Source organism: Macaca fascicularis, chromosome 1 (assembly GCF_037993035.2).
Source record: "Macaca fascicularis isolate 582-1 chromosome 1, T2T-MFA8v1.1".
Taxonomy (NCBI): Eukaryota; Metazoa; Chordata; class Mammalia; order Primates; family Cercopithecidae; genus Macaca; species Macaca fascicularis.
The window spans coordinates 178,429,804-178,501,892 of NC_088375.1; the positions used below are offsets into that span (position 1 = coordinate 178,429,804).

General features: G+C 39.2%; 1 long non-coding RNA gene and 1 pseudogene across 1 annotated transcript; one reads left to right on the forward strand and one right to left on the reverse strand.

Annotated features, from left to right (window-relative positions):
- The first annotated feature begins 35,782 nt into the window (after positions 1-35,782).
- Positions 35,783-36,675, forward strand: LOC123572876 (small ribosomal subunit protein uS2-like; annotated as a pseudogene).
- Positions 36,676-48,519: 11,844 nt separating this feature from the next.
- Positions 48,520-55,524, reverse strand: LOC141407976 (uncharacterized). The gene is made up of 2 exons (XR_012419740.1): positions 55,304-55,524; positions 48,520-49,310 (listed from the first exon to the last, which is right to left on the reverse strand). It is a non-coding gene; the product is annotated as an uncharacterized lncRNA (long non-coding RNA).
- Between the last annotated feature and the right edge of the window lie 16,565 nt (positions 55,525-72,089).

Here is a 72,089-nt window from a genome sequence, read left to right on the forward strand (position 1 = left end):
CTTAATTTGCAAAGTGGTTTCAAATATAAAATCCCACTTGATCCACCCCGAAACTCCAGATAGTCGGCAGGGTGTGGGTTATTAACCCCATTTTATAGACAAGGAGGCTTAGGTAAGATAAATACCAAAACTCATTCAGTTTCCTGCCTCCCGGTCTAGTTCTATTTCTTCCTCAATCTCTCCATCTACAATTACTTTGAGTTTCACCCCAAGGTGAAGAGTTTCTGCCGTCGTGGCATGTATCATTCATTGTCCTACCTACAGGAAGATAGCAAGAGATTTAAAAGGAGTGCAGGCTACAGATCCAACTTGGGTATCAATTCTGCTGTGCTGTATATGAGCTGGGCAACTTTGAGAAAAATCACTTAATCTCTCTGAGCCACAGTTGTCCCTTCTGTAAAAAGATGATCATGTTGTCTACCTTGCACAGCTGTAGGATATGCAGAGGTAATATATTTAAAGCAGTAGTCAATAAATGGCAGCCATTATTATTGTCTCTTTTGGGTCCTAACTGCTGGTGCCCATGAAGAGCATCTCTCCTATAACTAACTGCTCTCAATTTAATGCTCACAAATGCAATAGGAGAGGCTTTGTGATATTAAGTAAGAGAACAGGCCATCTTCTGGGCTAATAGCCACTTTGAAGCCTGACTCCCAATTTTCTCAAATACCTACCTGCTTTGTGCCAAATTTTTTGTATCTGACAGACTGTAGGTCCCTCTCTCAGGCATTCCTGGCCTGGGAAAAAAAGCTAAGACCATGAAGATCCTTATAACTGAGTGGACTTTGGTGTGTAATTGGTCTTATAAAAGGAAACAAAACCACCATGTATTGACATCTATGTGAATGATTCAAGCATTTTGCATATCTTGTTTAATTCTAAAAAAAATGCAAAGAAAAAAATTATTGTTTTTCCAATTTTCACATGGAGAAACAGGCTGAGAGTAAGTGATATCCCCTCCACCACAGAAAGTCCCATGAGTGACATCACTAAAGTTTGAACACAAACTTTTCTCTGGCTCACAAAGCTGGTGCTCTTCTTCACATACCACCTGATAAAACTTTCTGCCCAACCCGCTTTCTGCAGGTCCTGGGCTTTCTCTGCTAGAAGAGGCTGAATCCCTGGAGTACCTAGAGTGGAGAACTGGTGAATGACATCTTATCTCCCTGCTCTAGCCTGTCCTATGTAACTTGGTCCCAGCCACCTCTCCTGTGGACTTTTCCTTCTTCTGAGCTTTTCCAGATGCTGGGCTGAGCGCAGATTCTGGTTTGATGGCATCTAGTCTGTAGGAAAACAGTTTGGTTTTGACCAGCACCGATAGACTCTTCTTCTCTTTTGAACTAGTTTTCTAGACACTAATGGCAGTGGAATTTGACCTTCTGGTCTTCCTTTTATGTTTGCTAAAATAAATGAAGCCAATAATCTCAACAGATAACCCAGTATTCCCATCACATGGCTCAGGACTACCCCCATTTGAGGTCTGTGATCCTGAGCATCTTTCACCAAAAAAAGTACCACTACTAATAATTAAGGTGATGGTTTACTGAAATCCTGCTAAATACTTAGCCAGGTGCTGGTTGTTTCACATGACTTGTTTCCAATGTTTTCATCATTCTGCAAGGTAGTAATTAGTATTGCAATTTAACATTTAAATGGGGGCCCAGAGAAGTTAAGTAACTTCTCAATGTAACACAGCACAACACATCATTAGCTTCCTTTCACACCTTTTCTTTATTTCTTCCTGATTCTTTTCTCCAAATGTATCTCTGAGGAGCTCTCCTTAGCCCGGTCCTCCTCTCTCGATGATTTCCCCTGTATTATACTTTCTTCTGGCTTCTGCTCTTATATCTATGTGGATGATTTCTAAAATGGCAGTTCCAACAGTGGCCCCTCCACGTTGTCCAAGAAAGGCTTTTAGAAGTCCTATTAATGTCTTAACATATCTTAACCTATCACTTGTCTTTACCCTTAAACCTACCCTTTCTCTGTCTTTGAGAACACGTCCACTCTCTGGGCACTCAGGTTCATAATCTTGGTATTCTTATGGGCAGATTCTCCTTTTCACTCCCCTAATCTGACACTCAGTCCCTAAATCTGGCCCTTCTCCATTCTCTTGATGGTGAGTCCTATTCAGGATCTTATTATCTCCCACCTGGCTGATTGCAATAGCTTTCTTCAAATCTCTCTGCTGTCATTCTCCTTTTCCTCCTCCTTTTTAGACCCTGTGGCAAGATTGTATCTTGGAAATACCTCCTTGCCTCAGGAGCCACTGATAGACCAGCAGCTTCCATGATCCAGCCTAAGCTAGTTCCCCGTGATTCCCCTGCATGTCCCATTTGTGCCAGCAAACCAAGCAATTCACTTTCTCAGAGTGTGCACTCAATTCTATTCCCTGAGCACACGTGCGCATGCTCACGCACACATACACACACACACACACACACACACACACACAGGCATACACACAGTGCAGTTTTGCTTATGATGTCATGGAGTGTTCACAAAGGAGGTGACATAGGAGCCAATCCTCGAGAAAGGAGCAGTTAGCCAGCTGTCAAAGAAGGGGCAGGGTATTAAAAGCAGAGAAAAGCATTTGCGAAGACAATGGTGAAGTAAAAAGAGCATGGTTCATTCAGCAAACTACCAGGATTTCAAAAATGTCCATGTGGCAGAGCAAAGTTTGGGAGTCAAATAGACCTGGGTTTGGGGCTTAGCTCTTTCACCTTTGTGGTCAGCTGTGTGATTCTGAATAGGTTTCTTAACTTTCTGAATCTCAATAAAATAAAGGTAAAAACATCTCATAGGAGGCGTTGTGAAAAACTTTTATATAGGAGGTATGTAGAGAGTCTTCCCTAAAATTTGGCTATGTTAGTATTATGGTTATGATGATAGAGGAGGATGGATCCTGGTGGTATAATGGGTGAAAGTGGCAATGTCATATTAGAAGGATGCAGAAACTAAATTACACAGAGTACTGGTGAGTAATTGGGACTTTACTATCTAGCAAATAGTAGCCACGGAGAGTTTATAAGCATGGCTGACATGGTTATATCAGTGTTTTCAGATAACCATCCTGAAAACAGTACGGAGGTGAAGGACTAGTTAAGAGGCTGTTTAAACTCTCCTGGGGCAGAGATATGAAGGCCTGGGCTAAGGCTATGACATATTGATGGAGAAGAGGACACAGGCTGGAGATGTTCCAAGGAAGTCCATCACCCGGCCTACTGCCTGATTGCTTGTGTGGTTTAGAAAGACGATGCCACAGTTCCTAGTTCGGGCAAATTTGCTGCTGATGGGCTATAAACAAAATGTTGGCTGACAGAGACTTTTCATGTGTCTTGCAGCTATTTCCTAAGGATGGAGATTATTCCACAGAGCCTTAATTTCTTTAAAGAGTGCTGTCTGAGACATTGCAGTAGGGTAGAACTTGGCCAAATGAAAGAAAAACTTTATTTTCTTTGTTAATCAGTACTTCACAGCATGAGAAAGTTCAGCATAAACCAATTATAATTCAGTATCACTGAACTGGGTGAAATGAAAAAATAAGCAGAGACCAGGTGGTGTCAGCACAAAATGAATTCAGAAGAACAATGTTTATGTCTGTTTTAAAAAACCAAGAAGAGCCCAACACTGGAACACTGGAATCCAGGATAAATTAACTCTGTTCTTGTTTCCTCAGTTAAATTCTGTCAATCTGAGTTCTAAAAAAATAGCCTAAAGTATTTGTCTGCCTGCCTTACTGGCTCTTCCAAACATATTATTTCAAAGGACAGATTTCATTTAAATATAGAAAGTCTCAAAATCATGGCACGCTAGAATTATGTGAGAGAAAATAATAGCTCACCTTTGTTTTGCATGGAGGTTTTCTTAAAGCACTTTTACTTGTCTTAATCTCATTATCAGAAAAGTAGACAAGGTAGAAATTATTTTTCTCAATTTGCAGACAGTAAAAGTGATGCACACACTTTGGGAGGCTGAGGCAGTTGGATCACTTGAGTTCAGGAGTTCGAGACCAGCCTGGACAACATGGTGAAACTCCCTCTGTACTAAAAATACAAAAATTAGCTGGGTATGGTGGCATGCTCAGGAGGCTGAGACAGGAGAATTGTTTGAACCTGGGAGGTGGAGGTTGCAGTGCACCAAGATTGCACCACTGCACTCCAGCCTAGGTGACAGAGCAAGATTCCATCTCAAAAACGAAACAAACAAACAAAAACAAAACAAAACAAAAAAACACCAATGCACAGAGAGATTAGGGGTCTTGTCCAAGGCCACACAGCTTACCAGTGGCAGGGGTAGATCCCAGGACTTCCAGGTTGTAGCGACTATTGCTTTGCTTCCCACGGAGGCTGAGGCCTAAGGCAGCAGTCACAGGAAGTAGAGAATAGCTAAGTATGGGAATTGAGCACAAGGCTTTGGAATCAGTGTCCAGGATTTACATCTGCATTTACAACTTACTACTGTGGGACCTTGAGCAAATTAATTGGCTTTTATGAGTCTCAGTTTCCATATTTATGAACTGGAGATGAGCACTACCTTTCGTGCTTGTTGAGAAAATCAAATGAGGCAATGATAGAGCTAACACACTTTCTCTGTTCAGGGTCTGGGGCATTTTTAATCTCCCACAAATGGTGACTACTGTTATTAATTAAGTGGATACCCTCTGGAGTGGCTTTTGACTCACAAAGAATTTTGGAGACTGACCCTCAGTATGCAGGGATGGGGTGAGCCCTCCAGTAGCTTGTGTTCCTACTCATAACTGATGGATTGATGGGTAAACACGTGACCCACTCTGAGCTAATCAGAGGTTTTCCCTTGGATTTCAAGCCCAAAAGTGAGAATGGGTCTCTCTGTAGCTGTGAAGTATGAGGTTCCAGAACTGAGGGCAACCAAGCTCCCACCACATGAAGCAAGAAAGAGTCCATGGGCAGAGAGTTAGACAAGAAGGGCAGAGGGTCTTAGCAGGCCTCGTTCCTGAGGGCCAGGGGATTTCTGTCTTTCTTATGCCTGAGTGCTCAACATTTCCTTCATTATGTTGGTCACTTCTGACATATCTACTATAAGCTCTCCCTTTGACCTAATCCAGTTGAAGTTGAGCTCTTGTTATTTACAGATAAGAGTCTGGATTAATGTAATTATTGTTCGCCAGTCTTGATTATTTACTTCTGGTGGGACTAGAAAGCCCTTGGAAATAGAGGCACAAGATGATTCCAGAAACCAGGCAGAAAGAATGGAGTTTGCAGGCTGGCACACTGCTTACCAGTTGTGTGACATCAGACAGATTCCTTCACCTTCTGGTACCTCAGTTTCTTCCTCTGTAGAATGGAGTTCTGCCTGAAAATATCTGGCACCCAGATATTTTCAACAAATACTAGCCCCTTTTCCCTCTCCTTTTCACTTCTCTTCCCTTCCATGACAACGCAGTCATCTGCTGTGTTAATAGTCACATCAGAACAAATCTTCCACTCTGACCTCCATGAGGGTTTGTCATCAGAATAGTGTTCCTCAGTAGTATTATTTTTCATCACCAATTCCACTCCCCTTAGCATCCCCACTTTGTCTTTGTCTTTCCTTTACCCCCTAGTCCCCATAACACATATAAGTGCTTTCAGTTTCTCAAACATGTCATGTTCTCTCTCATCTCTGGATCTTTGCATGTTTAATTTCTTCTCTGTGCACTAGTCAATCCTTTATCCATCAAATTCTTTTGCATCCCTCAGCTGTCCGCTCAAATATTCTTCTTCTAGAAAGTGTTCTCTGACCACGTTCCACACTCAGGCTAGGTAAGCTGCCCTTTCTCTCTTCTTCCATTGCACAGTGTTTTACCCTATCATGCCACTGAACCATACTCTATGATTACTTACCTACTTTACTTCTCTCTTTCTCTCCTATTTTTTGCCTAGTTATTACTTCTTCAGGAAACTTTCTTTGACTTCAGTGACAATACCAGCATCCCTCTCCACCACCCATTTTACCCACTAATGGTTAAAACTCCTTACTGTGTGAGGGTCTTTCACGAAGATCTGTCTCTGGTTTTTGCTCAGCCCTTTGGCATCAGCACCTTGCGCATAGTTGGTCCTTGAACATATTCATTGGCTGACTAACGAACCTATAGAGCAAAGGAATTTCTGAATTCTCTAGAACTAGCATAGGGCCTAGGACACAGAAGGTACTTGCCACTGCCCCACACTGCCTGCCAAAACGTGGGTTTAAACAAAAACAAAAACAAAAATCAATAGGCTTTTGTGGAACACAAGACAAAATAGTGGCAAAAATTATGGTAATTATTATTATTTTTTTTGATGGAGATTTGATGGAGCCTCAAACCTCCATTCTTTCCCCATCAGCCAGGTTGGAGTGCAGTGGCATGATCTTGGCTCACTGCAACCTCCGCCTCCCAAATTATGGTAATTCTAACCGACCATTGGATTGACAATTTTGAGCTGATAGGGAAAGAATGGAGGTTTGAGGATCATAGAGTCTGGGTGGGAATTCTGGCTTGGCCACTTACTCTTGGTATGATAGGAAAGCAATGTAACATTTCTGAGATTCAGTTTCGTCTCTGTACAATGATATAGAGAAACGGTAGTGAGGTTATGACGTGCTATATGTAACATATTGCCTGTAGAACAAGCACTCGACTATGGCTGCTGTAACCTGGATAGCTTTTACCCATACATAGCCACTTGGGCCTTGACATCTGGATGATCTTCTTCATTTTTCACTCTGTTTGGAACTGTTGTAGCCTCCTAATAGGCAGGCGATTTTTTCCAGCGACTCCAACCATGGATTTGTCATGAAGACTGTTTACTGAACTGGAAACACTTTGGCTATATGCACCAATGATCAACGTGTCTCTGTGGAAAGAAGCTAAGACTTAAATTCTTTATCCTCTGAGTGTTCAGAATGAAGATGTATCCAAATTATTAAAGACTCCAGAAACCCAGGGACTGTAAAAATGAGTTGTAAAAGAAAGAATGGTTCATCATGGATTTTACTACTCCAGGATCCATGGAGGAAATGTAGTTGGTCCAGGCCACCAAATGTGTGAGGGATTTTATCATCGGGCAAGTTGCACATTGTCTCTCTCTGGACAGAGCCAGGTTCTTAGGATTCAGAAGCAGTGCCAAGGCTTGTGTCCCACAGATTAGCCCATGGGAGACTAGTAGGGTCACTAAGCTTTGATAGATGGAGACAGCATACATTGTACAGCTGTGCATTTCCCTGTGCTGTTTTTTTCTGCCCAGAACACTGTTCCCAACTTCTCCCCACACGCAAGGCTCTTGCACTTTTTATGGAAGGCAGCAGACCAATAGTCAACAAAGAGCATGGGCTTAGGAATCAAACTGTCTTGGGTTTGAATCCTGACCTTGCCATCTCCTAGCTGTGTGGAAAGTGACTCATCTCTCTACACCTATTTCTTTGTCTTATAAACAACAACAACAAAAAAACAATGGGTAGTGGTATTCTACTCATCTGAGAAGGTGTTGTGAAGATTAAATGTGACAACGCATACAAAGTGTTTAGCACATTGTAATGCTAATAAATGATAGTAATGTTTACTCATTCTTGATTCTCAGCTCAGCTCTCTCTTCTTTGTAACTGGTGGCCTCAAACACTCCTCTTTAATGTTCTCACTGCTTTTGGTCCAATCCTCCATCATAGCACTTTCCACATTCTATTGTAACAGCCAGATTTTACAATTCAAGCCTTATTCATCAGCTTAGAATATGTTTTCATATCAACCACCTCAATCTGTGACTTCAGCTAATCTCCACCCACTCTCCTCTTCCTATGAATTATTTCCCAATTTATAAAATGAGGCTATTGGGCAACTCTTTATGGTCTCTTGCAACTTCAAGCTTTCTAAAAACTTGAACCAAATTATGACGGGATGCCAATTACCCCACTTCTCAAATCACAAAAAAACCTTTCCTTCTGGAACATTTATTATTTATACACCAATAAGCCTAGATCAGCCATTTTTCAAAAGAGTAGCACAAAGTGAATTCTCCATCGGGGAAACAAACGACGAATTGAAAGAGATTTCACGCCTGAATGCTCTCATTCTGCTCACGCCTGGACATCATGGCTGCTACCTTTCTGTACATTATCAAGGGAACTGGGGTTTGTCACTTGCACCAGACTCTGGCCTCTCCCAGAGAACCTCCAGAGAAGGCCTTAGCGGTTACCGTAGAAACGTCTTCCTTCCTGGATGCAGACCCACGAAGGCTCAGGCAGCCACGACCCAAGAGGGGCCTTGTTTAAACAGGAAAGAGCAGACAGTTTAATGGGTAGCTTTGCAGCTCAGATTCCTACACAGCTTACAGTAGTTGGAGTAATAAATTCATAATGAATGTTTCTTTATTTTACAGCTAACTTTTAATGTTTGTTTTCTTCTTCTTTTTCTTTCTTTTGTTGTTTTTCCTGAACACTATCTATCTGATGGTAGGCAGTGATGGTTTTTATATTTTTCATTTTTAATTGATAGAAAAATAATATAGAGAAAGATTGTGCTTTATGGACATTTATCTCATTAATTCTTCATGATATTTCTATGACATTTGTAATTATTGTTAATACTTGATAAAATTGGGAAAATTAAGAGTCAAATAGCTTAATTTCCCAACCCAGGGACACATGGCTATTTGTATAAAGTGGAACTTTCAAATGAATAACCACAAAAATCCATTTAGGCTTCATTAATAAGTTAGGAATTAAAAGTGGAATTTTCCATAAGTAAAGACCATTTGTAATTTGATCCATAAAAAGTGTAACGTCTAGCTTTCAGGTACATTACTTAGTTACTACTTCAAGGAAATAGTCAAAGAAGCCAATTATTAAATTTTCTTTTGGAGAATTTTATCCTCAGTTGCCTTTGGAAACTTGAGACCTCACAATTTGTCAGGCAGTATACAGTACATTGTTGAAACCAAGGTAAGATCTAGAATAGTCACTGATCACCTGTCATGTATCAGGTACTTTACCCATGCTACCTTCTTTAACTACTAATAACCCTATGGAGTAGATGCTACTATCTCCATTTTACTGATACTGTAAATAGAGCTTCAGAAAGGTAAAAGATAAGTTATTCAATGTCAGGGCTATTTTTTTTTTTAATTTTTAAGCTCAGTGCTTTGCTGGCATGTCATATTTTGTCTTCCCAAAGGAAATTCTTATGAGAAAAATGAAGAGCTATTGTCTCAAGATAGATGGCATTTCTTTAAATGTAGGAAGCCTTAGCTTCTTACAGCTCACACCCAGTTCCTTAGTAGATGACCTGCCTTTGAGATTTAAAGGTGGGTATACTGACTGCCTTTAAATGCCTCTGGTATAGTGCAGTATCCAGTGGGCACTGTGGATGGGGACTGAACTCACTCTCACATTCATGGAGTAGGAAAATATCAGTTATTACCCTGGAAAGTTCCCAGGAAAGAGCAGGCAGCTGCGGGGAGTTACAAACTGCGAGAACTACCTGGAGCCAGGAGGGCAGGTCATTTTAAAAGCCAATGGAGAGTTTTATCAGGCCATGGAGAGTTTTAATTGGTGGAGACGCTCTTATACTCAGGACAGTTAACTGTCCTCTATTGTGCTCAGTAAACCAAGAACAAGAAAATTACTGTGCGTGTGTGTGTGTGCGTGCCTGTGTGTGTGTGTTTGTATAGAAGAGAAGAGTACAGATTTGGGGGCAGGTTTTATTGAAAAGGACCTGTGGATTTATCCACATGTCCAGAACCCATACTAAATGTGAATCAGCATTTGCCAAATAAATGATGAGTGAATGGGTGAATTATAGTAAATAAAGATAGGAAAGGAAGTGGCAGATCACAAGGTTTAGGAGCACCATAAACCTTCCTCTCTGCACTCAGTTGCCCTGAAGCAAGGCATATTGGAAACTCCAAGCTCCCCGTTATGTCCCAAGACTTTGTGCCTTCACACAATCCTGGTCTTCTTTCCAGGATGTCCTCATCAATCCTCCACCCCAGACCTTATTCACATGGTAGATGCCTTCCTTTTCCTTCTAGAATCTTTCTCTTCTAGGAGGTCTCCTTTTCCTTCCCCATTTTCCTCCTTTGTTTTACATACCTCCCTGAGAGCAAAGCAAGATGTGTTGTCTATTTGATATTTGTGTACCTTAATTTGCACTACAATATGGACGCCTGAAAGGGAGAGATGAGAGCTTTTATGTCTTTAACACTTAGTATATTTTCTTGCACACAGGAAGTGCTCAACGAGTATTTATAAATGAATGAAAGAATCAATGAATGGATACACTAGGCAAATCCTCTTACTTCAATCAGTAGCCTAATCTGAAAATAGAAAAGGTACTGTGCCTGCACAGAGAATATTGACATGGGGTTCAGGGGACAGGGTTGAAATCTCACATTGCCAACCAACTTACTGGCTGATTTTGGGAAAGTTACTTGCCATCTCTGAGCCTCACATTACCTGTGGGTAATAGGAAAGAGTCGGATTACATGATGATTAGTGCCCTACAACCTCCAGCATTCTAGAACTTACAGTTTTAGCAAGAGTCTAGGTAGATTAAAAGCCATTTCCATGTCCTAGTTGTTACTATGAAAGCCACACCACTGAACTTGTGTTTTGCAGTGCATTGGTCTCACAAAAATTTTTAGGTCTTCTGCAAAAGGGAACTATAGTCAGTACGTGGAAATGGTGGAGAGAACAAAATTAAGGATGTGCTCTGCTGCAGGTGTTCTTGGTTCACTTAATATGCAGATGGACATTGGGTCACTTTAAAACGGACATGTTATATTTGGTATTGCACTAGTGAATACTCTGTGGAATGAGTAATATATAGAAGTTTTGGAAAAGTCCTGTGCTAATGTGTAAGAAGATCTCACCACTGCCAAGATTCTAGAAACTCCAGATTTTGACTCAGACTGAGTTAGAATAAGGAAGCTGTTAGTAGTGAACAAAGTTATGGTTTTTGTGTGGTATCAGAGTGGGCAGGAAGGCAGAGTTAGGGTTCTGGGATGGTTGAACTCTGTATCTGACTGATTCGTTCTTCTCCCTAATTCTTGAATTAACAGGGGGTTCTAGATTTGATATTATGACCCTAGAAAACCTTCACATGCAGGTAGAGTGAAAGAACCATGGAATATGGCGACTAAGCAGAAAAGGACTAATCATTATTGAACATCCACTGAATACTACATCTCATTTAATTCTCACGGCAAATCCAAGAGATAGGTGTTACTGTGCCATTTTACAGCTGTGGTGATTGAAGCAAAAATAATTCAAAAATATGCCCAAGGTCATACATACAATAGATGGCAGACCTACAGTTTGAACTTTGGTCTTTTGGGTTCCAAGGCCTGACCTCTTCCATTACAACATGACTACCTGGCTAGAAGGGCACTTTTTAAAAAATGTGTTTGTTTTGGCCATGATTTTGTTGACCATTGCTCATTTACCCTCCTCTGTTGCCCATGAGCCTCATACTTCTCCTGTGTAAAATGAGAATGGTAATTTCTCTATTTCATGGAAGTTGTAGTGAGGATAGAATAGGCACATTTTCTTCCTTCCCCATATTTTCCTTCCTTATTCAATTCTTTAAACTGAGGCACATCAAAAAAAGAAAAGTTGAGCATTTCATTTGTTTTTATGCAATAGGGTCAATCCTAAGCAAGTTGATGTTTAATGTAACTTACAGTTCCCATAATTTCCCATGAATATTTGGAAAATATGCTGACATTGCTTATTTTAATAAAGTACGTAAGTCAAGTAGATGGTCATCAAATGTAAAGATCACTCTCCTCTCTCTGAGTGGGTTATAGGCACAAGTAACAAACTTTGTCTTTTTATTTATGTTATAAATAAAATTTATGAGGGAGAAAAAGAGCTCAGAGAGACTAATACTATATACATTCATTTTTTGGCTGTCCTTCTCAGTGACGCTTGTGAATGAGGGAAACTCTTGTCTGTCGTCCTCAGGATGCAATAAGCCTTGTGATTAGTTCAGGTGAAATAACTCTTGTATTTCCTGCGTGAAACTCAGTAATCCAATTGACTTAACGCTTCTTTGTTTTGCTTTTTGTGGGGCAAACTTGGTGGCCGGGTTTCACCTGACTTTGGAGTTACGCTGTTGTTGGGGTTTTAGATCATTGCCTTTTAGTGGATGTTAATAAGCTGACAAAAAGAGAATGGAAGTGGAAATCCTTCATGCGCAGTTGGGACAGTAATGTGGGTTGTTATTAGTGCCTACCGTTATTGAGGGTAGAAGATGAGGTAGGTTGACTACTGTGGCCTGACTCAAATCTCATTTCAAATCTCCGCTCAATCTTTGTGCAGTTACATGGGAGTCACCTTCTTTATGAAGGAATCCCTGGCTAGCTCTTCCCATATGTGTCCTAGCATCAGGAAGATTTTGTATCCTGATTTTGGAATTTCAAATAACATAACTTTCTCTACAATCACAGCATCTCTTTCTCACTGACACACACATCTACCATGGTACTTACTTCCTCATGGGCAAGGGCCATACCTGATTTTACTCTGTGTTCTCAGGGTGTGGCGCAGGGCCTAGCATGCTGTAATGTTGGAAATAGTAGCAACCAACATTTCCTGAATGCTTAATAATCCCAGGCACTCTTTTAAGTGTTTAATATGGATTAATTCACTTAATCTTCACAACAACTCTCTGGGGAACAAACTAATGTCATTTCCATTTTATAGGTGAAGAAACCAAGGCAACACATGATTAAGTGACACATTTGAGAGAGCCCAGGGAGTGGAGGTCAGAGTTCAGACTTGGGCAGAGAGGATCCAGAGCCACCTTCCTGGTTATCGCATGGTACTGTCACAGGTTGGGTTCTCTGAAGAAGAGATGGAGATACAGTTTGTGATGGGATGTGTTTACTAGAGATTGACAACATCTGTGAGGAAGCAAGATCAGGCAGAGGGAGTGCTGCCGTAGATATTGTTAATGAGACTTGATCTGACTTAGGCTTAGATAGCTGGAGCTTTACACCCTTGCTTTGCTTAGTCTTCATACATGGGCTGCTCTAAGGAAGGGTGTGACCATGGGCAAAACTGCTCCTTCTAGCTAACACACAGACCCAGATGTTGCTGGCATCTGGAAGCTGTGTGTTCATCACACCTTTCATAACTGGTCAAGTCCTTCCTAGAAAGGAATATGGACAGCTCATACCATTGTCAACCATATATCATAGTCTCTCAGAGGAAATATAATAACCATTTGTTAAATTAACAGAGTGTTTATTAGTTATAATAACTATAATAATGACTGTCACTTCTTGGGCAGTTACTACGTACCATATAAATATGGCTACAATTTATTGAGCCATTAATCATCATTAGAATACACTGAGGTTAACACTTGTTACATAACCTCATTTTACTACTAATAAAATAGAGATCTAGTGAAGTTAACATGTCCAAGATTCTATAATGAATAAGTGGGAGAGCTGTGATCCTCTCCAAGTCCATTTGACACTGGAGTCCACACTCCTAACCTCTAGGTATGTATTGCCTCAAATTGATTGTTGTGAGCTTCTCTGGAGCAGAGAGCATCAATTTTGTCATGACCAGCCCTAGTAATGCCTGACACATAGTGTGGACTGAGAATATTTTTGTTGAGTGAATGATTAGTTGGTCTTCCATTAAAAATAATTTCATAATTTAGCAACTTTTATTGAAAACAATTGAGCATTTAATCAGGCATATAAAACCATTAAAGTTATAAATCTTTGTTTATTTAACAAGCCTAGTCAAAGCTAAGAATCGTTAGTGAAAAGAACAGGAAGAACGCACGCAAGCACACACACACAGACACAAAGTGTGCAGAGGTGGCTAGCTGGCATATTGAGCAAATCAATCAAGGTAAATGAGAGGCTACATGCTCTTATAGAAAGAGCATTGGCCTAGAATTAGAGACGTCTTAATTGCAGGCATTTCACTCAAGTGAGTTTGTCATTGACAAGTCACTTCACTATTCTTATTTCTGAAATGAGGAAATTAAGTGTGGGAGATGATCCTCAAGTTTCCTTTATTACTGACATGCTATAATTCTTAGAACTTATTTGGAAGTGACATCAGGCATTTTGTGAAGGAACAGAGAGTGGAACCAGAACTGGTGGGTATATATAGAGGAAGAGAATTTCAGCTCCATATGATCAAGTATATTCTAAAGAACAGCATTGTGAGGAAGTGATTCCTCCTTAATTATAAGTGTTTAAGCAGAAGCTGACCTCTGCTTAACACCATGCTGAGGAGCTCTGGGTGGGCTCTCTGTGTTGGGTCAAAGGCTGGATGAGATTCTCATAAAAGTCAATGAAATCTAGGAGCCTGTGGCTGTAAAAAGCAACAAATAATCTCAGATATGATCAAAGTGTCAAAGAAAGCAGAGTGACAGATTATAGCCTGGGACATAGTAGCTGCTCAATAAATATCTTGAAAGAATGAATATTTAAAGTCATTTAATAATAAATCAGCACTTAAGAGTAGGGTTGAATGTAATTGATATATACAACCTCAGACAGCTTGAAGTTAAAATGATAATATCAATGTGAAGGTTTTTTTTTTTTTTTAATTTATTTATTATTATTATACTTTAAGTTGTAGGGTACATGTGCATAACGTGCAGGTTTGTTACATATGTATACTTGTGCCATGTTGGTGTGCTGCACCCATCAACTTGTCATTTACATCAGGTATAACTCCCAATGCAATCCCTCCCCCCTCCCCCCTCCCCATGACAGGCCCCTGTGTGAGATGTTCCCCTTCCTGAGTCCAAGTGATCTCATTGTTCAGTTCCCACCTATGAGTGAGAACATGCGGTGTTTGGTTTTCTGTTCCTGTGATAGATTGCTAAGAATGATGGTTTCCAGCTGCATCCATGTCCCTACAAAGGACACAAACTCATCCTTTTTGATGGCTGCATAGTATTCCATGGTGTATATGTGCCACATTTTCTTAATCCAATCTGTCACTGATGGACATTTGGGTTGATTCCAAGTCTTTGCTATTGTGAATAGTGCTGCAATAAACATACGAGTGCATGTGTCTTTATAGCAGCATAATTTATAATCCTTTGGGTATATACCCAGTAATGGGATGGCTGGGTCATATGGTACATCTAGTTCTAGATCCTTGAGGAATCGCCATACTGTTTTCCATAATGGTTGAACTAGTTTACAATCCCACCAACAGTGTAAAAGTGTTCCTATTTCTCCACATCCTCTCCAGCACCTGTTGTTTCCTGACTTTTTAATGATCGCCATTCTAACTGGTGTGAGATGGTATCTCATTGTGGTTTTGATTTGCATTTCTCTGATGGCCAGTTATGATGAGCATTTTTTCATGTGTCTGTTGGCTGTATGAATGTCTTCTTTTGAGAAATGTCTGTTCATATCCTTTGCCCACTTTTTGATGGGGTTGTTTGTTTTTTTCTTGTAAATTTGTTTGAGTTCTTTGTAGGTTCTGGATATTAGCCCTTTGTCAGATGAGTAGATTGCAAAAATTTTCTCCCATTCTGTAGGTTGCCTGTTCACTCTGATGGTAGTTTCTTTTGCTGTGCAGAAGCTCTTTAGTTTAATGAGATCCCATTTGTCAATTTTGGCTTTGGCTGCCGTTGCTTTTGGTGTTTTAGACATGAAGTCTTTGCCCATGCCTATGTCCTGAATGGTACTACCTAGGTTTTCCTCTAGGATTTTTATGGTATTAGGTCTAACATTTAAGTCTCTAATCCATCTTGAATTAATTTTCATATAAGGAGTAAGGAATGGATCCAGTTTCAGCTTTCTACTTATGGCTAGCCAATTTTCCCAGCACCATTTATTAAATAGGGAATCCTTTCCCCATTTCTTGTTTCTCTCAGGTTTGTCAAAGATCAGATGGCTGTAGATGTGTGGTATTATTTCTGAGGACTCTGTTCTGTTCCATTGGTCTATATCTCTGTTTTGGTACCAGTACCATGCTGTTTTGGTTACTGTAGCCTTGTAGTATAGTTTGAAGTCAGGTAGCGTGATGCCTCCAGCTTTGTTCTTTTGACTTAGGATTGTCTTGGAGATGCGGGCTCTTTTTTGGTTCCATATGAACTTTAAAGCAGTTTTTTCCAATTCTGTGAAGAAACTCATTGGTAGCTTGATGGGGATGGCATTGAATCTATAAATTACCTTGGGCAGTATGGCCATTTTCACGATATTGATTCTTCCTATCCATGAGCATGGTATGTTCTTCCATTTGTTTGTGTCCTCTTTGATTTCACTGAGCAGTGGTTTGTAGTTCTCCTTGAAGAGGTCCTTTACATCCCTTGTAAGTTGGATTCCTAGGTATTTGATTCTCTTTGAAGCAATTGTGAATGGAAGTTCATTCCTGATTTGGCTCTCTGTTTGTCTGTTGCTGGTGTATAAGAATGCTTGTGATTTTTGCACATTAATTTTGTATCCTGAGACTTTGCTGAAGTTGCTTATCAGCTTAAGGAGATTTTGGGCTGAGACAATGGGGTTTTCTAAATATACAATCATGTCATCTGCAAACAGGGACAGTTTGACTTCTTCTTTTCCTAACTGAATACCCTTGATTTCTTTCTCTTGCCTAATTGCCCTAGCCAGAACTTCCAACACTATGTTGAATAGGAGTGGTGAGAGAGGGCATCCCTGTCTTGTGCCAGTTTTCAAAGGGAATTTTTCCAGTTTTTGCCCATTCAGTATGATATTGGCTGTGGGTTTGTCATTAATAGCTCTTATTATTTTGAGGTACGTTCCATCAATACCAAATTTATTGAGCATTTTTAGCATGAAGGGCTGTTGAATTTTGTCAAAAGCCTTTTCTGCATCTATTGAGATAATCATGTGGTTCTTGTCTTTGGTTCTGTTTATATGCTGGATTATGTTTATTGATTTGCGAATGTTGAACCAGCCTTGCATCCCAGGGATGAAGCCCACTTGATCATGGTGGATAAGCTTTTTGATGTGTTGCTGAAGCCGGTTTGCCAGTATTTTATTGAGGATTTTTGCATCGATGTTCATCAGGGATATTGGTCTAAAATTCTCTTTTTTTGTTGTGTCTCTGCCAGGCTTTGGTATCAGGATGATGTTGGCCTCATAAAATGAGTTAGGGAGGATTCCCTCTTTTTCTATTGATTGGAATAGTTTCAGAAGGAATGGTACCAACTCCTCCTTGTACCTCTGGTAGAATTCAGCTGTGAATCCATCTGGTCCTGGACTTTTTTTGGTTGGTAGGCTATTAATTATTGCCTCAATTTCAGAGCCTGCTATTGGTCTATTCAGGGATTCAACTTCTTCCTGGTTTAGTCTTGGAAGAGTGTAAGTGTCCAGGAAATTATCCATTTCTTCTAGATTTTCCAGTTTATTTGCGTAGAGGTGTTTATAGTATTCTCTGATGGTAGTTTGTATTTCTGTGGGGTCAGTGGTGATATCCCCTTTATCATTTTTAATTGCGTCGATTTGATTCTTCTCTCTTTTCTTCTTTATTAGTCTTGCTAGTGGTCTGTCAATTTTGTTGATCTTTTCAAAAAACCAACTCCTGGATTCATTGATTTTTTGGAGGGTTTTTTGTGTCTGTATCTCCTTCAGTTCTGCTCTGATCTTAGTTATTTCTAGCCTTCTGCTAGCTTTCGAATGTGTTTGCTCTTGCTTCTCTAGTTCTTTTTATTGCGATGTTAGAGTGTCAATTTTAGATCTTTCCTGCTTTCTCTTGTGGCATTTAGTGCTATAAATTTCCCTCTACACACTGCTTTAAATGTGTCCCAGAGATTCTGGTATGTTGTATCTTTGTTCTCATTGGTTTCAAAGAACATCTTTATTTCTGCCTTCATTTCGTTATGTACCCAGTAGTCATTCAGGAGCAGGTTGTTCAGTTTCCATGTAGTTGAGCGGTTTTGATTGAGTTTCTTAGTCCTGAGTTCTAGTTTGATTGCACTGTGGTCTGAGAGACAGTTTGTTATAATTTCTGTTCTTGTACATTTGCTGAGGAGTGCTTTACTTCCAATTACGTGGTTGATTTTCGAGTAAGTACGATGTGGTGCTGAGAAGAATGTATATTCTGTTGATTTGGGGTGGAGAGTTCTATAGATGTCTATTAGGTCTGCTTGCTGCAGAGATGAGTTCAATTCCTGGATATCCTTGTTAACTTTCTGTCTCGTTGATCTGTCTAATGTTGACAGTGGAGTGTTGAAGTCTCCCATTATTATTGTATGGGAGTCTAAGTCTCTTTGTAAGTCTCTAAGGACTTGCTTTATGAATCTGGGTGCTCCTGTATTGGGTGCATATATATTTAGGATAGTTAGCTCTTCCTGTTGAATTGATCCCTTTACCATTATGTAATGGCCTTCTTTGTCTCTTTTGATCTTTGATGGTTTAAAGTCTGTTTTATCCGAGACTAGTATTGCAACCCCCGCTTTTTTTTGTTCTCCATTTGCTTGGTAAATCTTCCTCCATCCCTTTATTTTGAGCCTATGTATGTCTCTGCATGTGAGATGGGTCTCCTGAATACAGCAGACTGATGGGTCTTGACTCTTTATCCAGTTTGCCAGTCTGTGTCTTTTAATTGGAGCATTTAGTCCATTTACATTTAAGGTTAAGATTGTTATGTGTGAACTTGATCCTGCCATTATGATATTAACTGGTTATTTTGCTCGTTAGTTGATGCAGTTTCTTCCTAGCCTCGATGGTCTTTACATTTTGGCATGTTTTTGCAATGGCTGGTACCGGTTGTTCCTTTCCATGTTTAGTGCTTCCTTCAGGGTCTCTTGTAAGGCAGGCCTAGTGGTGACAAAATCTCTAAGCATTTGCTTATCTGTAAAGGATTTTATTTCTCCTTCACTTATGAAACTTAGTTTGGCTGGATATGAAATTCTGGGTTTAAAATTCTTTTCTTTAAGAATGTTGAATATTGGCCCCCACTCTCTTCTGGCTTGGAGAGTTTCTGCTGAGAGATCTGCTGTTAGTCTGATGGGCTTCCCTTTGTGGGTAACCTGACCTTTCTCTCTGGCTGCCCTTAAGATTTTTTCCCTCATTTCAACTTTGGTGAATCTGGCAATTATGTGTCTTGGAGTTGCTCTTCTCGAGGAGTATCTTTGTGGCGTTCTCTGTATTTCCTGGATTTGAATGTTGGCCTGCCCTACTAGGTTGGGGAAGTTCTCCTGGATGATATCCTGAAGAATGTTTTCCAACTTGGTTCCATTTTCCCCCTCACTTTCAGGCACCCCAATCAGACGTAGATTTGGTCTTTTTACATAATCCCATACTTCTTGCAGGCTTTGTTCATTTCTTTTTCTTCTTTTTTCTTTTGGTTTCTCTTCTCGCTTCATTTCATTCATTTGATCCTCAATCGCAGATACTCTTTCTTCCAGTTGATCAAGTCGGTTACTGAAGCTTGTGCATTTGTCACGTATTTCTCGTGTCATGGTTTTCATCTCTTTCATTTCGTTTATGACCTTCTCTGCATTAATTACTCTAGCCATCAATTCTTCCACTTTTTTTTCAAGATTTTTAGTTTCTTTGCACGGGTACGTAATTCCTCCTTTAGCTCTGAGAAATTTGATGGACTGAAGCCTTCTTCTCTCATCTCGTCAAAGTCATTCTCCGTCCAGCTTTGATCCGTTGCTGGCGATGAGCTGCGCTCCTTTGCCGGGGGAGATGCGCTCTTATTTTTTGAATTTCCAGCTTTTCTGCCCTGCTTTTTCCCCATCTTTGTGGTTTTATCTGCCTCTGGTCTTTGATGATGGTGATGTACTGATGGGGTTTTGGTGTAGGTGTCCTTCCTGTTTGATAGTTTTCCTTTTAACAGTCAGGACCCACAGCTGTAGGTCTGTTGGAGATTGCTTGAGGTCCACTCCAGACCCTGTTTGCCTGGGTATCAGCAGCAGAGGCTGCAGAAGATAGAATATTTCTGAATAGCAAGTGTACCTGTCTGATTCTTGCTTTGGAAGCTTCCTCTCAGGGGTGTACTCTACCCTGTGAGGTGTGGGGTGTCAGACTGCCCCTAGTTGGGGATGTCTCCCAGTTAGGCTACTCAGGGGTCAGGGACCCACTTGAGCAGAGAGTCTGTCCCTTCTCAGATCTCAACCTCCGTGTTGGGAGATCCACTGCTCTCTTCAAAGCTGTCAGACAGAGTCGTTTGCGTCTGCAGAGGTTTCGGCTGTGTTTGTTATTGCCCTTTCCCCAGAGGTGGAGTCTACAGAGACAGGCAGGTTTCCTTGAGCTGCTGTGAGCTCCACCCAGCTGGAGCTTCCCAGCAGCTTTGTTTACCTACTTAAGCCTCAGCAATGGCGGGTGCCCCTCCCCCAGCCTCGCTGCTGCCTTGCCGGTAGATCACAGACTGCTGTGCTAGCAATGAGGGAGGCTCCGTGGGTGTGGGACCCTCCTGGCCAGGTGTGGGATATGATCTCCTGGTGTGCCTGTTTGCTTAAAGCGCAGTATTGGGGTGGGAGTTACCCGATTTTCCAGGCGTTGTATGTCTCCGTTCCCCTGGCTAGGAAAAGGGATTCCCTTCCCCCTTGCGCTTCCCAGGTGAGGCAATACCTCGCCCTGCTTCAGCTCTCGCTGGTCGGGCTGCAGCAGCTGACCAGCACCGATCGTCCGGCACTCCCCAGTGAGATGAACCCAGTACCTCAGTTGAAAATGCAGAAATCACCGGTCTTCTGTGTCGCTCTCGCTGGGAGTTGGAGACTGGAGCTGTTCCTATTCGGCCATCTTGCTCCGCACCCCTGTGAAGGTGTTTTGCAAATTGGAAATGTCATAGCTTAGGTTCCCCCCCACAAAAAAAAACTGTGCCTGAGACAAAGACTAAGGTGCAGATAATATTGCTGCATTCCCAGTAATTAAAAAATAGTTAATAAAAATTGCTGAGTACATATAATATGTCCTAAATAGATAATATCCATAGCAGCTATTCCTACTGAAGAGTGAGGATTTTCCTGAGGATAAAAGAGCTCTAGGCAGAGGAAAAGGTATTTCAAAAGGACTGAATGTAACGGAGTAATTGGCATTCTCTAGGAAAGAAAGATATTTTTATTTCGAGCCTGTTCATGGGGAAATTGAGTAAGCCTAGAAAACTAGGCAAGTGAAGATTGTAAAGGTTTTGTGAGCCGTATCTGAGATTGGACAAATTTAAATATATTGAACTAATGCAAAAATATCCTTAAAACTGTGTGTGGAAAATAACAAAATTGAAGAGTAAAAAGGGTTAAATTCCAATGATAAAAGTGCCCATGAAGAGCAGAAACTCAGGCATGAATAATATTTAAGCATGACAGACTTTTTTTTCACAAAATGTGGAGAAAGCTAATCTAAAAAGAATTGTGCCTTTTCTTTCATTTTCTTCATCTTTTTTTTTTTTTTTGAGACAGAGTTTGCTCTTGTTGCCCAGGCTGCAGTGCAATGGTGTGATCTCTTGGCTCACCACAACCTCTGCCTCCCAGGTTCAAGCGATTCTCCTGCCTCAGCCTCCTGTGTAGCTGGAATTACAGGTATGCGCCACCACGCCCAGCTAATTTTGTATTTTTAGTAGAGACAGGGTTTCTTCATGCTGGTTAGGCTGGTCTTGAACTCCCAACCTCAGGTGATACGCCCACCTCAACCTCCCAAAGTGCTGAGATTACAGGTGTGAGCCATCGCGTCAGGCCTCATTTTCTTCTTTTTTCTTTCCTTTTTTTCTTTTCTTTTGCTCTTTCTTCCCTCTCTTCCTCTCTCTCACTCTTTCAACAATATCAAACATGTTGGAAATAAGCCACAAATTATAAATTTTAATCCGACCTTCTACTGTTGGAGATTTCCTATCAGTAAATGCATTTGTAATTTATACAAAATAAATGTATGTAAATTTGAAGTTCAGATGCAGTTTTATATTTATGTAGTGCACACTAAAAGCATCTTAGAAGGAAATAAAAGGATCTTAGGTGATGTTTAGGAGTCATTATGTTTGAATATAAAGGACAGCTATCAATAGCACTTTACTGATTACAGAAATCCCAATCTGATGCTGAAATATTGAGTTCCTTAGAGTGTCTTGAAGGTGCCATGCTGCTTCATGCCTCTGTGCTTTTGCATATATTCCTTCCTCAGACTGAATACCCAACAGCCAGCCTTAGCTGAGCACCAGCTTCACCCATTCAGCTAATATGTGCATATTTTGTCTCTTTTATATCCCCACAGCACTCTGTACTTACCTTAGCATTGCCCTGAGCCCAGTGCTTCTCAATCTTTAATGTGTGCAGGAATACCCCAGGACCTTGTGAAAATGCAGATTATAATTCAGTAGGTCTGGGATAGGATCAATATTCTGTATTTTTAACATTCTTTTAGCAGACAATAATGATGTTGGTCCCTGAAACATACTTGGAGTGACAAGGTCAAGGCTCACACTGTAGAAATAATTAGATTACTTGTCTGTTTTGACTGTTAAGACAAAGAATTTTTTTTTATTCCTATTGCGTAATATAAGTCTGGCACAGAATAAGATACTCAGTAAACTTCTGGTGAATGAATACATAAGTATCACCTCAAAAGTTCACTATAATAACCTAAATTACTAGTATTACTATTAGCCCTTTTCTTTTTCTAAGGAGAAAAAATGACTCAGAGAAGTTAAATAACTAGTTAGAAAGTGATGGAATGAGAACTCTAATGCAGTTCTACTAACTCCAAGTCTTGTGTGCTATTCATTCCACTATTTGCCTTCCAAAATTCAAACACAATGCAGGTTAGATCTGAGGAGTGGAGAGGCTTACAAAACTAACAAAATACAACTATTCATAATGTCTTGTTTAAGAGATTGGAACTTTAAAATTTTAGCCTCAGACAATATAGAGTTGCAGGAAATCCTTGGTCTTGAGAGATTTGGACCACACTTCCAACTCTGACGTTCTATACCATTCTCACAGCTGAACAAATACGACATATATAATTGTTGAGCCCACCACTGATTTTACGAATTAATTCTGGGGATTTATGATGTTTTGTTCTCTCTTTTCAAAGCACCTTACAATCGTTAATTATTTAAGCCGCCTTACATCCCTCAGAGGAAGGACAAGGATATTATTCTGCCCTGATCCTGGCGGGTGGTGGAGGTCGAGAGAGGTGGAATACCAGTGGTCGCCAGAGTCAAGGGGAAGAGAGATCAGGTTGCACCTGAGTGAACTCAGAAAGTTTTATTATTGAGGAAATTCTGCAGGCGAGATGGGACAGGGCTTCTTTCATGGATGTTTGGGTTAGTAGATGACAGTGCAAAGGCCATTCTTGATACCTAACCATAAGAATGATAGCTATCATTTTTTGAATACTTACTATTAATATACGGCAGATGGTCTACCATGCCATTAAACATTTTTAGTTTAATTTCAAATGAGAAATGTGAGTTGGCCGATGATAAAAATAATAGCTGCCATTTATTGAGAAGTTTGTTTGAGACAGAATCTCACTTTGTTACTCAGGCTGGAGTGCAGAGGTGTGATGTGAACATAACTCACTGTAGCCTTGACTTTCCAGGCTCAAGCGATCCTCCCACCTCAGCTTCCCAAGGCTGAAGTCCCTCCTGGGACTACAGGCACATGCCACCATGCACAGCTAATTTTTTTTTGTATTTTTTAAGACAGGGTTTCACCATGTTTGCCAGGCTGGTCTTGAACTCTTGGGCTCAAATAATACACCCAGCTGAGCCTCCCAAAGTGCTGAAATTACAGGTGTGAGCTACCATGTTTAGCCCATTTATTGAGAACTTAACATGTCTTGCCTTTTAGGATCCTTGGAGCAACCTCATAAGGCTCCTACATTACAGTAGAGAACTGAATAACTCAAGTCACATACTTGATACATAATAAGACTGAGGTTTGAATCTTGGATTTATCTGCTTTCAAAGCCTGAGTTCTCTCCATTTAGTTTTACTGCAAATCATTGACTATTTCTGAACCTCAGTTTCTTCATTTGTAAAATGGGGATAATAATATCTAAATTATAGGACATAATGAGGATTCGCTATGATAATATCCTTGGCACTCAATAAGGATGTGGTAGAAAGATCATGAGCTTTAACACAGTAAAGACTGGGGTTTGAGTTTAGTCTTAATACTTAATAACCATAGTATCTTATGCTTCTTACTTAGCTTTCTGAATTTCAATTTTCTTATCTGTAAAATAGTGATAATACTAGCTACCTTACAGGGTTTGGTGAAGATTAAATAAAAGGATCCATACAAAGTGCCTACTTCAGTGTTTGGCATTTAGCAGTACTCAATGTAAGCTGTGATTTTTTGTTTTGTTTTTTCTCCTTCCTTCCCCTTCTGGGCCGTCTTCTCCGATATTCTTACTTTTGGATTCTCTGTCAATAAATAACACCACCATCTTCTCAAATGCTATGTAAAATCTTGAAATTCCTTTAAAACAATTTCCTATCCTTGTCATTCTCATTTAACCAACTGCCAGTCATATTTGGTGAACTATGTCAGACATAGAACTGTTTCGTCAGTATCTACCAGCATTCTGATTTTAAGGCCCTCCTACTTTATGAGGCACAATTATAGGAACCAACATTACTTATTTCCTTTGACTTGCCTGAAGCAGAAATGCTGGTAAATTCATATGCCAGTGTCTCAGTATTCTACTGAGGAGATGTCCTCACTACCTCTATGCCTATGCAAATAAAGGAGAAAGAGAAAGAAAAATCCACTTGAGATGTTGTATTCTAAGTGTGTGAGTATCTCTGATGTTTGGTGCCTGTGACTTTTCAGGAATTGGAGTTAACATCCCTGGAGACTATTTTTTTGCCATCAAACAAACATTTGGTAATAAATTGAATCAGATTTCTCTCCCTCCACCCTCCCCACACTGCCTCACCTTGCCTCAATGTCTGGGTAAACTCTTAAGTTTCTCAGAAAAGCTCTGAAATCCAGGCGCAATGAATCACCCTCACATGATAGAAAACAGTAAATAATAACCACTATTAGAGTGAGCAATGGACTCTTCTTCTCATTCTCTTTTTCACTATTGACAACATGGCTTTGGGACCTTGAGGAGATTATAGAGGGGAAAATTTTGCCCAACTGTTGCTATGACACATGCCCAGAAACTTCTAAAGCACGTTTGGTGCTTGCCCAGGGCCTATTGGCTCAATCACCAACCTTCAGATTCCATTCTCTGGGCTGTGAAAATCTAGGACCTCTCACACTACAAAGCCTCTTCACTGACTGAGCTGCACCAGGTGCTTCGTTGACTCATACATCTTATGGCTGCATTTGAGACTCTGGGCTGGGGACTGATTAGAGCTTTGTCTCCAAAATGCTGAAGGTTTCCAGATGAATTGGCTTCTATAAGAGTTCTGATTAAATGGTATATAAAATAATGGAGAACTCGTTTGCTTATTTTAACTCTGGGAAAAAAAAGTTGGAGAAACTAGACTCTTCACTTCTATGCAAGATATTTTCCAGTTCTAAGATATTTCTATTCCTGCTTCTTTACCATGCAACAGCAATAGTAACACAGGCAGGGACATTAATGGGTAATACCTGTATGGAGATAAAGATGTGCCAGAAATTATTCTCAGCATTTTAAATGTATTAGTTCATATAATCCTCACAATAGTCCTATGGGACATGCATAATATTATTATTCCATCATTATTATTCTGATTTTGAGATTAGACATTGAGAGATTAAGCAATTTACCTGTGTTCTAATCCAGGTACTCTGGCTCCAGAGTTAGTGTGCTAAACAATAGTAAGTATGAAATAGTAAGGATTACCTTGCATAGATATTTAGAGTTTACAACAAGTGTTCACATATATTATCTCATTTTATTACCACAAGAATCTACTAAAGTAGACAAAGAATATCTATTACTCCTTCATCACTGGGAGGCTGTAATATTATAATAGCTAAGAACATGAACTTTGAATTTAGAAAAATATAGGCTTGAATTTTTGCTCTGAATTTCTGAGTCTCTATTTCTTCACCAGTAAAATGGGGTTACAATGCCATTTTATAAAATTTTTGTGAGGAGTAAATGAAATAATGTAAACAAAGCACTTCATGCTACAGAGAATAAATGTTAACAGCTAGCCTTTCTCCCTTCTTTCCTTCTTTCTTTCTTTTCTTTCTTTCATACTTCCTTACCTCTCTGAGTAAATACTGGGCTTTGTATCTGTACTAAATTATATATACACAAAATTATACATATATTTTTATATATGATATATGGATACTCATATATTAAACCTATTTTATATAAAATGTAAAACATAATATAATTTACTCTCTTAACCCTCTTTCAGGCATTGGTGAGAATAAAGTTAGAGATTGATTTGAAAGAATAAGTAGTATAGTTCAAAGTACATTTATTGTGTACCTCTTATGAGCAGTTGTTGTACTAGGAAGGGAATGTGGGTATAAAAATAATTAGATGTGATTCCTACCCTCAAGTAGCACATACTCCTTGATGAATGGAAGCAAGAAAACTTATTGAGGGCTCACTCTCTGTCAAGTACTGTATATTACATGTAAAATCTCATTATGATCTCATTTGGCTGCTGAGGAAACAGGCTTGGAGAAAGAGGTAGAGTGATTTTTTCTAGATCATCATTATCTGATAATATTTTCTGGATAATGTAAATATTCTATTTGTGCTGTCCCATACGGACACTACACTGTTTATTACTTGAAATGTGGCCAGTGCAAGTCAGAAACTGAATATTTAATTTTATGTAATCTTAATTCATTTACATATAAATAGCCGCCTGTAGCTGGTTGTTGCCATATTGGAGAGTGCAGCTGTAGAAGATGAAATAGTTGGAAGTAGTAGACTCTGTGGCATCTGAGCCCTGCTCTTCTTGACTGCAAAGCTAGGATTTTTTTTCCATTATGTGAGTAAGCATGGCTCAAGGCTTCCAAATTTTTTCATAGAGTGTTAGCAGAAAACCCTTTGCCAGCAAAAGACAGGCAGTCCTGATGGCGGGGTAGTGTGGAGAACATCCACCCACACATGGCGCACACATTTCCTCCTTGCTCAGAACGAGGACTGGGACTACGAGCACTCATCCTTTTATACTACAGCCCTAAAAACTAGGAAGCTTTTGCATGCATGGATTTCCCTTTGTTGCAATAGCAATCTTTGAAAATTTTCTAGTGTTACTGACACAATAAGAAGACCAACTAAGGTCCTAAGTAGGGAGGACTTCTGAAATCCCTTAGTGGGAAAATAGGAAAAAGGCTGCTTGTTGTTAGGGTGAGGCATTTTAACACTATAGACCAAAGGCTTTTAGATTTTCTTGTTGCCATCTTCAGGATTTCATAAGCCATATCATCAACAACACGTTTGCTGCCAACCTGAATATAAAGATGTGATGACTCAATTCTTCCTGTGACCTAGGCTGACAAAAAAACTTCAGAATTCTAAATAAATACAGTTGGCCCTTGAACAACATGGGTTTGAACTGCACAGGGCCACTTATACAAGACTTTTTTTCAACCAAACATGGGTGGAAAGTATTCATGGCATGTATACATGGGTGCCACAGGGCCACCTACTGGACTTGAGTATGTGCAGATTTGGGTATATGTGGGAAGTTCTACTACCACAGGTCCTTGTTACAACAGGGATGACTCTAGTAGCATTTGTTTTTTTGGTCTTTACTATTGCTGTCATTATTATTATTAATAAGGCATTTAGTTTGTATAGGAAACACCGGGCAGGGCAGGTGTTAGATACATTACCATACATGCAGAGAATTTGTGTGTGTAAGGCAGTAAATAGTCTTATAATTTCTGGAAAAATGATTTATTCACTAATGTATTCATTCAGCCAATACTAGTAATTAACAACATTCAGAAACAATCAAATAAAATACTGACAGATAGGTGCCAGAAAGAAAATGCTCAGGAAGCTACAGTAGTAGAGAAAGAACTACTTTGAACAAGATAGTTAGGAACTTTCTGAAGAGGTGACCTAAAACTCACACATGAATGTTGAAGGGCAAGCCGTGAAAGTGACTGGGAAGAGCATTCTGAGTAGAGGAAGTTTATAAAAGGTTCTGACGCACACTAGATCTTGAAACATTCAAGGGTAATTATCAAATTTCTGATGCTTATCAGATGTTTAAGAGAGGATGTCAAGTAGGCAATTGGATATGCAGATACAGAGCTCAGGGGAGAGGACTTGTTGGATAAATAAATTTGGGAGTCATCAATCATAGATGGTATTAAAATAATGGGGCTGGATGAGATCACTTATAAGCTATGTAGGTAGAAAAGAAACAAAGGACTAAGACTGAACCTGAGGAACTACAACGTTTAGAGATCAAGCAAAAAAGTAAGGCAATACACAGAAAAATTAAAAGCAGAAGCTCAGAAAATAAGAGGAAAATCAGGATTGGTGTTATGGAAGCCCTACAGAAAATAGTCTTTTGAGGAAGAGGTGGCCAAAGAGGTCAAACCCTACTGGGCGTAACATGCAGCAGAGGGCCCACTGGATTTGGCAGGAGAGAAGACCACTGGCAAACTAGTTAAGGGAAGTTCCATCAAGGTAGTAGAGATGGAGGCCGATTAGAGTGTATTGAAGAGTGAAAAGGGAAATATCCTCTTGTATATTTCACTTTTTTCTTTGTGAACTTTTGCTGTAAAGAAAATAGAACATGACAGTAGCTGGAAGGGGATGTGGAATCAAAAGTTTTTAAGGTGAACAATATTTGAGAAGATGTTGATGGAAAGGGTTCAACAGAGTGGAAGAGATGAGCAATGCAGAATAGAAAGAGGGTAATCAAAGAACTAGCATAATGAGAAATGAGAATGAAACTGAGCATAGCTGAGCAGCTGGTCCTTGGAAGGAAGAGAGATTGTAACTGTAGGGAGGGAGGAGAAGAAACATCCAGAGGTAGAAATTGTTATAGATTAACAGTGGGGAAATGAGGAGCTATCCTTAGGTGGCTTCATTTTCTCACTGAAGTCAGGCATGGCATCAGATGAATGTTAGGACTGTGGAAGGAGGCAGAGTGCTTGAGAAGAGCAAAAATATAAAATGGGTGTCTTGAAAATGTAGAAAGTAAACTACCTAAGTAATTGGTCGTAATGTTCATCAGTGTTGAGTACCCAATTGGGACTCAAGATTTGTGATTACAGTGTTAAAGTGAAGTAGATTCTTAACTGTGTAATTTTCCTCCAGGAGTGGGCACAGAGGAGACAGTTAGATTCAACCAGAGTTGGAACTTTGTCATGTGAAAGAGGGGCAAAAGGGTTGAGACTTTTGTAAAGGAATTCTTAAAATGATAGGCCCAGGAAAACTTGATGAGGTAGGTCAATGGCTTAGAAATCAAGAATTATTGCGTGAAGTTGCTAGAGAAAGTAAGCAGGAAGGGCTGGAGGTGAGGAACACAAAGCGAGATGCTTGAGAATGAAATTTAGGAGGTGGTGCATTTACTGGGGATGCCAAGGCTCAGACTGTGACCATGGGAATGAGAAAGAAGGTTATTGGAGGAGAAGTGGTCAAGCAACTAACAAATTGAGGTGTTCACTGGGCCAGCAAGATGACTGATGCAGAAATAATAATGCCAGATTTTAGAGTAGAAAGTTTGAATTATTTAGGATTTGGTAGGAAATTCATGCTTTTTCTTTGCTCTATAAGATGCAGCAGTGTGGTAGAGTCAGGGCTCCAAGTTTTGAATTCTATCTATCACTTAAAGTGTGGAACTCTGGGCAATTTTCTCCTTTCTTTTATCCTCAACTCTCTCTCTTTCTTCATTCCCTTACTGTCTTTCTTTTTGAGACTCTCCTAGATTTCAAGCATCATGCAAGGTGATAGGGATATAATAGTGAGAAAGGAGACATAGCATCTGCTTCATAAGGCTTATACTGGAGATAGAGGCAATCCAATAATTAGACAAATGTATACTTATGAAATGTGACAAGTGCTGTAAAATAAAGTATTAGTGGCTATTAGATTTTGTAACAAATAATCTGCCTTCATTAAGGGGCAGAGAGTCAGGGAAGCTTTCCCTGAGGAAAGGATGAGATGAGATCTTGAAGGATGAATAGGAGTTAACTTGGACTGTGGTGTAGGGGCTAGGAGAGATGGGGATTAGGTTACAGGCAGAAGGACCTGCATATGCAAAATCGCTGGGGTTAGAGGGATCTGGTCCTTTGGAAAAACTGACAGATAAGATTAGTGTGTCCGGAACTTAGAGAGCAAAGGCATGAGATGGGGTTGAAAAGCTGGGTGGAGGCCAGGTTTTGCAACATGATTTAGGTTACATAAGGATTTTTGGTCTTTAACTCAAAAGTGACGTGAAGAATTTGAAAAGGTTTGTGTAAAGAGGTTGCAGAGTGCTAGTTGTATTTTTTAAGAGATCATTTGCTACTGGGTAAAGAAAATTGAAGGATGATAGAGGTGAACTTGGAAATTATCTGTAGTCAATGGTAGTAAGTCCGGGTGAGAGACTAATTAGCCTCAGGGTAAAAAATGCTGGATGGAAAGAAGTGAATGGACTTGAGGAATCATTAGAAAAATAGGACTACAAGATGGTACGAATGAGCAGATTGCATGGAAAGGAAGGAATCAAGAATTATGTTAATTTTAGGTTTATAGCATCTCACCAAGCTTTGTCTTCAACTCTATAATAGAAATTATGTAGGTGAAAGTGCATTATAGCATGCTATATTTATGATCTGTGAGAATATTTAGGAGTGAACGATATACTAATAAGCTAATCATCAGATGGCCTATTTCTCAAAGTAGATGGTAAGATCCTTGAGGACAGAGACTAACTATACATTATTTTATGTCTCTAGTTCATATAATATTGTATCCATCACAGGGTAATTAGTTTTGCCCTCTGTGTTGGTCCTTGATATTTTTGCCCTGAGATTCAGCCTTATACTTCCCTACTTGCTTTTATATTGTAGTGGGCTGGTTCCTGAAGTCCTTTACCTTAGGCTCCTACATCAGCCAGCTAGCTTCTGTCTGGATTTGCCTATTGCAATGTACTGGTGAGAGATTGCAATAGGAAGAAGGGAGAAGCCACGGTTCCTTCTTCTCTCTGTGTCTCGCGTAGTATCTGAGGCCTTTGACTCATGGTGATTCTAGGTTCAGCCAGGTGACCTGGATGCTTAGGTACTTGTCTTTGTTTTTAAGCCTAGGGGTGGTAGTAACTCCCTGCTGTAGCTAATCTCTGGGGTGCCTCATGGTCTCTTGTGCAGCCTCTCACTCTTTCATCACCTGTGTAACCAATTTCTCATGTGAAAATTTTCTATTTTAGACATTTGGAATAGTTTTTGTTACATCCTGTGAGTAGATCTTGACTTATACACACATAGGCCAACTTTGATTAATTGTCAAATAGTATTCTTTTCCACAATGCAGTATTTATGTACAAATAACCTTTGGAACTTTAAAACAATAAAAAACAAGATACTGTCAACATAAACAAATATCAAAATTATAAACAAACTTAGAAGGGTATTCCTTGTAATTTAGCAATAACAACATTAACTATAAGTTTTTTCAACTTATTTTTTCAGCTGACTGAGCTTCAGAGCTGAGACAAATGTTTCACTTAGTGTTCTTTAAATAGTATTTAGCTAGTTCTAATTTGAAGAAAAAACATTCATCAGTAGAGACAGAGAGAGAAATAAAAAAATAAAATAAACAAGTAACATACTCTGGAAAAACTTGTCATTATGTCATAGTACTACATGCTATCTTGGCAAATTTATGGATAGTTTTAATTTTTTGTTTCACTTGGTAATGGTTTTATAGAAAACAGTGATATCATGGGCAAGGATTCTCTTATGTTGCTTGAAAATTTACTTGGAGTCTTCTCTGTGTTCCTTACAATAGAATGTTTTTTCAAGATAGCATTATTAACTGATTTACTGATACACTTACTGGCTTATTAAAAATTTTGGAATGACTACTGCATTTTCTTTAAAAAACGAAGTATTTCCATACAGAAAAATTCTTTGATGGACCTTCCTTGAACGTTATTGAGGTTATCAATCTATTTTTGAAATAATTTATTCAGGTAAAATTCACATAACAAAATTACCCATTTTGCAGTGAACAACTCAGGGCAGTTAGTACGTCCATAATATTGTGTAATTATCACCTCTGTATGGTTTCAAAACATTTCCATCATTACCAAGTAGAACTCTTTAGCTGTTAGTTTCTTCCCATTCCCTCTCCCTCCAGGCCCTGACAACCACCAATCTTTATTCTTTATGGATTTACCTATTCTGGATATCTCATAAAAATAAAATCACATGAGATGAGACCTTCTGTATCTGGTTTATTTCATGGCTGAATAATAATCCACTTGCATGTACAGTAGTCCTTTGGTATCCATGGGAGATTGGTTCCAGGATTGGTTCCAGGTGGTATTCGCATGTAACTTATGCACATCCTCTCGTATACTTTAAATTATCTGTAGATTACTTATAATATTTACTGCAATGAAAATACTGTATAAATAATTGTTACACTATATCTTTTAGGAAATAATGACAAGAAAAAAGTATGTACATGTTCAGTACAGGCACAATGTTTTTGAATATTTTTGATTCATAGTTGCTTGAATCCATGGATGCAAAACCCAGGATATGGAGGGCTAACTGAATATAATACAAATCTGTTTATCCTTTCACCTGTTGATGGACATTTGAAACGTTTCTATCTCTTGGCTATTGTGAATAGTGCTGCTATGAACAATTATGTGCACATGTACTTGTTTGTGTACCTGTTTTATTTCTTGTGAGTATAGCCCTAAGAGTGGAATTGTGAGGTCATATGACAATTTTGTGTTTAACTTCTTGAAGAATTGCCAATTTATTTTCCACGGTGGCTGAACTTTTTTACATTCCTAACAGCAATGTACAAGGGTTCCAATTTATCTGTGTCCTGGCCAATATTTGTTCTTTTCTGCTTTAAATATTATTATAGTCGTCCTAGTGGGTGTGAGGTACTACTTCATTGTAGTTTTGATTAGCTTTTCCCAAATGACTAACAATGTTGAGCATTTTTTCATGTACTTGTTGGCCATTTGTATATCTTCACTGTTAAGATGTCTGTTTAAGTCCTTTGCCCCACTTTTAAATTGGGTTGCTTGTCTTTTTGTCGTAGAGATGTGGGAGTTTGTTAGGTATTCTGATATCATTTGCAAATATTTTCCCTTATTCTGTAGGTTTTCTTTTCACTTTCTTTTTAATGTCCTTTGAAACACAAACGTTTAAAATTTTTTTTTTCTTTTTTCTTTTTTTTTTAAAATTTATTTATTATTATTATACTTTAAGTTGTAGGGTACATGTGCATAACGTGCAGGTTTGTTACATATGTATACTTGTGCCTTGTTGGTGTGCTGCATCCATCAACTCGTCATTTACATCAGGTATAACTCCCAATGCAATCCCTCCCCCCTCCCCCCTCCCCCCTCCCCATGATAGGCCCCGGTGTGTGATGTTCCCCTTCCTGAGTCCAAGTGATCTCATTGTTCAGTTCCCACCTATGAGTGAGAACATGCGGTGTTTGGTTTTCTGTTCTTGTGATAGTTTGCTAAGAATGATGGTTTCCAGCTGCATCCATGTCCCTACAAAGGACACAAACTCATCCTTTTTGATGGCTGCATAGTATTCCATGGTGTATATGTGCCACATTTTCTTAATCCAATCTGTCACTGATGGACATTTGGGTTGATTCCAAGTCTTTGCTATTGTGAATAGTGCCGCAATAAACATATGTGTGCATGTGTCTTTATAGCAGCATAATTTATAATCCTTTGGGTATATACCCAGTAATGGGATGGCTGGGTCATATGGTACATCTAGTTCTAGATCCTTGAGGAATCGCCATACTGTTTTCCATAATGGTTGAACTAGTTTACAATCCCACCAACAGTGTAAAAGTGTTCCTATTTCTCCACATCCTCTCCAGAACCTGTTGTTTCCTGACTTTTTAATGATCGCCATTCTAACTGGTGTGAGATGGTATCTCATTGTGGTTTTGATTTGCATTTCTCTGATGGCCAGTGATGATGAGCATTTTTTCATGTGTCTGTTGGCTGTATGAATGTCTTCTTTTGAGAAATGTCTGTTCATATCCTTTGCCCACTTTTTGATGGGGTTGTTTGTTTTTTTAAAAGTTTTAAATTTTGATGAAGTCTAATCTATTGGCCTTTTCTTTTGCTGCTAATGCTTTTGATGTCACATCCAAGAATCCACTGTCAAATTCCCTTGGCAATGATGAAGATTGGTCTGTTTTTATTTCATTAATTTTTTAAAAAATAAATTTTGTTATATACATTTAAGGCATATAACATGATTGTGTTATGGAATACATAGAGATAGTAATAAGGTTACTATACAGAAGGATATTGACATATCCATCATCTCACAGTTACTCGCTTTTTTTGCATGTGGCAGGAGCAGTTAAAATTTACTCATTTGGCATGAATTGCAAATACGGTACAAGTTTATTATTTATAGTCCTCATGTTATACATGATGTTTCTAGACCTGCTTATTCTACATATCTGCTACTTTGTATCCTCTGACCTACATCTCCACATTTCCTTCCCATTTCTCCTCTCCCCTGCTGTTGGTAACCAGTATTTTGATCTCTGTATCTGGATATTTAATTTTTTTTTTTTAGATTCCATATATAAGTGAAATCATGCAATATTTTTCTCTTTGTGTCTAGTTTATTTTACTTAGTATAATGTCCTCCAAGCTCATCCATGTTGTAGAACATGGCAAGAGCTTATTATTTTTTAGGGCTTAATAATATTCATATATGCATATACGTGCCACTATTTCTTTACCATTCATTCATCAATAGAAACTTAGGTTGTTTCCATGTCTTGGCTATTGTGCATAATGCTGCAATGAACACAGAAGGGAGATATCTTTATAAGATAGTGATTTTATTTTCTTTGGGTATTTGCCCAGAAAAAGGTTTGCTGGGCCATATGGTAGTTCTATTTTTAATTTATTTAGAAATCACCATACTGTTTTTCATAATAATCGTACCAGTCTTCATTTTTGCCGACAGTGCACAAGAGCCCCCCTTTTCCACACCTTCACCAACATTTATCTTTTGACTTTTTAGTAGCCATGCAAACAAATATGAGGTAGTATCTCATGATGGTTTTGATTTGCGTTTCCCTGATTAATGATGTTGAGCACCTATTCGTATCCCTTTTAGCAATTTTTTTTTAATCTTCTTTTGAGAAATGTCTATTCAAGTCTTCTGCCCATTTTAAAATCAGCTTATTTGTTTTACTGCTATTGGGTTGCATGAACTCTTTATAAATTTTGGACATTAACCCTTTATTACATATACAGTTTGCATATATTTTTCCCTATCTGTAGGCTGCTGTTTCCTTTTGTTGATTGTTTCCTTTGCTGTGCAGAAGGTTTTTGGAATAATGTAGTGCCATTTATTTATTTTTGAATTTGTTACCTGAGCTTTTAATGTAACATCTAAGAAATTATTGCCAAGACTTATATCCAGGAGCTTTTCCCCCATATTCTCTTCTAGGAGTTTCTATAATTTCTAACCTTACATTTAGGCTTTTTATCCATTTTGAGTTGTTTTTTTGTGCATGGTATAAAATAAGCACCCAATTTCATTCTTTTGCATTTGGAAATAGTTTTCTCAGAACCATTATTTGAAGAGACCACTATTTCCCCATTGTGTAGTCTTGGTGTCTTTGTCAGAAATTAGTTGATTGTAGCCATGTTACCTACAGAGGGCTTCAAATGGGTGCTGTTGTGGATTTCTGTCATAACTTAAAGGGAAACTTTCGAAATGTCCAAAGCCCTTGATGTCCTGCAAATGAAAGAGGAGGATGTTCTCGAGTTTTTTGCTGCAGGAACCCATTTAGGTGGCAACAACGTTGACTTCAAAGTGTAACAGTACATCTATGAGAGGAAAAGTGATGGCATCTACATCATAAATATGAGGAGGACCTGGGAGAAGCTTCTGCTGGCAGCTTCTGTCTTTGTTGCCACTGAAAACTCTGCTGATGTTAGTGTCATATCCTCCAAGAATACTAGCCAATGGGCCTTGCTACAGTTTGCTATTGTCATTGAAGTTACTCCTACAACTTGCTGCTTCACTCCTGAAAACGTCACTAACCAGATCCAGATGGTCTTTTTGAAGCCATGGGTTCTGATGGTTACTGAGCCCAGGGTTGACCAACACCCTCTCATAGAGGCATCTTATGATAACCTGCCTACCATTGCTTTGTGTAACACAGATTCTCCTCTGTATTATGTGGACATTGCCATCCCATGCAACAACAAAGGAACTCACTTAATGGGTTTGATGTGATGGATGCTGGCCTAGGAAATGGTTTGCATGTGTGGCACCATTTCCTGTGAACACCTATGAGGAGTTATGGCTGATCTCTACTTCTACAGAGATCCTGAAGACCTTAAAAAGTAAGAGCAGGATGCTGCTAAAAAAGCTGTAACTAAGTAGAAATTTCAGATTGAATAGACTGCTTCAGCTCCTGAGTTTACTGCTACTCAGCCTGAGGTTGCAGACAGGTCTGAAGGTGTGCAGTGCAGGTGCCCTCTGTGCCTATTTAGTAGTTCCCTACTGAAGACTGGAGTGCTCAGCCTGCCATGGAAGACTGGCCTGCAGCTCCCACTTCTCAGGCCACTGAATGGGTAGGCGTGACCACTGAGTGGTTTTAAGATGTTTTTCCAGACTGCTAAGCAACACAAAAATAAGGTTGATGGAAAATAATCATCAGTTTCTTATAAAAATTTAGTTGACTGTATACGTTTGGATTTATTTCTGGGTTCTCTATTTTGTTCAACTGGTTTATGTGTCTGTTTTTATGCTAGCACCATACTGTTTTGAGTATTATACCTTTGTGATTTAATTTAAAATCAGGAAATATGATGCTCCCAGTTTTGTTTTTCTTACTTAGAATTATTTTGACTATTTGGAGTTTTTTATGTTTCTCTACAAATTTTGGAATTGTTTTTCGCTACTACTGTAAAGAATACCATTGGGATTTTTCCAATTTCATTGAATTATTTATTTGTGTTTTTGTATATTTTACTTAGTTTCCTTAAGACCATTATTTTGAATTCCTTTTCATGTAAATCATAAATTTTCATTTCTTGGGGTCAGTTACTGAAGAATTATTGTGTTCTTTTGGTGTTTTCATGTTTTCTTGCTTTTTTGCTTCTTGTTTTTCTGCACTGATGTCCCACATCTGATGGTGCAATCACCTCCTCCAAACCTTAAAGAGTAGCTTTTGTAGGGGAAGACTTTCACCTTCAAATGGGCCTGAGGTTGCTGGATGGGCAGGATGCACTGGCTCTGGTTCCTTGTAAGTACATGATGTAGTCTCTATCCAGCTCTTTTGTGACCAATGTCAACAATGACTACAAGTGCCTTAGTGTTCTAGGCTGCAGGAATTTGTGGCAGTGACAGTGGCTGTGTAGGTTATAAAGGCCAGGGTTTTAGTAATTCTTTTGTTCTTGTCTTTCTCTCAGTGGAAAGTTTTAGCTGAGAGGATATCTGTTGATGTTGGGTCTGACACAGCCCTCAGGCAGCTGCAACAACACTGGGATCCAGAGTACTAGTGCTTGGAGCAGCTGTGGGGTCAGGTTCCTGGGCTCAGTGAAACTGCTGTAGCAACTGGAACTTGAGACAGAGGTTCACTTTTCAAGATCCAAGTGGCTGCAGTTCTCCTGCTAAAACAGGATCTGTTGCTCTGAGGCACACCCAAGTAGCTCAGGCCCAGGGACTTGGGATGTGGTTGTAATCTGTCCCTGGTGAGCAGGGAATAGCACTGGCATGGCTCGGGGCAAAAATGGGTGCTTCAGTGGCTTGGGCTCCAAGGAGTAGAATGCAGCTTCAATTCAGGACCCCAAATCAACAGGGCACAGTGATTCTGGAATGAAGAGGATGGAGTATCTTTGTGGTAGCTTGGACCTAGTGGGTAGGGCAGAGCAGCAGTTTGTCTTAGGGGTGACTTGTTACCAGGTAGGCATATTGCAGTGGCAGCAAAGCTTCAGGGACGGAGGACTGCAATAGCTACTCACCCCTAATGTAGGATGCACTCTGGCAGTGACTCTGGTTTTAAGGTGGTACAGTGCAGTAGCAACATGGGTCACAGGAGCTGGGGATACAGTAATGGCTTTTTCTCTGAGGGTAGCTCAGTGTGGACTCTGAGGAGCTTCCTCAGCTAGTTTCAAAGCCTGGGAGTACTGCAGGAGTCTCTAGTAGTGAAGGCTCAGGTATTCATGATGGTGATGGCAGGTGCTGGGATCTTCTCATTTACTTTTTCTCTGCAAGAGGGAGTCCCTCCTGGTTCTGAGCTGATTCCAGCTGGGTGATGGGGATACTGGAGGCAAGATGTTTCCTTGCTTTCTTTATGTGCCATCCTGGGTTTCTATGCTCCACAGGATTTCTGCCACTTCTTTGCTGTTCTCTGGAGCTCTCTTTTAGTTATTTTGGTCAAAATATAGTTGCTTATTCCTTGTGGGTTTTTTTCCTTTGTCAGGAGGGAAGAGTGCTACGAGTTTCTAGTTGACCGTCTTGCTGACGCCACTCTCCAATCTACTTTTCATGTTTGTAAATTTTTGAATATGGTTTTTTTATATCATGTACAACTCGATCTGTATAAAACCATATACATACATATATGCACATATTTATATGTATATATCTTTCCAAAATATCTTTTAATTTATTGAATCATTGGATTTTTTTTAACAATGTCATGAAGTAGACAAAGCAATGGTGATTATTCTCATTTTAAAGATTAAAAAACCTAAACTTTAAGGAGGAAAACTGCCTGCCAATGACTTATGAATGGTAAATAGCAGATAAAAGATATAAGTTCAGCCATTTGATGCCAATCATGTGTCTCTCATTTTACCATCTTGTTTCACTAGATTGTTCCAATATATTTGCTGAATAATGTGAAGAGCAGGAAAGAAAACCAACATTTGTTGTGTCTCTAGTATGCACGAGACTTAATTAAGGTGCTCTTACATGCACCATTGCACAACTCTTACACTATCCTAGAGGTGGATGTTGATATTCTGATTTTAAGATGAGGAAAATGAGGCCCAGAGAGTTTGCAATTCACTGTGTATTATGGAATTGCCAGTATCAGAGTTTTTGTTCAATCCCTAATTGGCATGATTCCTTGTGATAATATAGCACTTAAAAGAGAGCCTAGTGGCATGGGATTGTTTCAAAGACAGGTAATAATAGAATATAATCCCAAAATGGGATGTGATATTATAATTTTCTTCTTTGTGTTCAATCTCTTATGTTTAATAAAATCTGAGCATTTGTTTCTTACTCTTACACCTCATCTGCTTAAGTGATGTCTTGCTTTTTAAAATTACCCCTTCAACCAGTATCCTTTTCCTGACAATATTAAATATTCCCCACACCAGAGATGTGGAACCATTTCTAAAAGCTTCAGCCTCCAGTTCCAGCTGGCCAGGCCCTATGGTATAGCTTTCGCAATCACCATGGATCCTCATCTGGTACTTAACAAATCTTGCCCCTCCCATCCATACTCTTGGCACAAGGACAGGAAATTAAGAATTAAGAGAAATTCGCCTCTGACCTTTAATTTGCTTTTTAATAAAAGCATTCAGAGTCACTTGCATGCTTTATGCTAGACCCAAGGAGAGCCAATTTTCATGGCCCTTTAAAAGTAAACCCATTCATCTTCATGCCCTGGCATTTTTTCAGTGTGTCAATCCTCAAAGTCAATTGTTAGCCCAGAGCAGTGATCCGTGATAAAATCTCACTCAGTGCCCAGCACATAATAGGTGCATGAGCATTGACTGTGCTCAATGAATATTAGTTGTTCTTGAAAAGTGAATGACAGTGCCCTACATAGCAAAATAAATTAATGATAGGATTGTCCCAATTTTATATATTGCTCCTATCATTTTTTTTAAAACTATTGGCACATTTGATGTAATGTTTTTACTAGACATGTCTCTTTTGTCCGTTTGAGAAAGAAACACATACAAACTGGCTTAAGAAAACAAAGGAGGGAATTTATTAGCTCACTTAATAGCCATGGCTGGATTCAGATAGCTTCAGGAACCTGCCTTTCTCTGTTGTAGTGGATTTTCTCTGACTAGTTTCATTCTTAAGCAAATTCTCATGGCAGCAAGGTGACCACTGAAATTCAGCCATATTATCTTACCAGTGTGACAATTTCAGCTGCAAGACAGATCTGCTGTTCCAGTTGTGTAACTCTAATCCTGGGACTACTTGTCATGTGCTCATGCCTGGACCAATCAGGTGGGCATAAAGCTTTTGTACTCTTATTGGTTAGATATGGGTCTCACACTCACCCCTGAAGCCCGAGGGGAGGATCAATCCCCTTGAATTACATAGAGCAACACTGGGGAAGGGGATTCCCAAAAGAAAATTTGGCTGACATATTTGGATGAGGAAAAAGGGGATGAATAGGTAAAACAACAAATGTCCACCACATGTATGATATAGTACATGATGATTTAGAAATTATAAATTTGAAACATACATCTATAAGTTTGATTTTTTTGGAGTTAGACAAAAGCATTATCATTTTTAAGTGTTCTGCAGTTGGAACAGAAGATGAATATCAAATTAGAATATACATTCAAAGAGCTTCTTTCGAAGCCTCCTTTACATATATCTGAGCAAAAGCTGTAGTTATCTATATTGATATATTTACTTAGTCCAATGCATTGCTTACTTTCAGCATTCTCTACTATTCATAGACTATTTACTGTGTACCAGACATTGTATCTTACTTTGGCAATAAAAATGTTAAATAAGAAAACATTCCTGTCCTCATGGAGGTTATAGCATAATAGAGCTTAGAAGATACATCTAATTAACTCCTAACTGGGACTTACTAGAGTTATTCAACTGATGAAACCAAATTGTTACATTTTCAAAGAATGGATATGTAGATATATTCACTTTATATAAGAATTAGGTTAATTGAATATGTTGAATACTGATAATTTGCTTGGATCTGTGTTAGACACATTGTACTGATAGCCACCTTCATCCTTAAATTCATTCTGCAGTTCCCCTTAACACATGGAGTCAGGTAACTGGCCCACTGTCTCACAGCAGGATAGGGGGCTAGGTGCTTGCCTAGGACTGGCTTTTAAGCTTTTCAAGGATATCTTGCCTATATTGGGTGATCTGTGACTTTTCTTATGGCATAAGCATCAGCCACATCCAAAAATATATGTACATACATAGTTCGTTTATAAAGGTCATTGGGAAAAAAATTCTCAAGATCATCTGGGAAAGCTGTGAGGACAATGTCATTAAGTCTGGCTCCTTTGTTCTTTACAGATTCCATATCCATTCCCCAGGCCCTGCAACCTTGTTTCTTCATTCCTAAGGCATTGTAAATATAGCAAACTCTGCATGTATGTGTGTGTGTGTGTGTGCATGCACATGCATGTGTGTGTGTGGTGGGGGCTGATGGAAGGAGGCTGACCTCAGAGCCCTTGAGCAGGCTGTAATTAAGGGATTTGTGGCCTACAAGGAAAGTCCATGTGAGGAGAGAGCCGTGTTTCCTAGCGGAAAAAGCACTGGACTAGAATTCTTATGACCTGCCTTTGAATCCTGGCCCTACCACTTAGGAACTGTAGCCACTTAACACCTCAGTTGGCATTTCAATTACTAAAAGTCAGAATTCACTTCCTTATACTTCACGCCACCCAGGTATCTTATGAGAATCAAATAAAACAGCACCTATGAAAATTGCTTTGGGCATTGAGGAGAGTTGTTCCTTTGTAAGGCTTTATTGTGTAAACCACTGCTCTTTCTATCTGCCTCTGCTTGCTCTCTCTCACACAACTAGTGGTTTCTAGCATTCCGGAGGTGGTATAGTTCGTGCTTAGTGTAAACATGTCTCTGTTTCGTTTCCATTTTTTAATTTATTCTCATCCATCAACCATTTCCTCCAGGGTCCCTCATGTTCTAGAAGCATGATTTGGGGAAAAGAGTATGAATTTTGGATTGACAGAGTGTGTGAATCCTGACTGTATCTGCACAGCTTTGAAAAAGTCAGCTAACTTCTCTACACGTTCAGTTTCCCTATCTGTAAAACAGAAATAGTTTCCATGATTTTTCAGAACTTGGCTGAGTGCTGGAGGGAACACATGGCTCAATAAATCAGCCATTATTTTCTTCAAGACATTTTCTCTGCCATCTAAGAGCTCACAGTTTAGAAATGGAGATAAGACTTTTAAAAAAGATTATTCTAAATCAGGGGAGAGATTAACTGGCTGGGAGGGACCAACATTTCAGTGACTGAGCAAGGCATGACTTAACCAAAGGTACCTAGCTGGTGAGCAGCAGAATGGAGTCTTAACTGCAAATTTCCTAGGGAGTTTCCAACGAGGTAAAAATCTTTAAGTTGTGAAACTATTGTTTGGGCCTTGATTTGTAAGAAGATATTTAAGAACGTTTCCTGAAGTTAGTAAATTTTCCAAATAAGAGAGGACATGGGAAATCCCACACTAGTCTAAAGAGCATAGTTTTTCTTAAATAAAATAATTAAATGTTTTGCATGGAATTAAATGTTTCTGAGACAGAGAATTCTGGCACTGAAAAGTTGTTTGATTTTACAACAAATGGTTACTGTCAGAAAATTACTCACTGGTTGGCCAGTCTAGGACTCTTTGGTGGTCTTGTCCTGGTTTACAGGAATGTAGGCTATCAGCCAGTCAGCATGATGCAATTGTGTGTTGTTTCAGGTAGCAAATGGTATGTCCATTATGCAACAATCCCACTATAGTCAGCTTCTCTTGACTCTTGCTTTCTGCTTCCCTACCTTTCCCCACCAAATGCCTACAGCATAATTATATCTACCTATGTTTGGTTCTTATGCATGATGATGTCCTTGAGAGATCACCTTGGATATCACCATGAAGCAGGGTGAAATAGGGTTTTCAAAGCCCTTCGTTAATAAGCCAAATAACAGCTTCCAAAGATAGCAGGCCCTAATTCCCGGAATCTGTAACTGTTACCTTATTTGGAAAACGGCCATTGCCAATTTGATTAAACAAAGGATCTAGAGATGGGGATATCATGGGTTTTCTGGGTGGGCCCTAAATACAATCACGGAGGTCTTCTTAGAGAGCAGCAGCAGGAGATTTAATGTAGAACAAGAGGAGAAGGCAATGTGACCACAGACACTAGAAGCAGACTGGGATGATGCAGACACAGGCCAGGAATGCCAGTAGCCATCAGAGGCTGAAAGAGGTAAGGAAGGATTCTCCTCATGAGCACCTGGAGACGGCACAGCCCTGCCAACACCTTGATTTCAAACTCTGGCCTCCCAAACACGGAGAAAAAATTCTGTTATTTTAAACCACTAAGTTTGCGATAATTTGTTACAGGAACTATAGGAAATGAATACACCCTCTATCTCCTTTCTGTAACCATTCCTCCATTCTCAATACTATTGAGAATGTTTAAATGTGATTTTTAACAAAAGATTTTATAAAACAAGCCCATCTGCATTTTAGGACATCATGAGAGGCACCATGTTATAGTAAGTAGAGCTGGAAGGGCTCTCAGAGACCATGCAAACTTCTGATTGTAAACTGAGAAGCCAATAGAGAGGGTCTTGTGCTCACGATCACTCAGTAAGCTAGTGGTATCATCAAGGCCTACGCCAAGAGTCAAGCCTCCTAACTTTGGTCAAGTGCTTTTCCACCACAGGTAAAGGGACATAGCTACCCCTTTATAATTGCTGAGGATTTCTAGCTCAGCAAGTAGGAGGGAGAGAACTTATTTAAGCTTGTTCAAAGAACGTGACCTTTTTAGTGAACTGTAGACTGCTCCTTTCACTCTGGTTAACAAAACTCAAGAAATATTTTGGAGAACAGAAGACAACAACAGCTTTTTCTTCAAGAAACAGATATGATTAAATATGTCTCATTTGGCAATATATCCCTGATACACAGTGTGGTTAGGTATGTGGACTGTGAGATCATAGGGCCTGGCTAGAATTCTGCCTCTGCTACTTCCTAGTGCTGTGAACTTGGGCAAGTTACTTTCCAGGAGCCTCAGATTTTTTAGCTGCTAAATAGAGGTAGTAATAGTACTTGCCTCTGACTATTGTGGGGACTAAATAAGATGCTATATGTAAAGGTGTTTTGCCTGGTGCCTGGCAATTAACCAAGGCTCCATATTTTAAATCTCTTATTATACAAGAAAGTAAGTTGTAGCAAAGTATGTGGGATTTTGGCTTTTTAATATTTCTTGTTTGGACATTTTACCGTATAATCAGGAAAAACAGTAAAGATGAAAAGCAGGTCTGACTCACAGCAAGCAGAACCTGCCCTGAGGCTTTCTGGTCTCCAGTGCAGCAGCTGCTGACAGGATTGTCAGGCTCCCAGAGCTGATGGGAATCCTCGGACCTCTCTTCTGGGAAATGTGTGGCTATAAATGTTCATTAACTGAATAAATAAACAAGATCAAAGACAGCTTGATCCTGGGGGGAGTGAGGTGAGCCCATTCCTGTAACCTAAGCTCCAAGTTGTATGACGACCTGATATTGTCTAGGGGGCTCGGAGCTGGTGGTAAAGGAAACTGCGCTCTCATCCCCGCTGAGCCACTCAGAGTTTGTGTCTGGGACATACACGCTCTTACGCTTATTTTCTTCTCTCTCAAACACGCGGCCCCCTCATAAGGCTCAAACAGGGTAAGAGATACAAAAGCTCTTAGTAAGCAGATAGCAAATCAGAAAGGGACACTATTTTATAGCCTATCAATTACCAAGCTCAACAGAGTGTACTGCTGAAGCATATTCCAATTCTGTTAATTCTGTTCAGTTTTCACAATATTAATTCATGTTCTCATTCCTTCCCTCTTGTCTGTTTGCGTCATAGTTGGTCTTCCCAATTCTTGTGGTTTTTCTCTGTGTATTCTAACTGAATAATCTTCCTTAAACACACCTCCTGCCATATTTCACCACTAAATATATGAAATGGCTGGGCATACAAGAAGGAAAGCATTTATCAAGGTACAGCCATGTGTTTTAACTAAGAAGCCCCAAAGGGAGCTGCGAGCTTTGTTTTCCTGTCCCTGTTGCTGAGATGCCAATTCCCTGGTCCCTACGGGGAAGCTTTGAGTGACCCATTCTGCTGGAAAAAAAAAAAAAAAGGCTTTAGTTCCTGTTCCTTTGCCTTTGGTCCTGTTCCTGGCTTCTAACCCCGGTTTAGACCTGAAAACTGGCTACTGTAATTTGACCAGCTGCTGATCTTTTTCTTGAATATATTTCATATTTACCCTCTGGCTATCTCAGGTAAGTTTCCTTCTAGTCGATGGGCTGACATTCTCTGGACCTGTCCAGACTTTCCTATGAGAGGGAACAATTTGTTCTTTAATTCTACACGTGCATTAAGTACCTAAAGTATAGGAACTATTCCAGCTGAATATGGCTCCTGCCTTCATGAAGCTTATAGCTAAGCAAAGAACATAGGAATTGAAAAAGTTATTGTAAGTATGGTGAGTATTACTAAATAGGAAAAAAAAAAGATGCTGTCGAGACAGATAACGGTGGAACCTCTAACTTAGGTAGGGTGTCAGGGAAGGCCACCTTGAGGAAGTGGCATTTATCTGAGATTTAAAGATAAATTGGAGTCAAAGAGCAGTAGGGATCAGCATATGGGAAGATCTGTGGCCTAGACTATACCTAGAAATGACCCCCTTTCTTCTTGCAGTCACTCAGAACAGAAGGTCTCAGGGCATCCCCCAGAAAGTCTATTGATATTAAGTTGCAGATAAATTTGGACTGGTTGGGGGCAGCACAATGCAGTGGCATGAACACAGAACAATCAATCATATAGTTCTACTTCTGTCACTGTGGGCTGTGGGATATTTGGCAAGTCGCTTATGAAATAAATTGCTGATGCATAATTTCCACATCTGTAAAACACAAATGATAATGCTTTAGGGTCATTGTGAATGACTTATGAAATAATGAACATGAAAGCACTTTGCAAGCTGCCTACCATATGAATTAAAGGGAGGAGGTTGGTTGTAGGGTGTCTGATCCAGCACATTGAGATGGAACAAGGAGCAGAAAATGCAGATCCTATTGAGAGCGAATTCTTTCAATGTTTTACGCCATCTTAGAACTTTAGGAGTTTCATGTATGTTATGAATACATATGCTTCATATATGTTATTTAGAGCAGTAAGAGCTATTTTTTATTTTATCTACACAGCCATGTTGTCCCAAGGGAGACAGCCCTCTTTCTAAGTGATATCACTGAAATTCCAGTTGCCTGGCTTAATGGAACCTGGTATCTCTGTAAATCCCTGGAACTGGAATGGTTGTATCCTGCCCTGGTGTTATATGACATGATGGGTGGATTGTTTGTGTCACTGTTTTGCCAGCAATAGTCAACAACTTTCTATAGACTCAATGGCCAATTATAGGCTGGCAGAGAACAGCTGGCTTGGTCTTTACATAAATTGTTTTGCATTTTGAGGAACAAAACTATGCAATTGGCACTAGTATGGAGCCAAGAGCACCAAGCATCACATGGGCTCTGGAATGACTGTAGGCTTCTGGGAGGTGTCAAGCATTAGCATCATAGACATTAGCCATATTTTTAGTGTAATGACATGGCAGAGAGATTCATGGCCTAATCTCTGGATGCCCACCAGTTACTTTCTTTAGATCATTTATAAATGAAACACAGAAAGAGTGACACTCACAGTGCTCCTTTGACAGTTAATCATGGGTCACTCCTAGCGTGAGGTACAAGTGCTCTTTTAGTTGCTAGTGAGCAAAGGTGGCACAGGGAGCCCAGTCACTGAATGGACCTCAGGCAATAGAGAATGTCTGGGGATGACTGTTTTCTCTGCAATCTGATTGCTTAATAGTGCATACATACAGGTATGTTATGAGGGTTGAATTTTTCCTACAGGTAATGCACCAGCATGGTGCCCACAGACGATAAATGCTCTGCATATGACTATCACCAATTGGGCATGGGAAATATAGTCTAAACTCACCAAAGAAAAAAAGGCTTTAGAACAGCATATTCCTTTTCTTTGCGTTTCACACAGTATTTCCTCATAGCCCCTTTGGATTGAGACACCAGAACTGCTTTCCTAGTTATGAAGGCCAAATCCTAAGAGAGGAAAGGGCATTAGGGACAAGCCATCCTTGGAATTTGAAATGGCAAATAACCAAATGCCCAGCTTGTGCATGTGTGTATGTGTGCATTGTGTGATTTGTGTGTGTAGTATGTGTGTGGTATGTTTTATATGTGTGTAGTATGGTGTATGTGTGTGTGGTGCAATGTGTAGGTAATGTGTGTAGTATGATGTGTTTTGTGTATGTGCTGTGTGTGTATGTATACTAAGCATTTGAAATAGGACTTTTCCACTGATAATCTCTAAAGGCCATTCTGGCTATGAATTCTGTTAGCATGGTACTAGTACTACAAGAGCTTTGAGAAGGGAGAGGCTGACAAGGAGGAGGCAGAATCTGTGGTCTTCCAACAGGTTCAGGACCAATTCCCATCTAGTGTCTGCTATATTATATAATTTAACCTCACAATTATCCTATGAGATACAGGTTAGTACTCCTGTTTCATAATGGGAACACTGAGGGCAGGAGGTGAAACAGTTGTCCAAGGTCATATAACTAGTAGGAGATAGGGCCAGGTGTTGACCTGGTAATGCAAAGTCAACCAATCTGAGGGAATAACTAGTCCAGGCAACAGGGTGATTAGAGCTTAGGGGGCTATAGCCACAGGATGTGAACAGTGAAATTTAAAAACTAGTGTTAGACCCTGGAGACTCTACTGGAGGTCTTAAGGGAGCAATTTTCTTCCAAGACCTCTTATTTTGGTGTTCTGAGAAAACTAAGAGGGAATAATAGGGAAATCAGCCCCCAGAAACAGACCATTCCCGATACTCTGTATTCAACAGCAAGAGGCTGGGCCAAGTCAAGAACATTTGTGATTAAATTCCCTTGGGGTCACTTTCCAAGGACAAGTTTTAGATTCTATGTTGGACAAGAGTGGGGACTTTTTTTTTTCTTTATTGTTGCGCCTAGACTTTGATTGCTATCTGCAAGGGAAACAGACAGTGGAAACTATTTCATGGGGACTGATGAGAAAAACACATTTTTACGTGCCCTGAATAGCAATGTATGGTGTTTGAAGTCATTATCATAATAATGGGTAAGGTGGAAGGAAGGAAAGACACCACAACTGACTGGAAAAAAAAAAGAGCAAGAGAAAAAGAAAGAGAAGAGAGACAAGAGAGGAGAGAGGGAGAGAGAGAGAGAGAGAGAAAGAGAAAAATAATTATAAAAGTCAGACTGGGTGTTGATTGCTGGTAAGAAATTTCCACTGAATATTAAGCTCTTCCTGATCTTTCTTCCTGCCTCCTGGCTGGGCTGTATGATGGAAGAAAATATATGTGATTAGGTGTCTCCTGGATGCAGCATAATCAGGGCCTGCCAGGGCTCTCTGACGTACGGAGTGCCTCATCAGTTCCTTTATTTCTTTATTCTTCATTGACTAATTCATTTTATTATTTCTTCATTCATGCACACATTCTTTGGACACTTCCTAAGTGTCAGGCTAGGAACTTAGTATCAAGACAGCAAAGATGAATCGATCAGACAAAGCTCCCCAGTCTAACGAAGAGGAGTAAATGTAGATAATTATAGCATGTGTGATAATGCTAGAGCAAATGTAGAGAGAAATGGTAGGAAGGAAGTAGAGAACAGAGTCTCTAATTTTCACTTTGTCATACCTATTTTGTGCTAGGAATATAAAACAAACAGAATGTTCCCTGCCCTTTCCAGACCTCACAGTCTAATGGAAAAATGGCCATTCTGGAAGGAATTTTTTATTTTTATTTTTTTGAGACAGGGTCTCACTCTGTCACCCAGGCTGGAGAGTAGTGGTATGATCTCATCCTACTGCAGCCTTGACTTCCCAGGCTCAAGTGATCCTCCCACCGTGGCCTCCTGAGTAGCTGGGACCACAGGCATGGGCCATGGGCTCAAGCAGTCCTCCTACCTCGGCCTCCTAGAGTGCTGGGATTATAGGTGTGAGTCACCACACCCGACTCTAGAAGGAATTTGAATCAACAACCCTAAACCCATGGAAAATAAAATATTAACTACTGGCAGGCTCAATGAGTGAGAGATATAAGAAGACCAAATTTTCTAGCCCTCAGGGTTTAAGGAGAGTTTGATAAAAAGCTGAGGAACTTACAGTGGTTGAACTTGATGTCCCTTGATTCAATGCCTCTTCATCCACTGGGTAGATGGTATTACTCTTTATGGATGTGGAGAACATTGGAGGGAAAAATTTGTGGGAAAAAATGTTAATCTCCATTTTGGACACACCTGGCTTGAGATAAATATAGCACATTCAAGTGAAGATGTGCAGATGACAGTTGTATATATGAGACAGTAAGTCAGAAGAAAATGCAGTTTGGAAATATAAATTTGGGAGTTTTTATTCCCAACTTTGGGAGATCATTGAAAACAAGAACTCTGATGAAATAATCTCAGCAGCGGTCATGTGGGTTGTCAATGAGGTTTGTAGATAACTCTCTAGAACTTGAGGAGAGTAGAATTACAAGAACTCTGACTGAAGTGGTTATTTAAAGAATCCAGCAATTTATTTGGTGCAACTATATACGTCAATTCTCTACTCAAGAGGGACCATTTTGTCATCCAACTCAATTCCTACTCAGTGCAATAATATACCACAGAGCATCTCAATCTCAGATTGAACACCAGCCATTGGAGGTCTTGTAACCATTGCTGGACAACATAGTGTAGTGCAGAGGAAGCACCCTAAATTTAAGCCCTGGACGGGCCTTTTAAACCATGCTACTGTCTAGTCCTCATTGCTCTCTTTTACCTATTAGAGAGCTCACTAGTTCAACGTAGAGCTATTTAAATATCAGGTCTGATGTAGTAATCCAGTGATCTATCAACAAAAGAACAAAACTAATCTGGGATTGTTTGATTTTCCTGAACTCACGTTAACTCCTCCAGTGATCACATTTCTTTTTTTCTTTTGATGATTACAAAACACCTAGACTTCTTCTATCAAGCTGTTCATTTTTGTGCGAGTTCTTAGTAATAACAGTATCCTTTGTAAAAATGCTAGGCTTTTTCACATTTAAGGACCATTAATAGTTAGTGATATAGTTTGGCTGTGTCCCCACTCAAATCTCATCTTGAATTGTAGTTCCCATAATCCTCACATGTCATGGGAGGGACCTGGTGGGAGGTAATTGAATCACGGGGGCAGTTACCCCCATGCTGCTGTCCTCATGATAGTGAACGAGTTCTCATGATATCTGATGGTTTTATAAGGGACGTCCCCTCTTTTGCTCGGCACGTCTCCTTCCTGCCACCATGTGAAGAAGGATGTGTTTTCTTCCCCTTCTGCCAGATTGTAAGTTTTCTGAGGCCTTCCCAGCCTTGCTGAACTGAGAGTCAATTAAATCTCTTTCCTTTATAAATTACCCAGTCTCGGGTATGTCTTTATCAGCAGCGTGAGAATGGACTAATACAGTAAATATATTAATGTTGACTATCAATATTGCATGGAAGCAAGTTGTCAGTCAAAACCTTCATTTCCTAGGATGGGGGAGGCCCAGACCACAGAAATTAAGGACATGCTCAGGATTTACCAAGAGTTTGTAGCAGAGGTGAGACTGCCATCTTGTACCCTCTCTCCTATCTTGAGTGGGCTTTGTCCACTTGTTGGCCAAGCATTTCCCTATTTCTAAAGAAAGAGTCGGGCAGATGTATGAATTTGAACTTTTTACAAGTCAGTCTGCTATTGCAACATAACTTAACTCTATTGCAACTTAACTCTGATGAGTTAAGTGCAAATGAATCAGAACCAGATGGACAAATTTTTTTGAAAACAATGTGTTTAAAAGTGGAGGAGAATGAAGAAAATTGTTGGCGAAACTCTCGAAGATCTGTGGCTACATCTTATGTGAAACACTTTGCCCTGCTTTCAGCTACTTCCATCACGGGAGAAAATGACATATCAAATCTCCAGGGGAAGTAGGGTGGTGAGAGTAGAGATGGTACCCACCATCCTATAACTAGTGTGAGTTTTTTATTCCTGTTTTCTCTGAGGTCATTTTTGGCAGGCAAATGAAGTTTGGATGAATAAAACCATCATAAGGAATCAATTTTGTAGAAAAATCCAGGAATAAACTTTTAACACGCATTTCTCTTGGACTATGATGAGATTCAAATTTTCAGATTCAACTAAGGTCTCTTGAGTCCTTATTAAATGCAAAGTTTTGTGCTAAGCACTTGCATGGCTCTTCCCTCTCTTTGTCAATCCAATGAAGTTGCAAGGTGACAGGATTATGAATATTTCACAGATGAGTGATCTCAGGCTCCAAGAAATAAAGGGACTTGTTCAAGGTCACACAACTAGAAAGCAATAGAACTAGCTATGCTATCCAACGTGGTAGCCACTAGTCACATTGGAGCTAAACAAATTTAGATTAGTTAACTCTAAACCAAATTAAAAGCTCAGTTGCTTAGTTGTACTAGTTACATTTCAAGAGTTCTACTGTCACACATGGCTATCACTGTTCTATTGAAAAGTGCAGCTAGAGAACATGTCCATTATCATAGAAAGTTCTACTATGCAGTGCTGCTATAGAGTCTGGGTTTCAACTATTATCTTTATGACAAATTCTGTGCTGCTTCCATTATATCAACCTGAGTTGTCCCACATAATGCAAGCCTCTAAAAAGGAAGACAATTTCTCCTGAATACAACTAGAAGCTTTCTCCTCACCCTGGTTAGAGTATACCTGGAAACTCAGGCTGATTCTTTATGAAGTCTGCTTTGTCCTTTATGAGGCCACTGTGGAACAGCTATGGACCAGGACTCACATGGAAAGGGAGGAGAGGGAATGGGTTGGCTATACTGATCCCCCACTGGGCTCACCTACATTTCAGGGGTACCCTGGGACTCAGGCAGAGGCTTTCACCTGGGACAATATTAACACTCAGAAAAATTAGGAAGGAGGGCAGAAGGAATCAGCATGGTGGAGTGGAAAGATGGCACATATTTAGTCAATAAGATTTGGGTCTGAATTCATAGCCATGTGGCCTGGGGCAAGTTGTGAAAAGGGGATGGTGCTGTCTCCTTTACAGGTATGTGAGGATTTAGGTGTTATCACAGCTATCAGACCCTCAGCAAAAAGCTAGGTCCCTCCACTTTGGCCAGTTGTGCCCTGCTCTCACCACCCTTTTCCTTGCCATCAGCCCTCATAGTGTCAAAGAAAACACTCTTTGATTTCAACCCTTCCCTCCCATTTTCAAAACTAGCTGTCAGGAAAACTGCTGCTATTATCCTTTGAAATATGTATGAATTATAGTAACCGTCTCAGATGTGTCTTTCTCTCTTTTTTTGGTTTTTAACTATTCTTTAATCTTGGAAAAGTGAGATTACTTATTTATTTTAGACGAGATCTTGCTTTGTCGCCAGGCTGGAATGCAGTGGCACGATCTCGGCTCCCCGCAATCTCCACCTCCCGGGTTAAAGTGATTTCCCTGCCTCAGCCTTCTGAGTAGCTGGGACTACAGGCGCATACCACCATGCCCAGCTAATTTTTTTGTGTTTTAGTAGAGACAGGGTTTCACCATGTTGGCCAGGATGGTCTCGATCTCCTGACCTCACGATTTACTTGCCTCTGCCTCCCAAAGTGTTGGGATTACAGACATAAACCACCACACAAGGTCGAGCATCTTTATTTTAAACCTCACATAAAGATAGGTTTGGCGTTGGATAATCGGAGAATGACAATCAGATTTACTTAGGCAAAATTAATAAATTTTAATCTGGGAACATTTCCTCAGCTTTTATTTGTTAATTTGTTTATATATCAGTATTGAATTCCACCCTACAAAGTATTCATAGCAGCTTACTCAGTATGGCTCTACTAAAATAGTAAAGCAGAAAATTAAAATAGTTAATATTCAGAATCTAGAATAATATAAATCAGAATAGAAGGTTAAGATCACAGAGAACAATACAACCTCATAATGGAGATGATAAGGGAAGATACAACATGGAAATAATGAAATTACACTATTCATATCATTAACCAATAGTCAAAAATGTCATATTTATCCTTATATTTGACTAAGAGTTCATGGAGTTATACACAGAACCTGCCACATGATAGAAGTGTTGCAAATATTTCTTGAATGATGTGAGAAAAATGAACCTCCAAGAGGTGCAATGATTTGTGAAGGTCACCCAACTAGTTAGCAACAGAGGCCAGGTTCAGGTTCTAGGGCTCCTGACCCTGATTCATTGCCCTTTTGAGTGAGCACAACTCATATTTACTCAACGGTAGAAACGTACAGTATACGAGGCTTTTTATTTCTGGGATACTTCTATTGAGCTCCCTGACACTCTTGAGAAGTGGGCATTTTTTCCTAGTGTTACAGATGAGAAGTGACTCACACAAGGTGGCACAACTTATAAGGAACATCGTAAGCATTTGAATTCTGGTAGTTTCACTTTTATGTTCAGTGTTCATTCCACCACAACCTCTTTTTCACTGTTCTCAAAGTTGCAAAACTAAAAATAAAAACAGAAATACAGTATTTCCAAATTAGGGCATTAACATCTACGGGTGATCTGTGAGGTGATATTTTCAACTTCTTATGACAGGGAAAGAAACCCAAGGAAGTCTGTTGGTCAGTAACTCTTGCAGACTCTTGGAACAAATGCCATGATATTTGCTTTAATTAAAGGGCATTGAAGTTCTGAATGTCCACTCAGGACTGATTTCAGCCTATGCCTGTGTGTGTTGGTGTGCAGAGCATGTGCAAAGGAGTCAAGAAATGCCCTTGGCCATGTCGCCAGGGCTGCTCAGTCTCCATCAATGCAGCTGTCTCCAACTGGTTATTTCTTTTCTTAAGGACACTGCTGGGGAGGGATGTGCTGGTGTGTGTGTGTGTGTGTGTGTGTGTATACTAGGGTGATTTTTTTTTTTCCTCCAATGGCTGTCATGTGTTTTATGATCTTCACAGATGTAAGCTTCACCGTGAAGAGAAGGGAGGGGAGAAAGGCTATTATTTGGGAGAGGGGGAGAATAGGTGAAACGGATGGGAGGCAGGAAGCAGAATTGTGTAGATTTAATTGGCCTCATTTTATAGCAGTTAGCTGTTTTCACGGGATAGCAATGAATAGGCCCATAACGGTGAACTGTTTTTCACTATTATTAGTCCAGGAGATGAAAGTTTCATTGTTATTCTTCCTTGGACCTCAGGAGGCCACTTCAAATATTAACTTCTTTTAGCCTAAGGGACTTAGAAATTTCAGTGGAACCATTTGAACTTGGCTCAGTTTATAATAATGATCCCGTATGTTTGTAAAGCATTCAGCTTACAAAGCATTGCTCCATCTTATCCCAACTGCTGTTTCAGCTTCAAAATAATCCTACAAAGTATCCAGTGAAAATTATTATTCTCATTTTCTTAACAAGAAAACTGAGGCCCAGGGAAGTTAAATGGGTTTCTAGAAACACAGGCAATACCAGACTTAGAAAGGAAGAGAAGGACACCACTATTTGCTGATTGTCAACTCTATGCCACCTGCGGTGTTGAAAGAGGACTCTAAATCCCAGAGAGAGGTTATATTTGGCCTGAAGTCGTTCCATGCAGGACTCGCCAATGACTGGGGGGCCAGAATCGGAAACTGAGCCTGCTTGCCACTAAACTAGTACTGCCTTCCATGAACTCTCTGTGAATCACAGCCATGGTGCAAGCTTTGAAGGGAAAAAGACCTCGACATTGATTACCCCAAACCACTGACAAATCAAACATTATGGAAATCAGGACCCACCACTGAATAATAACTCACATGTGTAAGGCACTTGCAAAGGCGCTTTGCAGTTAATGCTTCTTTAACCCTCACAACAAACTTATGAGCTAGATAGTATTATTATTCCATTTCACAAATGAGGAAGGGGAGGCTCAGCAAGGGGAGTAACTTATCTAAGGCCACACAGTTAGTGAGCGGCAGAGCTGGAGTTCTAACACAGCCCTGTCTGACTCTTACAGAGGGCCCCTGTTTAATTCATGTTTCCCACAGGCTAATTCCTGTTTCAGTTAGGTCATTTCTGTGGTTCCATGTCTTAAATTTAACCTACCCCCATCCTACCCTCATAACCTACAACACAAAGTTCAAACTGCTCAGTCCAAAGTTCAAAATCCTCCAGTTTTTCAAAATTGTCTTCCTTTACCTTTCAGGACATACCTTATACTCCAGCTATGTGCCAGTGGATGCTTTTTCTCTGACCCCCTGAGCTCTGCTGCCATTGATCTTTGATTTCCTAGTTATTTGTGTCTAAAACAGCATTTTCTTCCTGCTTCCTCTTTGAGAACACTGTTCCTCTTTCAAGGATCACCTTCAGTGCCATCAGTTCCAAATACCCTTTCAGGACCCTCGTATTAGGTGTGCTGGATCCCTGTATGCTCTCTTACGGCCCAGGTTGTAATGCTTATCTTGTCTCCGTCATCCTCCCCTGATCCCGCCTTGAATGACCAGGCAGGATCTCATTGCTTCATCCTCAGACTGACCATGGTGACTGACACACACTGGGCACACAGTAGACATAAAATGAGCATTGTCTTTAGATACGCAAACACTGACAAGTACCCTAATACGTAAGTGGCTTCCCATCATTCCTGCCCTTGGTGTGATGAAACTATTCAGGGCTTTGAAATCAGATAGATCTGAGTTCAAATTCCAGCATACCTACTTCTGCACTACATAACTTTGGGCAATTACTTATTCGGGCCTCCTGATCCTCAGTTCTGTCCTCGGTTAAAATCGTGACAGCGCCACCTTTCCTGCAGAGGCAGTAACTGTGAGATGGAATAAGGTAGAGAACAAGCATTCAGGACAGTGCTTGGCACAAAGAGAGCACTTAGTGAATGTTCATTGTTAGTCAGAGCTATTATTATTGTCATAGTTTATAATATCTCCCAGCAATGGGATCGGATTTCCTTTGGATTTAGGTGTGCATGCAATTGTGTTGCTTTAGAGTTTAACTCCTTACCTTGACCAACAATTTACTGTTCTGTTTCACTTCTGCCATTTCCCATGTTTGTATCACTATTGCTGGTATTATGTATTTAGAGTTGTGTCTTCGTAAACTGTTTCTTAAAATATTCCTATGCTTTAAGAGGCAGCATATGGGGGAAAGAACACTAGGCAGAAGAGAGTAGGGGAGACAGGGAACAGGGGTGGAATCTGTTCCTTAAGAAATCCACTCAACCTCTCTGGGACTTGTTTGTGTTATCTGCAGATTGAGGAATATTTGGCAAGATAGGGTGTAAAATCCCTTAGAGCTTCAATGCGCTGCATTTTAAAACCTGTTACTTTCCTATCTTCAGCCACCAAAATGCTTTTAGACATAGATGACTATGTATGCAAGTGCATCCCTCCCACCCTCCTTCCCAAACAAACACACACACGCCCCAAATGCTCTGAGAGAACCCACAGTTCTGCTGTTTGAACATGTATGTTTTCTTCAACCAAGTGGTTGTTTGCAAACGTTTTCTGATTGTAACAGCAGTGAGGCCACCTCTCTTAGAGAAGACTGCGTTCTTTCTCTTTGAAAGATGCTGTTTACTGAAATAAATTCCACCTCCTTCTTTGTTTGGCTTTTCCTTTGTAAACAATCAAAACCAACTGGCAAAGTCGGGGAGCTTGTTTTAGTCCAATGTGGCATCTGGCTTGATTTCTTTTTTTTTTTTTTTTTCCCTTCTAATCTGAAGTATAGACACTATTGTGAGCCCCAGATTCCTTTGCAAGAGGCAATTAGTTCCGTAAGCATTTACCAGTGGTGCACAATGCACCAAGCGCTGTGGGGAAAAAGAAAGATCCTTTTGTTGTTGAGCTCAGGAACAAGGAGGGTCAGGGCTGGGAGGAGCATTAGAAACCATCTAGTCCAGGGTCCCGTATGTGTTTTCACAGGATGCTTGTCCCATGAGTAGTGCCTCAGAAAATGTCCAGGTGGCTGATGACGTTGGAAGAAAATAAAAAGGTATACATAGCCTCTAGTCAGGATTCACAATGCGCCTGCATATATAAAAGGTTCAGAAATTTGCAGTTTAAAAAATTATCTTTAATTTTGCTTAATTCTGAGTCTCCCAAATATATATGATGAGGTGACTTGTGTGCATGTGCGTGCGCATGTGTAAGCATGTGTGTGTAGGCAACGCTAATTAACCACAGAGTGAATTTGTACCCAGGCATTTTGGATACAAAAACCCCGCCCACTCCCTGCTTCACCAGCTGTACCTGCTAAAAGGTTGGCCATCGATGTGGAACCCACCAGCTGCATCTGGTTCACTCACTTGTGGGGTTTGGCATTTGTAGTCTTAGAACCAGGATGTTCTACATTTTTGAACTATTTACCAACATTTAGAAGTTGGGAGTTTTCTTATAAAAAGCCAAGATTCTAGCAAAATTGGGAGATCTGGCAATACTGGGCCACAGTTTATCATGGTGACAGCAGGAACACAGCTGCTCCCCTTGGACAGCACACTGGCTCTCCAGCTCACCACGTTCCTGCCCAGGTTGACTGCACTAGCTGGTGTCATAGGCTTGGTCCTTGTCGGCATTTGAGCTGACAGTCCCTGGTTCAAAGCACATCCTAACGAGGCCATATTTTTTCTCCTTGTTTCTCTTGCTTTTCATTCTCAAGAGGTGATTGGTGTCTTTGATGAGGGCATCTTTTGGCAGATGAAACCCAATGGCTTCCTGACATAATGAACCACTGGCTATTACAATAAAAGAGAAAATATATTAAGAGTGTATTTTGTGTCGACCTGTGTTTTTAGCAAGGATTCCCTTATTTAATTTTTGTAACAAACATAGTGTGGGTATTATGATACTACTTTTTGAGATAAATTAAAGCCCAGAGTGATAAGTATAACCTGCCCCAAATTATATAGTTTATAAGTAACAAAGCTAGGGTTTGAATATAGAAAATATGCTCTTAATGACTATATTACATTTCATAAAGTATTGTTTTATATAAGCAACATCATTTTATTTTTTGAAACATTTTATTTTGAACTAATTTTAGACTTATAGGCAAGTGGAAAAAATAATACGAAGAACTCTGTTACATACCTGTTCCATCTAATGTTAATATCTTAAATAACCATAGTACAATTATCAAGTGATGAAAATTAACATTTGGTACAATATTATTAAGTCAACTATAGGTCTTTTTCTAATTTCACCCATTTTAGCACGAATGTTTTTCTCTGTGTGTTCCAGGATCTTATCTAAGATCTCAGATTGTATCTATCTAGCTGTTATTTCTCCTTTGTCTCCTTCAGTTTGCAGTAGCTCTGCTTTCCTTGGCTTTCATGAGCTTCAGTTTTAATAGATACTGATTAGGTATTCTATAGAATGTCTCTCAATTTGGGTATGTCTAGTATTTTCTCATGTTACGAATGAGGTTTTACATGATTTTAGCAATACTAAAAAAAATGTCGTGTCCCTCTTATATCTAAGAATTCATGCCATTGATTTGTGTTATTGCTGGTAATGTATTTTTTCTTGAAATACAGAATAATCCCTGCATTAAAAAAAAATTTTTTTTGCTGGTAACATATTTTAATCACTGGGTTAAGTTGGTGTCTGCTGGGTTTCTCTACTATAAAGTTACTATTTTTTCTTTGCAGTTGATACATTTCTTGGAAAAGATAATTGGAAATATGCATATCTTCTTTTGCCTACTAATTTTAGCATCTTTTCGTTGACTTTATCTGCAACATTGTGCTTTTATTGCTTTTAGAAAAAGAATTACAAAATGAATAGAATCTATTAGATTATAGTAAGAATCAAGATTTTAATGCAAAATATTTGAAAGCTACTTCTTTACTTAATAATAAATATTGCCTTTGATTTCATAATGGAGTTAACATCATCATTTCACACGAATAAATTTTGAGACTATGAGCAAACACTTATAGTTCAGAACCTATTTTCTTATTTTTAATAGGGACAACAATAGTAATTGAAAATATTGCTGCAGAAATAGAAAGTCATTAAGAGTAGATGCTCTAGTCAGACTACCTGGGCTGGGAAGCGTGAAAATGTCATTCACTAACTATGGGTCTTTTAGTAGGTTATGCAACTAGTTTTGCTTCAGTTTCTCATGGAACCAATGTGAAGCTTAAATAAGATGATAGATGTCAAATACTTACTTAGCACAGTGCCTGGCATATAGTAAGTGATTGATATATATTTGTTAAATTTCAACTTAAGCACAGTGCCTGGCATATAGTAAGTGATTGATATGTATTTGTTAAATTTGAACTTAAGCACAGTGCCTGGCATATAGTAAGTGATTGACATATATTTGTTAAATTTGAATTTAATGTATTCAACCACTAACCTTAGATGTAACACGTAAGAAATGTAAAGGGTCTGAAATTTTTCCCTACTTGCAAAGTAATACAGGTTACTCTGCCAGTTTCATGGATGCTGACAGAAGTCACAAGATTCTGGGACCAGAGACAAAGGACTTTATTACCCATCATACAGCAAATAGCATGAGCTTCTCGTTCTCATTGGCAACCCTTGTCTTCCAAATACCTTGAGGGCCATATAGAGTGGCCCACATAGAGGGGTTTCTTCACTAATGAGGAATCCTGAGCTTGGGAAATCTTTCTCTTTTACATTGGAAAGCAAAAATCCTGCTGTCTACTCCAGAGAAAGACACTATCTCTGTCTTCTGAGGTTGTCTACTATATAAGTATCCTTGAAAACATAGCCCGGAACAAAAGATATCAGTGCCTTTGCTCAGAAGATATGTGGAAATGGGAGAGAACCATCGAGAACTGTCTCCTAACAGCACTGAGCAATGTTTGATGCTTTCTTTGTGAAACAGCAAATTGATCTGTAGGAATTTTTACCGGCTTTCCAGAAAAGGACAGAAATTAGTCTATTTAGTTAATTCTATAATGACTTCAGGTTTCTTGAGACTCTTCATTTCATTTGCTACTGTATTTCAGTTTCTGTAGAGCTTTCCAGTATATAAATACTACATTAATGCTTTTTTTTTCCCTTCTAATAAGGCAATATAAGATTCCAACCACTGATTCTGGTCTGATTCTTAATTGTGTCTCAGAGCAACTAGCTCCTGAGTCAATGTTCTATCTTGTCCAAATGGAGAAAACTATCTTCTCTATATATTTTGGATGGGTTTTAGTAAGGGTAGGGTATGCCTATGGACATACAACATAACTCCAACTCTGCCCAGCTCCCGCTCTGACTCTTTTCTGCTTTCTACAGTGGAGGTTTTTAAAGTGTCACATCTGTTTCTAATCCCTTCCTTCAGTCGTTTTCTGTATGATCAACTCAACAACCTGACTTGTAAAGGGGTCTAGACTGTCTTGTAAGACACCCAACATATGTTTTAAAAAATGCCCATTTAATATGTCATTTGAAAAACAAACACACAAACACACCATAAAAGTTTTTTTCAGTGTTTGCATTCAACACAGAAAGAATTAACTACCTTTTTATGGACATGGAATTTACTGTCTAAATCACAAGAAAGATGTTTAAAGCAATATATTTTGCTTTTTAAAAAGAAAATATTTTTAAACTATGAACATTTCACACATAGAAAAGAGCATAGAAAATAATCTAGCAGACATCTATTATATATGACAAAAATTAGACGTTAACATCTGGACATATTTGTTTCAGCTCTCTCTTATAAAAGAGGAAAAAGGAAAGAAACAGTTAAGCACAATACTCTCCTCCTTTTTCAAAGGTGTAACTCCTGTTATGTATGCTTTAAAAATTATTATAAATAATATAACATTGGAAATATTCTTTTGCTAGATACCTTTTGCATTCATCATTATATTTTGGTAATTTATCTCTGTTGATATATTTCGATCTCTCTTATTAATTTTAAAGAACTTAGGCCGGGTGCGGTGGCTCACGCCTGTAATCCTAGCTCTTTGGGAAGCCAAGGCAGGCAGATTGCTTGAAGTCAAGAGTTCGAGACCAGCCTGGTCAACATGGTTAAACCTTATCTCTACTAAAAATACAAAAATTAGCTGAGTGTGATGGCTGATACCTGTAATTTCTGCCTCCAGTGTTCAAACAATTCTCAAGCCTCTGCCTCCCACTGAGGTTGCAGTGAACTGAGATCACGCCACTGCACTCCAGCCTGGGCAACAGAGTGAGACTCTGACAAAAACAACAACAACAACAAAACCAAAACCAAAAACCTCCTCTTTTTTTTTTAATAATTTAAGTTCTGGGGTACATGTGCAGAACGTGCAATTTTGTTACATGGGTGCCATGGTGATTTGCTGCACCCATCAACTTGTCACCTATATTAGGTATTTCTCCTAATGTGATTCCTCCCCTAGCCCCCCACCTCCCGACAGACCCTGGTGTGTAATGTTTCCCTCCCTATGTCCATGTGTTCTCATTGTTCAACTCCCACTTATGAGTAAGAACATGTGGTGTGTGGTTTTCTGGTCTTGTGATAGTTTGCTGAGAATGATGAAAAACCTCAAATTTTAAAGAATGCAATAGGTTAGGGACTGAATGAACTCTCATCAGATTCTGGGTTCAAAATCTGAGTCTACTGTTAAGTAAGTGTGATGTGCTCAACATCAATTTGGATAGAATCTTTGGGTCTTGATTTCCTTATACATAAAATGTCAACAACAATATCAACATTATTGAGTAGCTGTGAAGATTAAAGGAGGAGCGCATCTAGAGTGCACAGGATAGTGTATTCATTTTAGGGCTGCCATAACCACCCCCACAACCCCATCCCAGGCTGGATGGCTTAAACAGAAGTTTATTTTCTCACTGTTACAGAGGCCAGAAGTCCAAGATCGAGGTTTTAGCAGGTCTGGTTTCTTCTGAGGCCATTTTCCTTAGCTTGATGACGCCTGCCTTCCTGCTGGGGCCTTACATGCTCTTTTCTCTGTGTGTGTGCATCCCCTGGTGTCTCTTTATTTGCCTAAATTTCCTTTCCTTATAAGGACAGCAGTCAGATTGAATTAGAGTCTACCCTAATGGTCTCATGTTAACTTAATCGCTTCTTTAAAGTCTCTATCTCCAAATACAATCATATTCGGAACTGGAGGGTTAGGGCTTCAACGTATGAATTTTGGGGAGACACAGTTCAACCCATAACACATAGGTATTATTCTTGGTTTATGTTATTTGTATGCTTCTTAGTTTATGTATGCATCCAGCCCCCCAACCATCACCACTGAGAAATAGTTGGTTGCCTACTCTTTAACAATTCTAAAAAGTTCATTTTTGTATAAGTATCTTTGGACATATGCAAGATAGTTTTCTTTTTCTTTTTTTTTAGGATAGAAATCTAGAAGTAGAATTGCTGAGTTGTAGAATATGTGAATCTCTACAACTTTCAACTTTACCATGTATTGTCAAATTGCTCTCCAAAGCGATGGTACCAATTCATGATCCTACCAGTAAGGTATGATATGTTTTTCCCCCACATCCTTGTCAACATTAGGTGTTACCAGATTTATTAATGTTGGCCAATCCGCCCCCCCCCCCGCCCTTTTTTTTTTTTTGAGGCAGGATGTCCCTCAATCACCCAGGCTGGAGTGTAGTAATGCAATCTTGGCTCACTGCAACCTTTGCCTCCTAGGCTTAAGCGATCCTCCGGCCTCAGCCCTCCAAGTAGCTGGACCTAAAGGCAGGAGCCTACATGCTGGGCTAATTTTTTAATTTTTTGTAGAGATGGGGTTTCACTATGTTGCCCAGACTAACCCCTGAGCTCAAGCAATCTGCCTATCTTGGCCTCCCAAAGTGCTGGGATTACAGGCATGGGCCATCGTGCTCAGCCATGTTGGCCAATCTTAATGCTACATCATGAATTTGGGGGCTATCTCATTGTTTTAATTTGCATTTTTCTAATTTTTAATTAATTAATTAATTTTTGCCAATATGAATCTGGTAAATAATATTTGAGTATCTTCTCATAAACTTTTCATTTAGCTTCTTCACTCCCCATTAACCAACAATTCACACCCTTTGCCTATTTTTCTGTTTGTCTTTATTCTATAAACTCATAAGAGATCTTTATATGTTCTGACTAGTAATGCTTAGTAAAATATGTGGGTTGTGATTATATTTTTTTTAAGTCTACAGCTTACATTTTTATTTAATGATATCTTTTGTCATACACAAGATTTGATTTAAATGTATTATAATTTAATAAAACTGTATTATAAAGATTTGTCCACTAAATTTTGATGACCACCTATCATATGTTAAAAACTGGGTTAGGTGCTGGGACTTTTAGAAAGTTGTAATTCTTGTTCTGACAGCTGATTGTCTGAAGGGATGATAGTCACATATATTAGGGATGCTAATGTAATGCAAAAATTATTGAAACTGGACTCTTGATTCCCTCTTCTAATGCTCTCCATCTTGGTAAATGGCATTGCCAGTTGCTCCATTGCTTAGGCAAAATACTTAAAGTGATCTTTCACTCTATTTCACACTTTGTATTCATCCATGAACAAATCCCATTATGCTGTATCTTCAAAATATATTCTGAATCTGACTACTTCCCACCACTCCACTGCTACCACTGTCAAGCCACCATCATTTCCCTCCTCAACTATTGAAGCCATTTGTAACTGGTCTTTCTGTTTCCATACTTGCCACCTTAAATTCTTAGCAGACCAGCAGAGGGATTCTGTAAAAGAGAAGTCAGATGATTAATTCTCTGCTCAAGCTCCTCCAGTGGCTTCCATAAACATGTAGAATAAACTCAAAGTCCTTCCTGTGCCCATCTTAGTCTGTACATTGGTCTCTGCCTTTGTGTCCTCCCTTTCTTTGCTTGCTCATTCCATTCCAGACACACTCAGTTACTTGCTACTACTTGAATATATCAAGCATATTCCCTTATAGACTTGGCATTTGGGGTTCTCTTTGCTTGAAATAATCACTTCTCCGGTCTTAACTCCAGAAGTTCACTCAGATCTTCTCCAAGTGTCATCTAATCAGGAGGCCTTCCTTAGCCACTCGATAGAGAGTGTCCTTGCCCTTGCTTTTATCCTGTTTGTTCGTTTTCTCTGTCATTGGAATGTAAATGTCTTAAGGGCAGGTCTTTGTTTTGTTGATGTGGTGTTTACAAGTTCCCGGTTTTCCTGGTTTAATCACTATGCTACTTTTCTAGGCAACAGTTTCGTATCTCCACTTCTCAAATTCTTCTCTCTTCTCCCTCCCCACCATTTCCTTCATGAACTTGCTTCCCATTTCATGGAGAAAGTAAAACTTTACACATTTTCAACATAGTATCTACTAACTTATCATGCTCTGCTTCTGTTCCTTTAATATAGATGGACATCCACAATTTTATCAAAGGCCCACCTCTCTCTTTGTGCACAGATCCATCTCCTTACACCTTTTCAAGGACTTGCCTGTAGCAATTGCATTATCTCCTGAATTATTAATATAGTCCCCGTTTCGCTCTACTGTATTTCCTCCATCAGGATGTAAGTGCGATGTTACATATTTCACGTTTAAAAAGAATCATTTTACCCCACATCCCCCTGTAGCTACTCCTCCATTTCTCTGCTCCCTACATAGCAAAACTATATACTTGTTCTTTACTTTCTCTTTTTGGAAAAGCAATTTGAAAGTGAAACCAAGATATTCAGTTTTAGTGGATCTTGAGTGAGGTCAGGATATTGCATTATATGTTTTTAAGACTCCCTTGGTGAGTGTGCTCAGGATTGAAAACTATTAATTTAAGATTTTGTGTTAGGAACTATTACTAACTGAAGATGACCATAAATGAAAATGAAATTCTCCAATTTTACTGGAAGCCAGTGTTATAACCATTTGATTTATAAGACATAGGTAATTTACCAGGAACACAGTCATGATGGAAAAACTGGTGTCCCTTTGTATTAGTTCCTTGTTTATCTTACTGTTATGGAAATCTGGGACTAGTAACAGGAAATCTTAACATTGTCTCTATAGGCGAATGCTTGCATTTTCCAGCCTTATTGATGTAGGAAGCAGGCAATAGATGAGGTGAGAGGAAGAGGTGGGAAGGGTGTAGGGAAATTGTGATTTCTCTATTCAAGATGACTGTGTTTTCCAGATATAGATGCATAAGGTCTATATATATCCTTGTATGCCCTCCTTAGTACTTAACACCTTGCCTTTTTTGTGGCAGTTGTTAGCAAATAATGTATTGAATAAATAAAAATAGAAAGTTGTCATCTCCTTTTTTGCAATTCCAGAAGCTCTCAGGAAGTTCCTAATGACTAACCAAAGATGCCTGTAAAGAATAAATCTGATGCTTTAGCTCTTTAGTAAATTCATTCACTCATTCAAAAAATAGTTATTTTTATATGCTAGGCCCTGGGATTTAGCAGATTTGTGGATGCAGATTTGTTACTACTCATACAAGTTTTAATCTAGCGTGATTTTAAGCCATGCAAACAATCCTATGCCACCAGTTTCTGACTATGTGGTTTTGTACAGATCATTTTCCTGCTCTGTACTTCAGCATCTCCACGTATGAGATGGGAAGATAGAGTATATTTTAATGGATTGCTATGAGGATTAAATGAGAAAATCATATAAGAATATTATTTGCCCACTATAAAACCTAGCATAAGTTTTACTTATTTCAACAGTTTATACTACACAGTTTTTAATAGTAAATTGGAAACAGAACAAATGTAAAAGGTAAAGCTGAATTGTTTTGCTGTTGCTAGTTGTTACTTTTTTATTTTCAGAGAGGCCTTTTCGGGTTTAAAGCTGACTGCTATGAATGAAAAGCCTGCTTCCTGCTTCAACATTCAAGTGCAAGGGTGATAACCTGCTACAGATCAAGATGACCTTGCTGGGCTTGTGATGCTATGGCATAGCGTGCTGGTTGTGGGACTCTCACAACCTCGAGCACTCTGCTGGATGTGAATGGTTCTCATACAAAACAAGCTGGCAATCCAACAGTGTCTTTAATCACTGGCTTTCTTTAGGCGAGGCCTCTTCTTTGGTGTCTAGCTCTCAGTGGCAAGCCACTTGATAAAATTTCCCCAGAAAATCAGAGCCATTATGAACTGCTACCAAAAGAGACCATGCTTTTACACAATCACTCTTGTGTTGCCTTCAAAGAGGCTGATAACTTCATGAATCAAAAACCTGAGCAATCACCCAGGACTATGGTTCCCAAAGGCCAGTACTCAGCTCAGGTTTCATCATGATGGCATTTTCATTGATTTCATCAGCTGAATATATTTTAAAGAATTGTCCTTTATTCTGTTCTTTCATAAAATGACAAATCAACATTGAAAAATAGCATGGTTGTCTTTTCTTGCACACATGCAATCTCTGAGATCACAGATTCTAGGAACTAGTTTTACAGATGGGGAAAATGAAACTCAGAGAGGTGATATGAATTTGCCAAAATGACATAGTCCAGTATTTAAAGTACAGGAGTAAATCCTAGATCTACTGATTAATAGTTTAGTGCCAAGTAAGGAAACAGAACCACATATAATGAGAAAAGTAGTTTTCACACGTTAGAAAATCTCCAGCTTCCAGAGATACTTTGCTATTGCAGAGCCAGTGTGCGCCATCATTGGCTTGTATTTTGGCAGAGGGAAAGTTTATACCATCACGGCCCATGCATTTTCCATTTACTCACTTCTTTAAAAAAAAAAAAAAAAAAATTGCCAGGAAAGACCTCATAGCATATTGGGCAGGCAGTCATGAATAAGGTTGGTACTTGAGATATGTTAGGACTTGGGCCTAAATTCTGGCTTTGTTATTGGCATTGTCACTTAATGTCTTGAACCAGTCTCATTATCTGTAGTCTCTTTTTATCGGCTAAGCTTCATATAAAGACAAAAAGGAATATATAGATAAAATTGCTTTATAAGTTGCATAATGTCCTACAGGTTGAAAAAGTCATTATTGATGGCAAAAGTTAAAAGTTGTAACCTTTTATCTGTTAATAGGCCTAACTCTTAAGGGTAGTAGAGAATAGAGATTTTTGAAGTTGTGTGTGAATGTATGTTGGCAGCAGAAAAAAAAGAGACTGCACTTGCCTGAGCCTCAGAGCAAGTGTCTCGTTATTTATTTATTTATTTATTTATTTGACAGAGTCTTGCTCTGTCACCTAGGCTGGAGTGCAGTAGCGCGATCTCAGCTCACTGCAGCCTCTGCCTCCCGGGTTCAAGCGATTCTACTGCCTCAGCCTCTCTAGTAGCTGGGATTACAAGCACCTGCCACCATGCTTGGCTAGTTTTTGTATTTTCAGTAGAGAGGGGGTTTCACCATGTTGGCCAGGCTGGTCTTGAACTCCTGGCCTCAAGTGATCCACCTGCCTTGGCCTCCCAAAGTGCTGAGACGACAGGCGTGAGTCACCATGCTCAGCTTGTGCCTCTTTAAATTTTGCATTCTAGGCAACTCTCTTCCCTCTCTCTTGTCCCAACCCCGAGTGTTATCTTGGTAAGGTGACTCTCTTTACCTGAGGGTGAATCTCAGAAAGGGATTTAGTTAAGAACTGTCGGTTGCCATTTCTAGCAGTTGAGGGAATGGGTGCGTTAGTCCTGGAAAAAGGAATCTGGACAGCATGGTACAGCATCCACTAAACCTCTGTGGAAAAGTTTGGCAGTCTCTAACAGAGCTAAAATACACTTAACTTACAATCCTATAAGTCTGTTCTTAGGTATATTTCCAAGAGAAATGGAACCAAATTGTTCATAAAAATATCTACACAAGAATATCCTGAGCAGCCCCAAACTGGAAACAACCCTTTTGCCTAGCAAAAGATAAATGGAGAAACAAATATATTCAAACATCTTAATGCTGCTCAATAATACACGAGTTTCACAGGTAGAGCTCTCAAACACTATGCTAAGCCCCAAAAAACTGGGTAAAAAATAGTACATTCTGTATGATTCAATATGAGGTCCTAAATAAGCAAAACTCATTTATGACTGAAAACAAATTTTGGAATGACTGTCTCTGACATGGAAGATTGTCTGGTCAAGGGCATGAGAAAGCTTTCTGGGCATAGGAATGCTCTATATTTCATTAGAAGTGTTGATTACACAGATGTACACATTTGCCAAAAGTCATCATATTCTTAATATTATACATTTTACTAAATGTAAATCTAACTTAAAAAAAAACCATTTTTGTCTAATTGGGAAGATGCAAATTTTTAAAGCTTAGATTTGGCTAAGAGGTGACTATTCAGATTTAAAGGATTTTATAGCATTTCTCACACATATTAGAACGTATTAATGATATTGCCTGACCAGGTAAATAGAGAAAGTTACTTTCTTTCCATTCATTAACCTGTTCTCAGATTAGTAAGTATTCAAGACTGTCTCTGTATGGCACCTGATCTCCTAAAGTACAATTGTTACAAATTTGGAAACTAAACTTTGAGCAATTATAGATGGTCATAGAAATTCAAAGTCTGCTCAAAGAGTAATTACGCCTTTGATATCAAAAAAGGACTTCTTGGTGTGATGAAGCGCCATAGAACATGGACAATGCATATAAAGGGAGTCAGAACAGGCTAGATGATAGATTTTTTTTTTCTTTGCTCTAAGTTATCTTTTCTTTTCTTTTCTTTTCTTTTTTCTTTTCTCTTCTTTTCTTTTCTGAGACAGGGTCTCACTCTGTTGCCCAGGCTGGAGTGCAATGGAACGATCACAGCTCACTGCAGCCCCACCTCCTGGGCTCAACCAGTTCTCCTACCTCAGCCTCCCAAGTAGCTGGGACTACAGGTGTATGCTACCTCACCCAGCTATTTTTGTGTGTATGTGTGTGTATTTTTTGTAGAGATGGAATTTTGCCATGTTGCTTAGGCTTGCTAATTTCTTAAACTAATTCAACTGTCTATATCATTTGTAGGATGGTTATATATAATTGTTTTTAAATTAGGCACATAGAAAACAAACAATAAGTACCTCTATTCCATAGTGTGGTTTGGTCACTCTGAAAAAGTCTATTTTAAGAAATATTACCAGGAATGTCACTGATGAGCAAACTATCTTTGATTATTCTAAAAAAGGTAGCAGACAAAATCACACAAAAAGCTTCTCTTACAGAATGTTATTTAATAAGACTTATTTCTGTCTGAATTCATTTGTTTGTATTGCCTTGAGTTTTAAAGAATTTTAATTTAATAAAGTAAAAACAAACCAAAATGACATTATATAAAATTTCCCAAATTTCACTAAATTCTCATCCCACAAATCATCCCGTTTTATTTCCTGTTGTTAGTGCCACTGAGAATTCTTCTCAAAGTAACCATGACTATTTGTATTTTCTATGGCGAAATTGGGCAACAGGAGGGGGAAGGCGATGGTTTGTCTAAAAGCTTTCTACAAAAAAGTGCTCCAGCTTTCACAAGCATTGGAGTTCTCATTGGGGAGTGATCAGCTTCACTTGAAAAAGTAACTCCTTTGTAATTTTTTGGTTAATTTTGTCAGAAAAGTTTATTTTCTTTCCATTCATTAATTTATTCTAACTTTTATGCTTAAAATATTTATTGAGCACCTACTATGGGCCTCTATAATACATGGTATGCATTTTACACCATATTGTATATGATATTGTATTTGCTGATATGGTATAAAGAAAAATAAGTCATCATTGACTGAATTCAAGACACTTGCATTCTATAAGAATAAATTTGAACACAGCAAATCAACCCAGTATAATTTACTTTAATACACTACTGTTAAGGTTACTTTGAAAAATGATGTTAAAGCAGAAAGAACAAAATCTGAATTTTGGTGAGAGTTGGGAAATGGCCTAATTTAAAGATTCGTACCTATATCATTCATGCTTTCATTTCAACCCCCCAGTTAATTAGCAACATGGATTATGCGTTAGCTTTTACCCTTCTCCTTCAACCTCCATCTTCTTATCTTGTAGCTCTCTTGGGTATTTTTGAAACACAGAAAATGCACTTAACCAAAAGATTTTGCTACTGAGTTTAATTAACTTGAAACACTTTTGTTTTTAAGTTTGTCCCAAGTCTTCTTTATGCATGTCATGAAATCTCAGATTTAGCTGGAGTCCTCCACCTGATATTTGGAGATGACACTGAGGGGCATATTTCCATCCGTTTTTATCTATGCACAGATTCTCCTGACTGAGATCAAGCCCATCGTTTCTGGTGCTTTATCTTCTGTTTTTAAGGAATCTAGTTTCTCTATCAGTAGCCGCTGGTCTGCCTTTCAGTGCCTGAGTGTGACTGAAATTCTCAGATTTCATACTGTGAGACTTTCCCTTACTTAACCAGGAGAGAAAAGTTTATTTCTTTAAGCTCTCAGTTTTCATTGTTCTTTCTTTCTCTGGGATTTCTCCCAGTTTCTTCCTTTACTGCCAGACATAGGGTTATTACTAGCCTCCAATGGAGGCATTTCTCACCCCAATCTGCTGATTTATTGTCCCTTCCATTTTTTCCATAGCACATTCGATAAAATTAATAATTGCCGTCAATCAGGCTCAGGCTATGTGCCAGGAATTGGACAGTTGTTTTTACGGACAATATATTTAATCCTAACCATGATCCTGCAAAGTAGGCATATTATTACCCATGTCTAATGGTAAAAAACCTGAGACTCAGAGAGGTTGGGTAACTTGTTACAAAGTGAGTAAACAGAGAACCAAGACTGGAACCCAGATCTCTTGACTCCAAATGTTAGATTTTTCCCAGTTTACCATTTTGCTCTGTCTTGAGGCATAGTGCCAGGAACTTGTTAGGTATTTAATAGGTGTTTGCCAAATTTAAATGTATAACTACGTATGTGGAACCTCCTATATACCTTTTTCCTATAGTGAAATTCTAAAAGTATCTGTAATTGGTAGCTGGTAATGGTCTTGCTCACTAGCCATAAACAGCTAGAAAAAATGAGTAATATACATGGTACATCTGTTTTCACACATTGGATGATACAGGATCATGCTCTATGAGAGAAGGTAAACACATGAGGTGAGCCCTATGATCAACTCAATTTTCAGTTTGGGGGCACTTTCTGGAATGTGGCACAGGGAGGGGGAACCCAAGCAAAGCTTGAAAGTTTCACTGAGTTGAGAAAACAGAGAGAGGAGTTAAGCCCAGAAAGAGATCCAGAAATATGCATAGGAGTTCCTGTGAGCATTTGGCTGAATATTATCTGGTGCATGTATAGAATGGGACTCTCCCAGGTCAAGTGAAGAACAAGTATCTGGCAAAGAATTCCTAATGAGGGAGTGTAAGCCAAATAATTCCTAGAGCCAACAAAGGGCTGGGAGTTCTGACCAACCAGAACACAGAAATCTTGTTAAACCTCTAGGGCATTCTGTAGAGATTCAGGAAGATTCATGCCATGGTAGCAGAGTAAAGGATAGTCTAAATCTAGAGTTATCCTAACAAGGTTTAAAAACAGTATGTGAAAGCAAAAGCTGATTCACAAGCAACTTAAATATTGAAAAAAACAAGCTGTCACATTTTTTAAAGGAAGACAACAAAATCTAGATATTTAATTACATAAAACTTACAGTGTCCAGCATCCAATAAAAAATACTAGCTATGCAAAGAAACAGAAAAATGTCACCCATATCTGGAATAATAATCAGTCAGTAGAAATGAATCCAAAAGTTATAGAGATGATGTAATTAGATGACAAGAACTCTAAAATTGCTATTATAAATATATCCAAGTATCTAAAGAAAAATATAAACACGAGTCAAGAAATAACCAAATGGAAATTCTAGAGATGAAAAATGTAGTATCTGAAATACAATATTCATCTAATGGACTTAACAACAGAACGAAAGATTAGCAAACATGCAACTAACCAACTGAAGATACGTAGATAAAAGAGGCATAATACAAAAAATGAACAGCACCTCAAATACCTTGAGAAAATATGAAATAGTATAATATCTACATAATTAGAGACCCAGAGGGGGGAGGGGGGAGGGATTGCATTGGGAGTTATACCTGATGTAAATGACGAGTTGA